The sequence below is a fragment of the Spinacia oleracea genome, chromosome 1, assembly GCF_020520425.1.
Source record: "Spinacia oleracea cultivar Varoflay chromosome 1, BTI_SOV_V1, whole genome shotgun sequence".
Taxonomy (NCBI): Eukaryota; Viridiplantae; Streptophyta; class Magnoliopsida; order Caryophyllales; family Amaranthaceae; genus Spinacia; species Spinacia oleracea.
Window position 1 is genome coordinate 98449441 of NC_079487.1, and position 60948 is coordinate 98510388.

The window sequence follows — 60948 nt, forward strand, 5'->3', positions numbered from 1 at the left end:
ACAAAAAATTGGCTCATTTGTCGACTCGATTTGACATATTGGGATTAAAAATTTATGGTGGTCCGGCCCGATTTAAGCTTGTATAAGTCTGACATTGGATCACCAATTGGATAACAGCAGTGGGTTATATCTTTTTAAAATATAAAGTAAACATAAATAAAGATGAGTCAACACAAATGAAAGGGATTATATTTAATAATTACATTGCGGTGACTACATTCAAAATTCTTCCCATAATCCCAAGTAAAAAAAAGGTTAAATTTTTTTTTACCACCTAAAAAAATATATGTTGTCTTTTACCACCTAAAAATAAAATAAAAATTGTTTTTTACCACCTCTTAACCGAAAAAATACAAGGAAACGTTATACCGATCCATTTCACCAACTATATTTTTTTATTTCCTTCTCTTCTCCCACGATTTTCATGCATATAAGCTATCATTTTCCCTTACTTTCCATTAATTCACATAATGTTTTCATCCATTTTGTAGTTAAGAGGTGGTAATTTAGTTTATTTTTAGGTGGTAAAGAACAATTTTTAGTTTATTTTTAGGTGGTAAAACACAATTTTTATTTTTTTAGGTGGTAAAAAATAATTTATCAATTTTTTTAGGTGGTAAAAAATAATTTAACCTAAAATAAAAAGTAAAGAAATTTACGTCGATGGGAGATAGAAAAAGCATAAACCTTACGTATATCGAAATAGAGCGTTATCTTTTTTTCTAATAAATATATTATTAATTGAACTGTATGGTAGAATAGTTTCCCCAAACTTGAAGAGTGTCAGCAGCAAGTAACCCGTGGGATTCAACAAAAATATGTCAACCTTTATTGAAGTATAAATTAGTTGTTCCGACAACTTCATCATTGCTCGCGTGCGACCGAGTTGTGGCGGTAATGGTCCATGTACGATAGCCAAGAGGATCCCAAAATTCCGACGGTTCTTCCAGGACAACGCCCAAAATTCGTTTTGTTAGAAGAGCAACACAACCTATGCGATTAAATTTGTTTACGGGGTATTATTAATTAATCGTAAATAATAATTTATAAATAGGAAAAATTATGAAATAAAATTGATTTTCGTTATGCGTATTTGAAAAAATATAAGGTACAAATTAAAAGTGACGATGTAGTAAAACATAATTCATTAAAATTAACCAATTAAAGATGATGTTATATTACTTACGTAAATTTAACCAATTAAAGATGGTGTTATTTTTCAACATTTTTTTCATTTTTTCGGGGAGAAATTGAAGAGAAGTTATGTTATAAAAAATTAAATTAAGTTTTAAAAAAATAAGAATTACATGATTCCTCTAAAATTTTAGGTGTTGAAATTGAAACAAATTTTATTTGTAAATTTTCAAACTTTTTTTTAGAGATTTAAAATTAGAGTCCGTGTTAGATTTGTTGATATATATTTAGAATATATGTTGTACTAAAATGTAATCTGAGTTTATGATAGAATTCGTGTTGTATGTTAAATTCCATATAATTTCCTCAGAATAGCTATAGTTAACATATATTTACGATTCTAAGTTAGAATTCATATAAAATATGTGATAGATTATATGATCTGCGTTACCACAAGATATATAATTTATTGTTTTGGTTATAGAGATAACTAGTTTTAACCCCATGCGATGCACGACTTGTTTTGCTTTTAAGTTGACGACTTTTAAAAAGAATGAAAAAAATAAAATGCAAGTAATATTCAGAAGAACTATCAAAATGTAGTATTCAAAAGAAATATTTCAAACATACGCAAATATTAGAAACGAAAGGTACGCACGATGGTTGTTTTACTTATCGTACAAATTACAAAATGTAACAATAACAAAAACTCAACATAGACATACTATATATACTTAAACAAAAAAAGAACTCATTATTGTCACCAAGACCCATAAACTAAATGTCTTTGAATTTTGAAGACAAAATATGTTGTATATATTTACTCAAGAAGATTATCATATTATCATAATACAATTCAACTAAGATAATGCAACAGATTAGTAAAGAAAAACAAACTTGATCATGTGTATATGCAATTTTTTTGTGGTCAAAATTACTTATTTTGTCTCCTTCACAGGTTTTCACTCAAAAAGGTCAAAAAGATAACTAAATGAAAGTATCAAACCAATCATTCGCTTATCAGAATTGGCACAAAACAAAAGTATAACAAAAAATCAAAACATAACTTATTTTTGAACTCTAGCTTGTATCTTATCCAGTCCCCATATTCGAGTGCAAGACCATTAAGAAAAAAATGAGACATGAAAAACCCGAGAGACGAGAATCATAAACCCAGAGCCAACAAATCGAAAGAGAAAAAAACAAGAAAAATGACACAATCTCAATAAATCCAACACAAATTGAATTTGGGTACGAAGCATAATACAAATAGAAAATGAGGAAAATACTATACTATGATAGTTTCTTTCGCAGAGTCCTAGGAATCCAATTACAATTACTTCATCTTCGCAACCTCATTCATAGATCTCTTGATTAAAAATTAAATTTTCCATCCATTGTGAATTGACATCCAAAGGAACAACATTATTCAAGCAAATTAACAAATTAAAACCAGCTTACAAACGCTTAAAAAACATACCCTATAAGCATTGAGTTCATGGTCAAGATTCTCTTTCCTCTTCTCAACAGCCTAAATGACTAAATTCACGAAGAACCAAACCAAAAACTAAACCTTAATCTACCATCATTCCTCTGCACTGCTTCCTTAAACAATAAAAATCATATCAAGATAGGAAATTCAAATTGAATCCATGCATTGCAAAAGCAAAACAAAAAACTGTTTGAAACGAAACCAACAGAGGAAGAAGGAGAACAATGAAAGATTGAATGCTAATTTTAATTGGGAACGTTTGAAAATTAGAATCAAATTACAGATTTGCTTACAATTTCCATAAAAGAGGATGAAATGACGGACGAGATACAAAGTAGCAATAACCGAATAAGTTATATTTTTTTGTTTAGAAAAGAGATTGATGTAAACATAGTTTTTTGTTCTTTGTAAAAAAAAATGGAATGCAAAAAGGGGCCACGTGGCACTCTATATGTATTTTAAATTGGCATGTTATTAAATAGTAGTATAGATGTGTTATTCCTAACTAGCTCTTAAGCCCGTTTCAAGAACGGGCAATTAGTGGTTGTTAAATTGTCTTTTAAAATTCAATTTTTTTTGGAGGGCTAGCTTGTATTTGAGTAGGAATATATGATTTAAAAGAGGTGAGAAATTTTAAGGTTAAAAGAATATACTTCATAAAATTAAATTAAATGATGAAATTAATATTAAGTGTTAAAGAAAGAGATGAAGTGGAAAAGATTGAATAATGATATATGAATTAAAATGGTAAATCGATGTTGAATGGAGAATATGAAGTGGAAAAGGTGCTAGAGTTGTAAAATATAAGAAACAATTGGAAAAAAAATGATGAATTAAAAAAGGGGGATGCCACATGTCAAAAAATGATGCATGAAAAAAGGAGATGCCATATATCATCTATAGATTTATGGTTTTGCTTTTTAAATACTAGGTATAGATTATTAAATTATTATTTTATTAAATTTTGTCAATATATTTTGTATTCTTTGTTATGACTTTTTGAGTGTAAGTGATGAGCCATATAAATTGTAGAAAATATGGTAAAAATTACCATAAGGTATGATCATTTTTGTAAACATTTATTTTTCATTACTTATGTAATACCACATATTTTTATTAAATTATAAATAAATTAATTATATTTATAAAGTATTTTTAAAAGAAATTAGAGTTACATTTAAATATTTATTTAAATATAATTTCTTTAATTAGAAATATTTTTTATTTCTATTTTAGGAAGAAAATATTTTTTCTCGAATATTAGTCCCTTTTGGAATCTTGACACTATTCATAATTGAAGGGAATCTTCAAATTTCTTTCCAATACGTACTTCAAAACATATTCATGTGAGATCTTATTTTGTTCGATTAATGTGTAGTTTAACAATATCAAACTTTTATATTTTTCTAACATACGTATTTGGAGATATTTATGTTTAAATATTGAGTTGAAACGAGTTGAAAAGTCAAGACAAGACTAATATTTAAGAACAGGTGGACTAGGCGAATGCTTTTTATTTTTGAAGAAGAAACAAATTTAAAATGCAAGTTTAAGTTAGAATTAGAAGCCATGTCTTTTAATTTTAAAACAAGAACTAAAGGGTCTTTTCCATCAGCTAATGAGACCCAAAACATGTAAATATAACCATTCACCCTCAAAATTGCTCACAAATTTTCATAAGCCTTAATTATATATTTTTTCTTCTCTCTTTTCTCTCTTCTATTCCGGTGCCCTTTCCCTCTCCTCTTCGTCCACCCGCACGATCAACAGCCCTATCGTGTCGCCCAGCCGTCACCTTCGCCGTCGCTTGCCAACTGCTGTCGTCGCTGAGTCCTCGTGATCGACCAGTTTTTTTCTTCTTCTCTATTAAAATTGCTTTATTAGTTTATATATATATATATATATATATATATATATATATATATATATATATATATATATATATATATATATATATATAATATTAGTTTTTTTAATTATAAATATAATATTAGTTTTGTTAAATATAAATATAAATCAGAATATTTAATTATTATGATTTTTAATTGTAGTATTTAATATAATTTTCTGATTATATAAAAGTTTTGATTTTTAGGGTTTTAATGCATGTTTTAAATTTATTTTCATGCTAGGGTTTCAAGGTATTAATCAGGTTAATTAGTTAACCTAAAAACCAATAATTTCAAATTATTTATGGACTTTTAAAGTATAATTATGTTGCTGGAAGTCTATACCTAGTATTTAAAAACTAAAACCTTAGGTGATAATGAGACATGTGTCCTCACCTCATCAATCTCCCATTTTTTTCTTTTGTTTCATAATTAAAATAGAAAACTAAAAAGACATCAATATTAATGTGTACTTGTATTAAAAGAAGGAAAACCCAAAATACTTCCCATAAAAAAAACCTAAAATACACCACTATAAATAAATAATCAAAACTTAATGAGCTAACTTACATTGTTATTAATATTCCATAACAATAACAATAAACATTAGTATTTATGAGTTAATAGTTTTAAAAATAAATTAACTCAAAATAAATCATAAGAAACTAAACACCTTCTTCATCAACCTCTCATCTTCCATGCACCCTCTTATAAATAATTTGACTAACAATCATTTTCGTTGTGTCACTTACACAATCACTCTATATCGACATAATTTTCAGAGGTAATGTGTGTTTTACTTTGTGTGTCTATTCTTTATTTTTAGTTTTATGACTAAGTTTGATTTTTGTCAATGTATTATGATTATTTTATTAACTGTTTGTTTTTCTATTGACATCATATTATATATCACTATCGTTGATTGTTCCTTCTAAATGTTGTTAGATTAATTTATTAATAATCTTAAATATATAAATGTGGTTCTATATATTTAAAAAAATATGCATTAAAAATCTCCCTAGACATGTACGTACTTTATTAAACTAGCAACATATTTTTTAATGTCTAGGGAGATTTTTAATGCATATTTTTTTGTACATGTTGAATGTGGATTGATTATATGATTCATGTTTACTTAATTTGTTGGTTATGTTTGTAACAACCCGGTTTCTTGAACCGAAAATTTCCGTGTGTTTATGGGCAAACAGTTATTTTTATGTTAAAAATAAAAACGTCTATTTAACCTTTAATGTGAAATATGTAAAGATAGTTTTGAAATTATATTTTGATAAAATAATTTTGAAATAAAATTGTATAAAGTTTGAAATTTATTATATTTAGTATTTACGGTTTTTAGTTGAGACAAGAGGCATGTAGGCTTATTACTTAAACCGACCCAACTTATATCGTTTGAACTACATGTAAGTTTGCAGTTTGGTATCACTGTCAGTTTGCAATTTTTGGGTTTTTTTGGTACTAAAAGTCATGTGATTTTGATTGAATTATTAAACTAAAAAATAGTCATAGTTGTAGTAATCATATTGATTTTGAAAACTGACAAAAAAGAAATGGAAACTATTTTTGTGGTTTTCATATTTTGGTTTTTAATTGTTTCTCCACTTCCAAAGCCACCATAAGGTGGTACAGAACACAATCGGCCACTGTTCGTCCCTAGTTTGATCAACAAACGTATTGCTGATAATCCAAGTTCCTAGTGGATTACCAAAAATCTCATGGTCATTAATCCCTGGGAAACAACAAATTTTTTGATGATCATGCTAAAGTTCCGGTTGATCAATTGGGGTTTATCATGGCTAAGGTCAGTCTGGTTGTGCAGGCTATGGAACGTAATGAAAAATTGGAAGGGGGTGGCACTCGAAGGATGCAGAATATCTATGTCCGTTGGAGCTTTCCGAGTGAAGGTTGGGCAAAAATTAATACGGATGGAGCATCAAAAGGGAGTACGGGGCAGGCTGGAGCAGGAGGTATCATAAGAGGAAGTAGGGGTGAGATCATTGGGTTATTTGCAGCGAATTGTGGTCTTGCACCCTGCATCAAAGCTAAATTATTGGCGGTACTGAAAGGGTTAGCATTGGCTTGGAACAAAGGGCTTAAAAGAGTGATACTTGAAGTTGATTCACAGGTTGTCACGAAGTCCTTGCTGGAGGAGAACCACAATAGCTCACCTTATTACCATATCATACGAAGATGCAAGGAATTGACATTGAGGCAAGAATGAGAAGTAACTATCCAACACTGTTATAGGGAAGCTAATAGGTCGGCTGATTGGTTAGCGAATTATGGCATTGGGTTATCTCCTAAACTTGTGGTTATGGAGGCGGCTCCACCGGGCCTTCGTGCCATTTACTTGGAGGAGTTGGGGGGGTGTTGCATTGCTGCGCAAGGTGCCAGCAATAGCTGCTTAGTCCTGGTAGCAGTAGACTGGTCTTCGCTTAGTTTCCTTGCTTTCATTTCATTTTGTTATTTTCCAGTTTTGTGTGACTTTTTATTCTTCTGTTGTTTGCGTTTTTGCATTCTCTATTTAAGGAGCTAGACTCCACATTCTTCACCAAAAAATAAAAAATTTTGATTTTTAATTTCGTAAAAAATTGAAAACTGGAAACAAAAAAACGATACCGAACGGGGCAAGTTTTATGGAGCACTTGGGATACGGAAACAAATCATACATGAAAAGACCAAAACACCCCTGAAGAGTGAACATTACTTGTGCACACTCTCTCCCACTAATCACACTGACAACAAATCCCCTCGGCCGTCCCCCTAATCACCCTGCCAGCTAATACATGCCCACACACCGAAATTTAAGAATTTCTGCATCTCATTCTATTCTCAGATGCCTTTTTTCCTCTTGAAAAAATAAAAATAAAATACACACATCAGTTGTTCTTCCTCAAATGCATTACGCCATTACTAATTTATCATCATTGTAAAGTTCAACATCTTTGATCGCAGAAAATCGCCATTGAAACAAACAATTTGAATGTCGAGTAGTTACAATAGCCCGTCTCGGAGCCCTGGAAGAGGCACCGCCGCATCAACGATGACGACGGCGGCAGCAACAGCGGCGAGGTTGCAGCTTGGGGCGGTGTCGAGGCTGAGATCTTCGTCTTTGAAGAAACCGCCTGAGCCTCTTCGACGCGCTGTTGCTGATTCTCTCTCCTCTTCTTCTTCTTCGTCTTCTTTTTCTTCAATTTCTGCTCTTTCGTCGCATCACCCTTCTAGTAGCCCCTCCATTCATGCTTCCGAAGCTTCCAGAACTCTTCGGGTATGTTTTCTTCTGTTTCTTAGGGTTTCTTTTATCTGCATTTTGATTTTGTACTGCCCCTTGGAAATTCGACTATTTACTATTTAGGTTTCTTGGAAATTTAACGCTTTTTTAGTTTGTTTGATTGAGGTAGATAAAGTTTATTAGTTTTTGTTGGGAGAATTAGGTTGTTTGGTTGAAGTTGCTGAGAATTTCGGTTTGGAAGTGGGTAGACTGTGATTTGGGAGAAATGATTGTGTCCTTTAATTAAACTGTTGCAATTTAGGATTGAATTGTTGGGAAACTTTTGTGCTTTGTGTTAGAATTAATCCAAACTAAATACTTCATACTAGATTAATCGGTAGAATATAATTGCGTACCTTTCTCCATTGGATTGATGAGCGGTGGGTTTTGGATTTTCCAATTCTATATGGTTTCCCTTGATATTCTATTGACTATGGGATGCCAGAGAGAATAGAAAACCATATGAATCGGAACCATGACACTAACTCTAGTTGTCTAGCATATATATATATATATATATATATATATAAATATTTATATATATAGTGTCTTCCATATCTCCATATATATATATAGTGTCTTCCATATCTCGTGTTAAGCCCATCATAAAATAAGAGATAGAGAAGTGAGTCTCTACACATATTAGCCCGTACCAATAAGATACCTATAACTCTATAAGCCCAATATAGTTAAATATGAAACCAATCACTTTTATGGGCTAACTTTAAAATAGCCTTATACACATAGGGTCATACATGTAGGCCCACATGATTATTTCTAACAGTTTGAGCTCATTCGATTCCGTAGAGCTGAGTCGAGTCGAGTTTTCGTAATTATACAGAGTAATTGTTAAATGGGGGAAATGTACGCAGGACTTAGTATTAAGACGCGAAGTTCCGTCCATCACTTCTAAATATTTTACTCACATAGCCTTTGATTTAAAGTAGTGCACTATGTGCCTAGGCTATTGGACCCCTATCATTTTAGTGCCACTCAAATCTAAAAGTAGCTGTTAGGGCTGCAACTTTTTATATTTCCTTAGTCATGCGGTGTTTAGTAGTTGGCGAAGCTGTTTTTTGTGCATGAGGTTTCTAGGGATTCCCCCTTTTGGATTGCAATTACATTTGAGTGAGAACATTTTTGATGGTGATTTTATGGTGGGTAGGATTTATTGTGGCCTCTGTGGGAAAATGAAACTTATTTATCTTTTTTGTGGGCCAAGTTTTGTCGCCTCATTGTACCAGAGGCCTTTTTCCCTTGTATGATTACAACTACTAACCCTTGGACCCACGCACTAGATCCTATCCTGGATCGATGGGGGTAGGATGGGATCATTAAAATTCGATCGTAGATCCTACTAAAAACTAATAGAAAAGCATAAAAGAGTTGCAGCCGCCTTCGTAGCCAACAAGTGAGCCTGACAATTAATTTTGTGGATGCTGCACCATCCGAAGGTTTTGCCAATCCCTGAATTTCCTTAGTAGTCCCCATTACCCGAACCTCAATCTGACCCCCGCCTAGTAGCATTGCCACTAGATTTTGGGAGTCTGCCAGAAATGTTATCGAATGAAGAAGAGAACAAGCAACCCATCTTAGCCCATAGAGGGAAGCTAGGTCTTGCCTATCCTCTGAATTTCCTTAGTAGTCCACAATATGACAGTACCTGTACCTCAATCTGACCCCGTCTTGTAGCGTTGCCACTAGAATTTGGGAGTCAGTCATAACTCTTATTGAAGCAAGAAAAAACCGAGCAATCCATCTTAGCCCATAGAGGCAAGCTAGGGTTTCCACCTGCAAAGCCGAGGCAACCATCCCATAAGTGGCATCCCTACTATATCAGCGTTGCAAACCAACATCCATACAAGCTTTCCTTGTATCCTTATCCCACACGTGATCGACTGATAGAGTCTTCATTATTCCCCTAGCACCATCAACTGCTAGCGTAGCACGAAAGAAACCTAGGAGACACTAGGTCTTTCCAGGAGGGTGTAAGTGACGCACACTGCCCTTGCTACTAGCATGCAATAAACCTTGTTGGGTTAACCCTTCGGTGATTAGAGCCTTCACTGAGTTCCGATTCCTCGGGTCGCCTCTGAAGACATGGTTACTTCCAGATAACCACAAGTCCTATAAAGTGCCTATGAAGGAGACATTCCTAGGGCTATCTTTACCATCATGACAATGAAAGAGCCGGATATAAGACATGAGCCATTCCACAAATGGAAGATCTCCATTGATTTATGAGAGGACACGAAGGTTTCCACTTTCCACCCCTCCAAGTTTCCTTTGCTATGTTTCAAAATCGCGAACATCTTCAGCCCGAGCTTTGCAAAAATCACACAAAACTATAGTTACAATAATTAAATGCATATTTAGTAGTAAAAAAAGTAAAAATAATTTGATACTGTAAAATATTTTTCTATGTTTGGATCAGATTGATGAATCCAAGATCATATTAAGATCCTACCAATTTAAAATTTTAATCAGTTAGTGTTTTTGGATCGTAAAACCTACAACCCGGATTGGGACTTTAACAACCATGGTCGTCGAGAGTTATTCATTCTTAGAGATTGAAAGGAATTGAGTGGATTTGTTATACGGAGTAGTTGCTATTGTTGGAGGAAGACTTATCTAGTTTTGTACTTGTCTACTATTAATATATGTATTCTAATTTATTATGTACTTGCAAAAATGTGGTTTTAGTGGTTTTAGTGGTTATTGTCAAAGTTATATATATTTATATATACTCTCTCTGTTACCTAATGTTCTACTCACTTCAGTTGCGCTTAAAGTCTTCTATAAGGCATGCCGTTTCATAATGTTCTACTTTATTCTATTTTTGGCAAACACATTTTTACCACCCTATGACCCTACCCCCTTTTCCCACAATATTTATACTTTTTACCCACTATTTCTTACTTTATCCACCTATTTCTTACTCTGCCCACCTTTTTACTACATCTCTCTTACTTTATCCACCTTTTAAATTTTCTCATGGCTTATAAAATGCGTTTTGTCTATGCCAACATGTTAAATAATTTTTTTTTTGAGATGAACCATGTTAAATGATAAAATGACTGATGTTCATGGCGAATGTCAGGATTATTTGGCAGCTCCATCGACGACTGACCTTGCCTATTGTATTATATTAGAACATACTCTTGCAGAGAGGGACCGCAGGTAGCTACTTTTACTCACTATCTCAAACATATCCTTGAATGCTCCAGTTTTTTATTTTTTATTTGCTGACATTCTCTGCAAGATTATGTTCTTATTTTATCTTTATGAAAGGCTTGCCATTGTCTTTTCAGTGGCTTTATTTTAGAATAAACAATATAAGCACTACAAGTTGCAGGTTATCTAAGATAGAGATATTCACTGTTGTACCAACTGAACATTTTAGTTGGCAATTACTTTCCTTATCATCCTTGTGAGTTGTGATATCCTCTAATATGTAATTGTCTTTTTTTGAGACACCATGCATCTAGGTTTGATAGACTTCGAGCACAGTAACAATTTCAGTCCTGATTCTCATTCTGTTTGTGCAGCCCTGCGGTTGTTGCAAGGTGTGTGGCACTCTTAAAACGTCATCTCTTAAGGTGTGTTTATCTTCTCTTGTTTGTCCAATTAGTTAGTATGGAATCTATTGATACTTCTTTGTGTTTCTATCCATTAAAAGACACAATTGCAGCACTACCACACATTTTCTCTCCGTTATAAAGGCTACCAAATAAAAGAGCGCCTTGTCCTTTTCACCTAAATTTTTTAAGCTACCAGAAAAATTAGCTCAAATAAAGGAAAATACATTGTATAAGGGCTACAAAGTTTAATTTACAAGCTAAAGTGTAGGTAAGCTCAGATAAACTCAGGGTCAACAAGTTCAAATTAGCTTAGAAGTTCACATAACAGGGCCAATATGTAAATGTAAGTCGAGCTGTCCTGATAAGGAGCTTTTGGTTGAAAAGAAGGAAACATTAGTTACTTAGTTGAAATATGTCATAAAAGAAGCATAAGAAAAGAGTTGGCCACTTTTCTGTTTCTAGACAGTTCGAAGTCTAAGAGCTCAGTTTCTTAGTTTCCAAGTTTTTCAAGCTTATTTTTCCTGCACTATTATACTGCAGGGTTATTTTTTAGCACTGATTTACACGAGGTTATTTTAGTTTTCGACAGCTTCAACTTGATCATTGACCATAGACCTTCTAGTTGTCATAAGCATTTATGTCTCTGTGTTGTTTCTTATTTCACTTTCTCGAGACCTTTATAATCTTTAGCTGGAAAGCTAACAAGACCTGAGCTAATTCCTGTATACCATAATGTAGTTCGTCTTTTGTGTGTGTGTGTGTGTGGGTGGGTGGGGGAGCGATTTTGGTAAGCCTATTTTGGCTTTCATGAACTTGGTTGTCAGCCAAAAATTTCTTTCAGTGCTTCAGGAAGTAGGTTATTGATGAGTCGGTCGTTTTGTTGCTTCTAAATTTTAATGACAGTGAAAACTATAGACTGTTTACCTGGTTGAATGTCCCAGAAGTTAGGTACTGTTGTCATCCAGTTCTGCTGTTTGTCTCATGTGTCGCATGAGAGTTGTTTCTTGATACACCATTTATGGCTTTTAACTTAAACCTCTGTGTTCCTTTTTCTTTTTCCCGTCTTATGTTCAGATATAAGCCTAGTGAAGAGACGTTGCTGCAGATTGACAAGTTTTGTGTACAGATAATTTCTGAATGTGATATTGGTTTGAGTCGGAAATTGTTGCCATGGTCACACTCGTTAAACCAGCAATCTAGTGCTGCAAAGGCTCCTGTCAATGGTGCGCCTTTGCCTGTTTCTAGCTTTGCTTCTGCCTCGCTTAAGAAGTCATTAAATTATGTCCGTTCCTTGGTGGCACAACACATTCCAAGACGGTCATTTCAACCAGCAGCTTTTGCTGGAGCCCCTTCTGCACCAAGGCAGATCCTTCCTTCACTGTCATCTTTACTGAGTAGATCTTTCAATTCTCAATTAAGTCCTGTTAGTGATGGAGAATCACCAGGAAGGATTGACACTACTTTATCTGTGCCTAGCCAAAGAAAAATCGAAAGTTTTGATGGAGTTGAAGATCTAGAATATATTACTGCTGATGTTCTTAAATGGCGTTGGCGAAGTGATCAAGACTCTGCTGCTAAGTTAATTGTTGGGTAATTAATTATATTACATATTTCTACTCACAGCTGGATTTATTGCATAATTGCAGATCTTTAATTCAAACTTAGAGTTTTGGATTGAAATAGTAAATGTAGACCTAATCTTAATTGTTTATTTTGTTTGTTTTTTTGTCGCAGTGATAAATATTTCAACAGCCAAGACTTGACGAGATCTAATTTGCTTGACGTTGGTGCAGCTTCCCTTCTTGTTGCTGACTTGGATACCAAAAAAGGCCAACCGTGGAGGCACTTTGGTACTGCTGACATGCCTTATCTTGATCAACTGTTGCAGCCTTCCTCGATGTCATCAGTCACCAACAGTGCCTCTGCTCGTCAGCACTTGAGAATTATAACAGCATCTAAAAGGACCAAATCTGGTTCTCAACAGATATGGCAAGTTGTTTGGAAGTGCTATCCTACCCCCTGATATGGTTTATAGTATGTGTTTCTTATGTCTGTATTTTTGCATAGAAGTAGAAATATCCATGATCTGCATCTGCAGACAGTTCTTGCTTGTGGTGTTGTGACCGAAAGAGGGATCAGAATTTCCACCCTACGTCTATTGGTCTAGTATTGTGATAAGTGTATTCTTTTTGTCTGTATTGCGTACTTCAATGCAGAAGTGAAGGCATTATGATCTGCATTTGTAGACACTTCTTGCTTTTTGTGCAAATTATATATCGTGTAGTTGCTAGGAGAGAGATCCCGAGAATGACCCTTGTGTCTCTTGATTAGGAGGAGGATAATGTGGTGTCCTCCCATCGTCTTAGTTATTGATGCAAGAGATTGTTCTCAGAATGGCATTGTTTTCCACCTGCATATGGTATCCCATAGGAATCATTTTGTTTTGATTTGGATATTGAGAGAGCCATGGTAGTAGTGAGAGAGAAAGAGCCTGCTATCATCACCTAAAGACATACACATCCATTTTCCTATTTTGTAATTTGCTAAGATGAAATTGCATATCGTAGTTGTCCCACGTGGTAAGAAGAGGGAGGAGGACTAACATTAAAATCTACTGGGCTAGTCCATTCACTGCCAATTTGTTTTAGGCTGGAACATAATTGGAGATTTAAATAATTAAATAACATTTGGAAAATAGAAACTCTAGGAGTTGTCTTTACATGGATAACTTTTTTGGATAGGCTCAACATGAGTGATGAATTACAATTTTGAGGGTCAAATAAGTGCATTTTTTTATGTGCTTTGCGAGTGGGAGACTCTAGGTTGTATTGTTTTTGCACTGTGAGTTGGTGGCTTTCCTTTGGAGCTGGTTGTATTGCCTTATGTCAGTTTGTGGCAAGGTTTGCGATGTCGGAGAAATTTATTGATCATTCTTGTCCGTTATAGTTGTATTTTGCATGATGCTAGGACATACTTTGTTAACATAAGCTTCTTCTAAAAAATTCCTTTCATCTGGGCATGATTTGGGTGTCCACTCGCTTGCTAACTTCGACTACTATCTTACGAATTGAGAGACATCTCTTGCATGCTTGTCCTTTTCCCTCAACAATCCCACATTTAGGATTCAGATTTCAAGCATGTCTAAATCTCAGTTTTCTGCTGGAAGCGATATAGGATAAAGCATGATGGAGGCTTTCAGAGGTCTTGCTTTCAAAGAAAACCCTTCCACACAAATTCTTTTTAGAGAAACTACAGTATTTTGCAGCTTGAGGACAGAAGAGAATTAATTTGCAAGAAAACTTGCAAAACATGGTGGACAGATGAAAGCTACCAAGTGCTAAAATCACCTTCTTTATCAGGCCTTTTCAGAAGGTAGAAAAACCACTTGACGCTGAACGCTTCAATCACATTACTTTATATCCGGAACATTTGTGTCTCTACACAAAATATTGTGTAAAGTATTTAGATCTGTGGTCTGAGATAATTGGAATGGAAAAATGATGAATTTGATACATCACAACCTAGAGTTGGTTCAAATCTTTTAGATGATTTTAATGGCATAACAATTTTTTTTAATTACATATCAAGTTATCAACCCATGTATATGGTTCGTTAATCTTGTGAGAGGAGACCAAGTAGTATTTGGTCTCATGGAAATCATTGTATCTCACAACTGTGAGGTTGTGGTATCAATCCTCAGTAGGGGCAATTTGGTAAGCATTCCCTTACCTTTCCCCCTCCTTCCCCCCCACTTATAAGGGCCCTTGCCTACTAACCCGGGCTGGGTTTACCTGTGTGAGGTTCTGGCCCGGTAGGGCGCCTTATCCTTATCTACAAATAAAATAAAATGGTAGAGGATAGATGAGCTTCTTTCTAACATCATTGTATTAGAATATGGTGCTGATTTTGCTGTCATTTTGCAAGATTGGAATGGAATGTGTCATAGGTTGGTTGGACACTTTTTTATTTTTATTTTTAATGGGGGGCGGAGAGGATGGAGGATATATCGTGCTTTACTGTGGGTAACGGGCGTTCAGGAGAGTATAGCTGTATAGCACCAGATGTGATTTATAGTTGAATACTTGAATGCACTTGGATTTTTCTAGTTTGGCTGAATAGAGGCTAAGTTCTTTATATTTTAATCATGCAAGCTGTCATATATTTATATGATTGGTATGGTGGAAAGTGTAAAACTGCGAGCTCTGAATTCTAGGATAATTTTCTATTTTTCCTGTCCAAACTGTAAGTTTTGAAATTAGAATAACTAAATGACTGTTGAAGTTATTCTGGTGAGTTCCAAATGATTGGAATACCTTCAAGTATTGGTTTTTGATAATCTATTTTTAATTTCTAATAGCATGTTCTCTTCTTTTTTATTAGGGAGGATTGTTCGGTGAGCACATTTCGGCCACGGGCAAGGCCATTGTTTCAATATCGTCATTACAGGTAGGACATAAATAAGTGCTTAGAAATTCAATTTCTGCTGCAGCTATTGTCTTTCTTTATATGTGATTGGCTCTACTAGAAGTCTTACAATTGCCGTTCTCTCGTTGAATATCCATGAGTGAAAGTTTGAGATACTAAGAGAAATAGTTTTGTGGGGTAGATAGATGATGGTCGGTTTTGGTGAAATGAGATATTGTTGTTATGTGGATTATGTGGCTTGAGTGGGACCGACAAGGCTGTCACGTGTAATGTGCCGTGGGATAAAGTCACGTGTTTGCTTCTTTGTCCGCTAAGGCAGTTGGCGCTTTTCTGAAGTAAATTGGGGATATTTAAAAAGTTGGGTTAATGTTTAGTTCGGGTTATTTTCATTTGTTAACCGAGGAAAATTGTACACAGATGAAATAAAATTATACGTTCCTTTTTTGGTACTTTATTGTGTGCAGTTCTGATAAATTTGTAATAAAAAATACCTGTTACGAAAACCATAAACGTATTAAAACAATTGAATACACAAATGAGATAAGATTATACTCATATTGTAATCATAAAAAATGTTTTGCACCTCCAATTTCTATACAAAAAAGGCGACGAGGTTCTAAAAGTGTATTTTTAGTAAAATTAGCATGAATAGTCTCAACTATGGCCCATCAATGATAATAATCCCAACAAGTGAAATTTATAGTATCATTCCCAACTATGCACTTATTTAACAATAATGATCTTTTAGCTCTTTCATGTCCTTGGTATTCTGTGGTAACCCTGTTTATGTCTTCAGTAGCAAATGTTTTTGCTGAATTATTAACCATAAAGTCTCAACTATGGCCCATCAATGATAATAATCCCAACAAGTGAAATTTATAGTATCATTCCCAACTATGCACTTATTTAACAATAATGATCTTTTAGCTCTTTCATGTCCTTGGTATTCTGTGGTAACCCTGTTTAATGTCTTCAGTAGCAAATGTTTTTGCTGAATTATTAACCATAAAGTCTTCTCTGTTTTAGCTAACCCTAACCAAAATCAAGTAGAAAAATCTGTCCTGTAACATATTCTATGAATGAAACATAATTTTATTGTGGCAACTATGTTTCTACTTTTGCTTTTCTGGGTGCCTTTAAGGCCTTGTTATCTGCTGATAATATATGGCATGCTTTATATTGAACTTAATGGTATTGTCGAAAACTAATAGGTAAAAGCCGTAAAAAGTTATATGGAAATCATCTCTATGCTGAATTTGAGTTTCACTTACTGTTTCTAATTTTTCATGATTCAGTGAACAACAACCTCTTAAACTGAATCCTACTGAAGTAGGCGAGGTCATATCAGCTGTTTGCTCGGAGACATCCATGCCAATCGCTAATCTAATGACAATTTCAACTGGATTGAGTAACCATCGCACAAAGCCATCCATTGATGTGGCCGTTAGCGTCCTTATTAAACTTGTTATTGACATGTACGTTCGGTTGCAATTCCTCTGTTGCTCTTTTTCTTTTGGGCTGGTCCTATGTTGTTTGCATTGAATTTCTTTTTCGTCAAGTGCATTAATTAAAAATTTCTTTCTATATTTTGTCTTTAGTTTAGCGTGTTTCTTATTCTATATTTTAGTGTTTCCTCTGGACGTAACATATACTCCCTTTGTATCATTATAATGGTTACACTTGAGCTTTTTGCAACAACCAAGAAAAATGATTTGAAAGCAAGAAAAGAAGTGTGGGAAAGTAGAATGTTGTAAGCAACAATAATAAAAAAGTTTAAGTTGTTGGTGTTGTAAGAAAAGAAGAATAAAAAATAGGTTGAGTGGAAAGTTAAAAGTAAAATGAGATATAAAAATAGGTTGAGTGGAATGTTGTAAGTAGAGTGGGAAAAAGTAGAATCCTAAAATTGGATAAAGCTAAGTGTAACCATTAATTTGGAACTTCCACTTTTAGAAAGCGTAACCATTATAATGAAATGGAGGGAGTACATATTAGTAATGCCTATATTTTTTTGTCACATATCGAGTGAGTCATTATTAAATACTACATACTTCTATGTCTTAGATTTATAGAAAGATTAAAGTACTCCCTAGTTTGCTTTAAAATTTTGTTTCTTTCAATTATTGCTTTCTTAAAACAAGTGAGGTTCTGTTTAAAATCTGCTCATTGGGTATGGATCTGTCGATTATGTTATGGCCGGAGTCCTACTCACGGCGGCCTGGTTGAACTGGGAGAAGCTGTAGGTATTTTTGCAGGCCAATCCATTGGGAAACCTGGTACTCAACTAACATTAAGAACTTTTCATACGGGCGGAGTATTCACAGGAGGGACTGCAGAACATGTACGGGTGGGAGAAAAGATAAAACTGAAACTGATTTTTAATTAAATCAAAATGAAAGTTTGAAACTCATCTGAAGAATTCGCCATGATATACCTGATCCGGTTAAGGAAAAGCAGTCCAGCACGACAAGCACACTTCTAGTTTTTAATTTTATTTTGAAAGTCATATGATTTAGCTTGAGGCATGAATTATAAAATAACCTTTCCTATAGTAATCATGTTGATTTTGAACAATGACAACAAAAAACTGGAAACTACCCTTTTTGGTTTTCGTATTTTGGTTCTTAGTTTTCTAAAAAAACAGAAAACTGGAAATAAAAACGATACCGAACGGACCCTTAATGATTATCAAGTTTTACTTAGATTTGTTGCTTGTGATTGTATATTTGTATTCCTAATAAGCAACCTTTGATTTTTAAGATATATGATATGAGAATGCTGTTCCTGACACACATTTTGTTGGATTAATATTTTCTCTTCTCTTTTTGCAGGTATATTTTGGATCCTGAATCTGCTTCTCCTCTCACACTCTGTATGCTCGAGGTACGCTATTTACTAGACACTCCTATCTTTTAGTATTTTCCTTGGTGTATGTGCCTCTTATCCTCTAGGAAATTGTTTTCAGGATATGATTTGTTCTCCCAGATTGTCTTCTAGGACCCGTGCCTTTGACTTGATATTAAATCTTGCTGTTCATGCTCACCTATTGGAGCCTGTTGTACCGAATGATGTTTCAACCATCGATGAAGATTATCCTCAAGAATCAATCTTGGACAATGAGGCCCAAGTGGGGATTCAAAGAAAGGGAACAGATTCTGATAAAAACACTGGAGATTCCTCAGCAATTGATGATTTTGAATCCTGGATTTTAAGCATTCTCTGTGAGATTCTTTTGCTTCTTGTTCAGGTACTGTGCTTGGTTACTTACCTTAGCATGGATACACTTCAGAACATAATGTATCAGCATTGCTCGGCCAAGTTTAACCCAAAAAAGTGCTCATCTTTTTCCCCTTTTTCCGTTCTGCAAAAGCTATATCATCAGAAAATAACCCCGTAATTTGAAAGTAAAATATCCTGAGGAAATTTTATTGTAGAAGTTGAAGGTCAAATGAATCTAGGTGGAAGAGATGGATTCAGGGGTGTCTTTCTTCTGTTTTTTTTTTTCCAAGTTTTACCTAGGAGGTGGTTGGGTTTCTCGTGAGGCATGGTGATTTTCTTTCACCTTATTTGTTTCTTGGTAGTTGGATATCTTGACCAGGATGCTTTCTTGTGGGTGGGTGGGTGTGTGTGTGTGTGGGGGGGGGGGGGGGGGGGAGAATTGGGTTATGGTTTTCATATTGGTAGGTAGGAAGTCGTTACTTTTCTTTAAGGATTGTATGACTCTCATCTTTCTAATCTATGTATATACTCCCTTTCCCTTTTTAAGGTTCCTGTGGGTATTGCTAAAATACTAAAAAGGCTTATTAGAGATTCTTTGGGGTCTGGACTAGGTGAAGAGAAGACATATGATCTTGTGAGATTATAGTGTCTCTGTAGACCTAAGTAGGAGGTGGCATGGGTTTTGGGGATTTGGTGTAAAAAATATCGATTCAGTGGGAAATTGGTTGTGCTTTCTGCTGGATTAGGCTCAAACTATGATATGGGGAAAATATCACATTCAACGGAATGGGAGGATGCACTAACAAAGTATCATGTTCCTTTTACTATCCCGTGGATATTAGTTGTCCAGATTTATTCTCTCTTTTTTTCCTTTTCTTTTACTTAGAAAATGTAAGGTTGGTAATGGAGAACACAATTCATTTTGGGTGGATTCCTTGGCAGGGTGCAGCACTTCTTGCATTTAGTATCATTTTCCCCTTTCTTTATACACTGTCCTCCGCCTTAGGTTAGGAGTGGGAAAAGGTTTCTCTTGGAGTATTCATTCTTGGAGCCTTTTGAAATGTAGTTGGGGCCTTGGGGGATCTCAAATTCGCTGAGTGTCCTTGATTCTTTCTCCTTACGTGATTCCCCAGATAGTAATCTTTGGGATCTTTTTCCTGTTGCTCCTTTTATAAACACCTTCCGGAAACTCCTAATCATCATCTTTGTCTCATTCTACTTTCATTTCGTAAGCCTAATGTTTAAAGCGTGTGAAAGCATTTGTATGGGTTGCTAGTTTAGAACTTAGGGACTTTGGGGAAACACCATACTTCTTAATATCTTCTAGCTCAACCATAGATTCATAATCTGAAATTTGGGGTTACTCTTTATTTTTTACTATTGAGGAGATAGGGAATTGTCGTGTGGCTTTGGTACTACAAAGGTTAATTGGTGTTGATGGGTTGTTACTGTATTGCTCCCACTTTTCTAGCTCAACCGCAGATCCATCATGTGAAATGTCGTAGGCAGAAGGGGCATAAGATATTTTAGCATGATGATTTTTGGCTAATTTTGTAGGTGATTTGGTTGGAGTGGAATGACAGGGTGGAGGCCGGGAGTCTTCATTGGTTACTTAATGGGAGAGACTATGTTTGCGAGATTAGAATCCTTTGTTTCTAGTGCCATGCTTGGTGGACATCTGGTCCCTCTTTTTCTGTATCTTCACTTTTCCTATAAATGCAAAAGGGAATTTATGATAAAAGGTGAAATCATTCATCGATAAATTTACACAATAGCTCGAGGGCTTGATGGTTCATATCTTTTGTATTATTCCTTCTTTAGTTCATGTGTAGCACTCTCTTGGTTCATCTCGTGTTCTGGGCCTCCTGGCATATGTTTACTCGTTATTATATTCTCCTTTCCATGTATCTGGTTCCTTAATATTTTCTTGCTTTTAAGCAAAAGACTGCCACAATTAAGGGTTAGCCTTATGAAGTTCTTGCTCTTTCTCGAAGAAGTACGAATAATCAGAGATCCCGTTGTAGAGAATTTTCTTTTTCTATGAGTGGCAAAAGGACAATGCAAGTATTAAAGCACGTTGATCATTTTTGCTATTTTATTTGATTGTTAGTGCAATTATCTTTGCATTATTGAATTTAAGTAAATATTTTGCTGATTTGCTTGCGAGGATTGCATTTTACCTTTAAAATAAACCTTCATTTGACCATGATATGCCCTTATTCTTGGTTACTACCTCAGTATGTTAAGCTGGTCCTAGTTTTCAGCCATTTTTGTGTCAGCTGAGGAATATCATAATATGGTGGGAAAGCTATGTTTTTCCCGACTATACCTTTGCAGCAATTTTTTGTTTTCTAAAGACACTTGTTAAATATTTGCTAGTACTGCAAGTAGCTGAAATGTAATTGTCATATATGCTTGTAGCCATTGTAGGTAGGTAGATTGGTAGTGAATTATTTATTCATGTACCCTACACATTTTTGTTCATTAATGCATTAAATTTCTGGTTTATATTTGAGCTTCTGATAATCTTATGCGTTTGATATTCTCAGATAGAAGAGAAACAAGAATCTGTGTGGGCATCTGCTTTAAGTTGTTTGCTTTATTTTGTCTGTGACGGAGGCAGGATACGAAGGAGCCGACTGAAAGGCCTCGATATAAGGGTTAGTGCTTTACTTCTGTAAATTTAATTTATGTCTTCAGCAATTTGTTCTAAAAGAAATAGTATGATTGCAGCTTACCTTTTTTCTCCACTATCTTTTTTTCTTTTTGTGTTACTGGTCAAGAAATTGATCGGTTATCTTCATAGCTCTATCTCTCCTTCAGTTGTTTTATCCGTATTGCGAGCATTGAAGTTCATTCATTCAGTTGTTTCTAAAATCGGAATACCCAATTTCAATCCCCTCCTAAAATCCAAATCTCGTAAGAACTTTTTCATTTAATACCAAAATAACATATTTGGGATGGATTGAAATGAAGTTTGTATATTCCAAACCAAATTACCCTTACTTATGAGTCCTGATGTGCAAATTGCAGTTCAATTTAGGCTACATTCTCCTCAACTAAGTTTGACTTATTTTAGGCAAAATAAATCCAGATAAGAGTTTATGAAAAAGTAAGTAAAATAAGTTCACTCAAAGTAAGTTCAGATAATTTTAAGTAACTCCAGATAAGTTGAAATAATATAAAATAAGGTCAGACAATTTTAAGTAAGTTCAGATAAGTTGAAATAAATTAAAATAAATTCGGATAAGTTCAAATAACTCAAAACAGATCGAGGAGATGCACCCTTTTTTATTTCATTATTTAAAAATATTTTCTACCTTCATCACAGAAACTCGAGAATGGACTGATTTACCCATGCACTTTTCAATGTTGTAATCTGCTGACTAATATATATCTCTTGTTTTGTATCCATGTTCAGGTTGTAAAGGCATTGATAGAAGTCAGTAGAATGAGTTCATGGGCGGAAATTGTCCATTCAAAGCTCATATCAATATTAACAAGGATGTTTTATGATCTTCCTGATGAACCGGGCACAATTACTACAAGTACCCCTATATTTCTTGCAGAACAAGTTGATATGATTGGGGGGATTGATTTTATCTTCTTGGAGGTATGCTGTCAGTTTACAAGACTTAACACCTCATGTACGCTTATTTAAGCCCCTCAAAACCTCCATTCTTTCTAATCTAGAAAAGGTTCTGGTCATGTGGATTGGTAGCTGTAAAGGTGCTCAAGATTTTATTGTTGCTGATAGCACATGATAACTATTCAGATATCTTTCCATACATTTGACCTCTTTCTTTTGATGCTTCATATTCTCTGACCGCAACTTAAACTTCCTTTATTCTGGCATAAAGTTTTTGCCCACAGGGCTAAGTAATATTCCGTCCGATTCTACATGGACAAATTTGAAGTCCTTTTTGTTTCTGACATTACTACATTAAGTAAGCAAAAGACTGCAGCTTGCAGTCAGTTTAACATTTTTTGACAGTATCCTAGGATCTTCATTTACATTGTTATATACTTATATCTATTACTTTCGATATTTTTATGTTTGAAGTGCACTTTTCCTTTCTAATTTTGTATTGTTACTCTCTTAACGCAGTATTCACTTGCTAGAACAAGGGAGGAAAAGAGAAATCTGTATTCATTGCTTTTTGACTATGTTTTGCATCACATTAATGAAGCAAATATTGCTACTGGAGTCCCTGAGTATGTACCTGATGAGATTCAACCCCTTGCATCATTGCTGTCACTTGCCAATGCTCCTGAAGCCTTCCATATTTCTGTTAATCTAGGGGTGGACAGAATTGGTGAACTCTTGAGAAGATCAGTGTCCTCTGCATTGTCCAGATTCGCAGACAGTGAACAACTGAACATCGTAATTTTCTTGTTCTGGCTTCCCTCCTTTTTGCAATTCATACGTTTTGTTTTATGCAATGCTAATATGAATGAATGTTTGTGTTCTTTGATATTTTCCGTTTTAATTAGGGTGTATTAGACTTCAGTTTTCTTGAAAGAACCCCGAGGTTGTTACTTTGTTGCTGGTGTGTCATTGTTTTTTGCCTTGTAGGCTGTTTGTTCATATGTTAAGAAAATTTACGTTTCGAGATGTTCTCGTTCTAATCTCTTCTGGCATTGCCTTCATGTATCCAGATACTCGAGAAGGTGATGAGTGAGTTTGATTCAATTGTAAGCTCGTTTACTCACCTACAAAAAGAGTTTGCCAATATGAGACAGCACACCAAATCATATAAACTTATGAAAAGCATTGAGGATGAGGTTATAGGAAGGAATGTTAGCAAGGACGCAAAATTATCATGGGCCACATTGCACTCTCTTCTACATTCTGATAGAATAGCTTGCCGTCAGAATGGATACATTTGGTTAGGTGATCTGCTTGTATCTGAAATTAGTGAGGGGAACGATGGAAATTTATTTTTGAGCATCAGCAGCTTGCAGCAGAAAATTTCCTTAGTTGACCTGAAAGATTCTTCAGCTTTCTCCGAAATTCCAATGTCTATCTGGCTTATGTGTGGCCTGCTGAAGTCAAAGGACAGCACAATCAGAGCAGGATTCCTGTTTGTTATGGAAGTACTTCTCATGCGATGCAAGTGTCTTTTGGATGAGAATGATCTCGAGGATTCTGCCAGAATCGGAGGAGATAGTCTTCCTGATCGCTGCCTTCGAAAGGCAAATTCAGTGATAGACATCATGAGTAGTTGCTTGTCTCTAGTGGCTCAAATAAATGAGACAGATCACTTCAACATTTTGAAGGTATACTCCTGAATCCTGCTCCCACTTTTATACTCAATCCTGGCTGCAATGCTTCTAATCTGATTCTCTATTCGTGGTGTTCTTGATACAATAACACTGGATACAATAGGTTTCTAGTGTTTTATATATGAGTAGTAGAGATGGTAGGTCTAGCAATAAATGTGTGTTTCCTTTGTTGGTATTTTCAATACAGTTAGAAGTAATTGCTATGATTGGTGCAGAAAGAGTATGTGTTCTTCACCGATATGGCAGTCAATGAATGGTTTACAGGTTCTCTGTCGGAAAACGGGGTTGGGTATCACTGTCTAGTTTAAATTCACTATTCAAGGTTCTGGTGATGCTAGTTCTAGTCTACGCTGGGGTGAAAGTTATGTTACTCAGAAGGGGTACTCGTGGACACGGGTCTATGTCCAAGTGTCTGAATAAGCTATTTTATAATAAAAAAGATCCACGGTTTTGGCCCGAAATGAAGTGTCAAAGTGTCCATAACTCCATACTCATGTCAGAGTGCGAGGAACCAACACCGGTACATTGAAAGAATGACTTACCATTTTATCTGTCATTTTCTAAGTATTGATATTGGATTTATTATGGCTATTTGTTTGTTTTTCCTATATATATCATTCTACTGTTTTGTCATGTTCCCGAGTTGCATGATTATGTGAAAAAGAAGTGCCAAATAATAGAATTTTATCTTTATTCTTCACACTAAGGATCAGTGCGTAATCGAAAATATATTTCTGTGATCCAGCTGATCTCGTATTAATGTCAGCCACTCTCTTTCCTTGCCCCTTCCTCCATCCGCTTTGAATGGGAAAAAAAGGCCTTGAGCATGGCTGAACCTGGACGTAAAAATGAAGTTATATGGTGTGTCCAGAAGAGCTTTTGTTAAGAAAAAAAATATAAAAGTCGAATGTGGACTAGATTAAATGTGAAGATTTTGTAATGCAGCAATGTAGACTATAGGAAATGAGGTTTGACTTAGGCAGTTGGAAACCCAGATTTTGAAGACTAAAAAGCCACCCATTTCTGCCCATTTACCCTGAACATGTTTAGATAGGATTGGTGGTGGGTTATTGGCTCTGGCAATCTTTAGTTCCTATAAAGTCCTTGTGTTCAATAAATGATCAGAAAGCCTTTTTTCTACTAGGTTGGGGATCAACTTATAGAAGGCTCCATGAATTTTTGTCACTGTTTGGTTCTCGTACAAGAAAAGGAAAGGAACTAAGAAAGAACATGTGGGGAAAGGGTTAAAAGAACCAAGAAAGGGAGTTTGAATTCTTATATGTTTCATTTAGAGAATCAAAATCTATCCACTCATATAATGTTTGATTCCACATAAGGAAGCAACACTCCACCACTGAGAATTTCTCCCACCTTTCTCCCTCATCCTCCATTGATAGCCACGGCCTTCCAAATACAAAACAATCAACACCTATCAGAAGAGAGTATGCCAGCCTTTGGGAGCTAAAAGGGTCAAATTTGACCATTAATAAACTTTTTGACGGCCATATCAGACATCTTAAAATTGGATCCTGGGGCGGGTTTCCCTCAACCTTATGCGACTTCGGTAAGTTCGTGCTTTAGGTTCGGTGCAACAAAGAAATTCTTTGTAACTTCTTTCCAGGCTGTTCATGCCAGCACGGAGAATGAAAGCATCAGTAAGGCTCTTCCTTATCTATAGAAATAAAAAGAAGCTTCATCTAGACTTCTTCTTTTCCTTCTAGCCTTTCTTCCCAAACAGAACCAGGGGAGGCAGCATCCCCCACCTTCCTCACCACAGCATGGAGAAGCTGCTCCTTAATCTGCTATACGCCCTCACACATTACACCAATTGTAGCTGGCCCCCGCCCAAAAGCAAGGAAATGTCATATGCAAACTGAAAGACCTCTTTAAAGTAGGTCTAGGCCCTGAAAAGCAGCCCAAATCAAAGGAAGTGGAAAGAAGGGTGTCTAAATGCTGACAATACCACTGCTACGACCACTGCTGCTCCTTCGTTAAAAGAATCTGCTACGCTGAATGCCGCTGTTAGCTCCAGGAGGGTATTGGAGTTGGGAGCTGGGTGGGAGGTGATGGCTGTGGCCATGGTAGTAAATGAGGGGTGGTGGTGAGAAATGACGGTGGGGACTGCTCCTAGCCTCCTAGGGATGATCGGTGGTTGTTGGCCTGAAATGGGGTGGTGGCGGCTAGTAGTGTTGGGGTATAGTGTTAGGTGTGTGGGTAGTAGTTGGACATTTGGCTTAAAGTGGTAGTGAGAATGTTGATAGGGTTGGGCGCGTTGGTGTGGGCTAGGTGGTGGTAGCCTGGTAGGTAGTGCAATGACTCTAAAATGGTAGAGGGGATCGGAGGAATTAGATCCCGGGGTTGGGTGGAGTACTATGAAACATGTACTGGGATTACTCTAAAATGACAAGGGAAAGGGAATTGTTAAAAGGGTCAACCTTCATCAACTAATCAAAGTAGGTATTGATTCACTTTCTTGATTCATAGGAACGAAATAGGCCCCCTAATAGAACAAAGATGTAGTTGGTTTGGAAATTTTCAGCTTTGGGTACGAATAACCATTCTTGTGCCCTTAGTTATGAGATTCCTATATCTATTACGTACTATGTTACTCGGACTCGGATACCCATGTCGGACACGGGTGCGTGTCCAAGTGTCCGACATGGCTATTTGTGAAAAAATTGCATGATTTTGGTCCAAAATGAAGTTCCAAGTGTCCATATCTATGTCCGAGTGTCGATGATCTGACACGGGTATTTAAGGTAAAATGAAGAGTCGAGGTAACAAATATTACGCAGTAGAATCAACAGAATTGAAGGCCCGTGAAGAACTTTGGCTCGTTAGTGAATAGAAAGGATAGGGGATAGGTTTCTATCGCATGGTAGAAATGGATACATTGATTGGAATGGCAAAAGGAATAGGTTCCTATACAATATGCCCTCCAGCTACATATACTTCATCCTTGCGTATTTAGTTGACAGTTTGACACGTTTTGACTTTAGCACTATTTATACCACCCTCCTTTGACCGGCTTTCGTGATTTAGGCGTAAAGTAAAATATAGGCATGTGGGATCTTGTTAGATTCGTCTCGATAACTATTTTCAAAATATGAACTTTTTATAATTTTCTCTTTTAATAATTAAAGATATTAATGATCAAATGCACATGATTGGGCCAACAATGTTGACAATGCTACTTTTGCATGAGCTATAAATTAGTATTGATTATTTACTATCACGGTGCAGATGTGTGACATTGTGTTCTCCCAGCTATGCCTGAAAGTCCCTTCAGCATCTGCAGATGCAGGCCACCTTAGAAGAGTTTCTAGTACCTTGGATATAAACAATAAGTCCAATTTCGGCGAATGTGTCCCCCTGCAGGAGACTATTCAACCTAGAGGACTTGAGGATGTTGATAACTCCAGTAGTTCATTAGTTTGTGAGACATCATCAATGGCTGCTTTGCTTCTTCAAGGAAGTGTTGTTGTTCCATTGCAGTTGGTTGCACGAGTTCCAGCTGTTTTATTTTATTGGCCCCTGATTCAACTTGCTGGTGCAGCCACAGATAACGTTGCTCTGGGAGTTTCTGTTGGCAGCAAGGGAAGAGGAAACCTCCCAGGTGCAACATCAGATATCCGCGCTGCTCTTCTTTTACTTCTTATTGCAAAATGCACAGCTGATTCTGATGCTTTTCAAGAGGTTGACGGGGAAGATTTTTTCAGGTATGTCTTGTTTGTCTGCAGGATAGTTAAATTGTCCATGAGTAGGTCAAAGAAATTAGCGTTTCCTCTTTGCAGACAACTTTTGGATGATACTGATTCAAGGGTGGCTTATTACTCTTCTGCATTCCTTTTGAAGGCAAGAAATTTTATTTTTTGTCTGTTTTTTCTTTTATATGCATTACTTTAGTCTAATCCAACTAGTCAGGATCGATATTGACAAATAGTTCTGCGTATGTGATTGCAGAGGATGATGACGGCAGATTTCGATAATTACCAACGTAGACTTCAGCAACTTGTTTTCAGGGCTCAGCAGGTATAGTCTTACCTGTATATTTTATTTGTTTGCAAATATTCTTGGAGGTTTTCCAGGTCAAGGAGGGTGGTATGAATAGTGCTAGCTACCATGTGTCATTCTTTCCTATTTGCTAGAGTTGGGCTGAATGGCCTTCCTTTTTTTAAAGGAGAAGGAACTAAATCTGCGTGGTTGCATGCATGATGTGACTATATGCAAATCTTATTTATCTTTGTTTTGGCGCTCTGCTGAATGTATCACATATCTTCTACTCCCCCCTTTCTATTCTTATTTTTACTCGATGATGCAGAGCAACAATGAAAAGCTGTTGGAGAATCCATATCTTCAGATGCGTGGGATACTTCAGTTAGCAAATGATTTTGGAAGTGGGTTGTAATGAACTTAGAGATTTTGAGATGTTGCTTTTCGCTTAATGCTCTTGGTCTTCTCTGCTGCAGCTGAGTAAAACAGATAAAGTGGCTTACATGTGAGGTTCCTCTGGCTGGTGTCCGCAATTGTTAAGTCTGTAGGAACAATATCATGTCTTTGTTTTAACATTGAACATTAGCTGTTTGTGCTATGATAACCTACTTTGGCTCCCACATCTCCGGTGAGAGGTATCAAAGAAGGTTATGGACCTGTATACACGCTTCAGTAACTTATGGAAGCTCAAGTTTGGGGTGAAGTTCAGGATGAAGGATAAAATTATTGCTTGATATTGCGAGCTGAATTGCTGTGAAATTATCAGAGTAGTTCACACCAATTTCTGTTCCTTATTGCTTTGGGTTGCTCCAGTCACAGAAGACTTCGTCTGCACAGGTATTTTGTTTCCTTTTTAACTGATTCAGTTGGATAATTGTATTAGTCTTTTCCAATTAGTTTTAATAATTCAATGCACAAAATGTCCACTTCGCAATATATATAGATGATGTACACCTAAATTGTCTGCTTCGATAGAGCAAATCTGGAATGTAGAGTAGCTGGTCCAGAATTTATTAGAATTGATGCACCCTATTGGAGCTAAAATTCTGTTCTAACTGGGTGAAGTAGTGAACAACAATTACAGTGTTTATCTTTTAGGAATAATGATCCCTTGGATGTGTCAGTCACTGTTGAATAACTGAAACTGCTATCCGTTAAATTTGAACTTGACCTCCAGTCTGGTTTCACAAATCCAGGCTTCGCTATATTTTGTATGGAAACATGGAATGGTTTATGACATCGGGTGGCATCTTTCTAACAAGTCAAACTTACTATGTCTACACTCTCAATTTCATACGGAGTATAAGACATCAGTTTGGGTATGACCTTGAATTTTTTTGACCCCTTCCCTTAGGGATTAAGGCTCTGATGTTGTTTTGGCTTGAAATCTTACATAAAGGTCTAGTATTTTCACAAATGTCTTAGGGATGGGCAACTTACCTGTTAAGTGACATTAGCACTTTCCTAAAATGGACACTATAGGTTGAAGACGATAACAAAACACCTGTTGTCTTCCCACCCTTTTTCTGGCACTCTCAAGGCCAATCCCAACAAGAACCCATTACTCACTTGTGATCTTGTGAACATTGGAATTAGAAGGGCTTTTGCTTAGATCTAGCTGAATATTTGACTAGTGACTTCTATGTTCACTGTTTTAGACATTCAACAAAAGAGGACACCGTTATCTAAGATGTTTGTTTGATCGTCTTTGTTTTGGTTTCTTGATAGCCATTACTTGTTTGTGGCCTGTGAACTCTTGTGTAATATTTTCTAGTGGGGTCGATTTTCCTTAACTTCAAAAAGAGAAGGTGTCATATGACTAACATGCTTCTTGTAAAATTTAAAATTGAAATAATGAAATTCTTAGCATGCCTATTATATACGGAGTACTCCATAGACAAATTTTGAAGAGTGTTTCTATTAGGAAATGACTGAAGTAGTTGTCTGCCAAGTTCTCATTATTTATTGGTCGATTATCTTTTTGTAAACTCATAACTTGAATCACTGCATCTCTCTCTCTCTCTCATGAAAATTGGCAACCCAAGCGGTCAACCGGACATCTTGTGGAGTCTTTATTTATGTTCATGAATCGGGTCAAGTGCTTTACAGTTTGAATATGTTGATTGCTAGAGCAACATCCTGTTTTAGATCTAATTAGTTAATATACACAATCTTGCTTGTAAAAGTTTGTAAAGCTTGGTGTTTATAATGTTGTTTCTAACAAGTCTGTGGTTTCCCAGATCTTGATTCGATGCTTGGTTTATTTTTGGAGAGTCATTGCCTGAGTTCACCCCTATTGTGTCCAAATTGTACATCTGAAAGAAGAGGATCTTGGAAAAAGAGATCCACCCTTTAATTCTAGAATTCCTTATGGCGATTTTTATTAGCCTTCTTAACCTGGTGAAGCCTCGCTGGCGATATTAATAAAACCTAAGTGGAACTTGGACAGCTTGTAACGATGACTTCTTGTAGCATAATGATGAGCTTTGAAGCTAGAGATAGATGGGAAGGGTGCACATCTCCACTTTTAAGGGGTTGCTGCACTAGAGAGAAAAAAAGGCGTCAATTTGATACGCCTACACCTATTTTCTTTAATGCCCATTTATTTGTTGATTTGACTTGCGCTGTAAATCTGTAGTTATGCCTTTCTACAATTTTTCTCAGATTTAGTTTCTGTAATAGGTTGTTCAGTTAGTTATGTATACATTTTTTTCTCATTTGTATCATATCCAAATTTTGAGATGTATTGAGAATTATTTACCGTGTTGAAAATTTTGACAACTACTTGTAATTGTATAGTTACATGAGTTAACCGAAGACGATCTACTTGTAATCAGGTTATGGAATACACGGAGTAAGCAACCTTTTTCCGATTGATACAATCATAATTATGCATATTGCGTCAACTGATGACGATCTTAGACAAGGCATATTCAACAATGTCATTTTCACATCAGCCAGAAGAATTTTCTGATAATCATACATATATATAGGTTATCTGGTCATACAAGATAGTAGGACAACCTTGACAATTTGACCAAAATTTGGTTGTAGTAATACTTAAACATTTAAGATGTATCCGGATGCACCATAGATCCTTTCACATTTTCCATTACATTTATGTATCATGTGAGAAGGATCACCAATGCATATAAAATAATCTTGGGTGTATGGTGTATTCGGGTGCACTTAAATTGGAAATGGTAAAACTTTGCCCTCCATAACCTTTTAGGAAACTAGTTATTAACATCAACAATGTCGTGTGAATTATCCGCTCATTATAACACTAGAACTAGTCAATCCATTCAGTCTTACGCCATTAGATAGATAAAATTAATCAAATTCAAATACTTAACTAAATTAATTATTTCTGAGGGTTGCAAATAAGTCAACTCGGGCCGTATTTTAGTCTGTTTGAGCTAAGTTTGACTAGGATAATTGATTCTGAGCTAACTTGAATTTGAATGAGATTTTTTTTTTAAAATGTTCAAGCTTTGCTCGTTAAGAGTTTAGTTTGTTCAACTTTGTTTACGAACATGCTCGTTTGCATTTTGTGTTAGAGCTCGAGTTGGAGCAAGTTTAATTTAAGTTTTTCCCAATCTTTCTATAATAAAAATAAGTGGCTACATTTTCATATACTAATCTGAAAATATTGATTTCATTTAAAAGATATAGAAAGATATTAAAATAGTTTTGAAATGTAAAATATATTTTCGAGCTTGAACGAGTTTAAACGAGTTATACAATAACATGAACATGTTTAAAAACTAACTTAAACTAGTTGTTCATGGACATTAACGAGTTGAACATGAAGGTGTACGACTTTGACAAATTTATTTATCGAGGCTTAAATTCTTTTGGTCAATCTTGTTTCTTAACTTAATAAACTGAGTTTTGATCGATTTTGTTAACGGGTGGTTCATTAACCTATCAACTCTTCCACCTGATCACAACAAAGAACAAAGAACAAAGTCCAATTCCTCGTATATAAAGTACATTCAAATAATGTACGGAGTAGTCAAATTGGACTTGTGTTACTCTGTATAAATACATTCAATGAATTTTCGTTTCAAAAAATGAAAGCATAATACATTAATACTCCCAGGCTCCCACTCTCCTCTCTTTCTTCTTCTTCCTTACAATTTCATTGCTCCATCGAACGTCTGCAAATTAGGAAGAAGATGTGCAGCGTAGAGAAGAGAGGCAACGTTTACATCCTAACCCTAACAGGCAACGATGAACACCGTCTAAACCCAACCCTAATCACCTCAATCCGATCATCTCTTTCTCAAATCAAATCGCAGGCCCTTAAATCCAAAACCTCCTCCTCCGCCCTAATTACTACCGCGCACGGTAAATTCTTCTCCAATGGCTACGATCTCAACTGGGCAAACTCCTCCCCGAACCCCGCAATTTCTAAGGAATTAGTGGAGTCCCAATTGAAAGCGCTAATTTCGGAATTGTTCTCGTTTCCGATGCCGACAATCGCCGCTGTCACCGGCCATGCCTCGGCGGCGGGGTTTATTCTAGCAATGGCGCACGACTACGTGGTGATGAGGAAAGAGAGGGGGTTTCTTTACATGAGTGAGGTCGACATTGGGCTGGTGATTCCACCATGGTTTATGGCAATGATGAGGTGTAAGATCGGAGGGGGGTGGGAGGGGTGGCGCAGGGTGGCGTTAATGGGGGAGAAAGTGACGGCGGAGAAGGGGAAGCGAGAGATCGGAGTTGTGTATGAGGTGTTTGAAGGGGCGGAAGGAACGGTGGAAGGGGCGGTGGAATTGGGTGAGAAGTTGGTTAAGAGGGGTTGGGATGGTGTGGTTTATGGTGAAATTAGGAAGGGGTTATTGAAGGAGGTTTTTGATTTGATTAGCAATAATGATATTCTTTATGATGCTAATCATGGTGTTAATGTTAAAGCTACTGTAATTAGGCCACGCCTCTAAGCTTGATCGTTTGATAATTTGATATGTATCTGTATTTGGAGAAATTCCGAGTTTATCTTGCAGATAAACGGAAATTAAACAAGTAAATTAGTTGTATACTTTTGTAATATGACGGTATACTAATGTTATTTGACTGTGTATTTATGCAAAAAAAAAATTACGGGGAAGGGATGGAAATTAGGTCTGTAAGAGATGGAAGGGGCGACGGTGGAGAAAAGTAATTGGAAATCGATGAACAGTGAGGAAGACGACGAACACCACCACAGATCTAAGCTTCGCCACTGCTGTGACGATGAAGAAGAAGACGAGCACCGTCGATCTAGGAGAGAGAAATCGAGCGACGACGAACACCACCACCGTCACCACCAAAAGCAAGGAGTACTTTGTGGATAAGCAAGGCGAGGAGGAGGAAGATGGTGAGAGATGAAGGAGGTTGCGAAAGGGGGGAGGAAGATGATCGTGATTCAGAGATGGCGGAGGTTGTGAGGAGGGAGGAGGAGGAAGATGTTGTTCCTTTTATTGACTTTAATGCCACTTGATTTACTAATGTATTAATCTCGGAGATTAACTCGGAAAAGCTTCTTATTTGACTATTGAGAAAAGAATATGAATATGTAACTAGTTTTTTTATGACGTGTTTGGTATCGGTTTTCAATTTTATGGTTTTGACATTAGTAGAATATATATTGAATCACTCACTTAAAAGAAGGGGAACATTTAAATCCAATCACAATGTATTTTCGTAATTAAATCGGTAAAAAAAATAACATGGAAATAAATACAAAATAGTGAATTAAATGAATAAATGTAAGATTAAATGAATAAAAATTCAAGTTAAATGAGTAAAAATTGAGCGTTGAAAATGGGATAGTAGGCGAATTATTTATTATAGTAAAAATATGATGTGAGTAAGTATGTGGACCATAAGGAGGAGATAAATATTACTCCCTCTTAGTTTTGTTCTTTATATTTGGTTTTTTGCACGCGTTTTAAAGACTAATTAATGTGTATTGAGATTCCTCTGTTTTTTTATTTAAACAATGCAAATTACGTTTATTTATAATGTTTTCAATTTTATCAAAATTCTGAAATTTGAAAAATGAGAAAAATTTAATGTCTCAACGGAAAAGTTTTGAGAGATTAAATGATCCAATGAATTTAATTGGTTAAAATAATCATTGGACACAAATTTTGATAAAATATTAAAGCATTTATGTGATAATACTCTCTCCGAACCTAAATGTTATTCCCGTTTGTCATTTTACGCGGTTATTAAGGGAAAAAAATATTATAAGATTAACTATTATTAATGTAATTTTATGGGGAGTTGTTGCTTTTTTATTCCATTTTCACAAGAAAACAAAATAGTTGAACCAATAGAATTTAAGGAATAAAAATGCGAACTCATTAATCCATCCAAACTTAAACCAACCAATGAGACTACAAGTTTTTTTATTGATAAACCAATAGGATTACAAAGTTAAAATTACAAGAAAAAGATTAAAAAGGAAATAAAATAAATGGGAAGATTATTTTGGGACACTAAAAAAGGAAACAGGAATAATATTTAGATTCGGAGGGAGTATAAAAGGAAATGTAAATAACATTTTGGGTTACCTAAAAAGGAAAAACGTAAAGAACAAAAAGAGACGGAGGGAGTAATTTAATTGGAAATGGGAATCATGACATGCCAAAAAAAAAAGTGTATCTTGAGTAATTAAATACAACCGAATATAGAAAGTGTATCTTTTAATTAAATACGGATGGAGTATATTGAAAGTCAACTTATTTACGATGTCATTTGTTGTACTCCATCTGTTCCTAAATGTTCTTCCCGTTTCCATTTTTAGCGTTCCTAAATGTTCTTCCTAGTTGAAATCTTTACTATTTGACCATGTTTTTTTTATCAAATTAAATACCCTAATATCCATTTCTAATTATCAAAAAATCTTAATATTATACCCATATTCTACCCTAAATTTCATCACCTTCTTTATTTATTTCATTCAATTCACTCTTCCCCATTAATTTACCCGCCCTTTTCCTCTCTCCTTATTTTACCGGCCATTATCATTTATCACACCCTCCCTCTTCATTTCTCACTATCCTCCTCTCATGTTTTTCTATCTCCTCCAAATTCTATGTGATCCTCAAGAACCCTCTCTCCTCCAAATTCCCTTTATTCCACAGATCTGAAGATTGTCGACCTTATTCTTTTGTCGCCTCAACCTCATTCTGTTATCAAGCATGAAATCGACGATAAATCTACTCCCCTACAACACAAATGCAATGATGGATCATCATAGCTAGGGTCATTAAGACAAAGACCATGAGCAAAAGAAACATGAAGCACGAAGTCAGCTAAAGCCGAGTACGAACAAGCTAGAATGAAATCCTAATCTAACATGCTTCACTCAAACGATATAATAATCCACACGCAAAATCCATTTAATAAACAAGTAATCATGGAGACAAGACTCGACACTTAGCACGAAACTTGACTCACAAATTAATTAAGAATTAGCTTTGAACGAGTAAAAGGAAATATCCATAAAAGGAAGGGTGTTGGGAGCCTACGAAACACCAAAATAGTAAACAAATGTTGGGCCATACCGAAGGAATTCCCGCGCTTAAAAGAAAGAATGAAACAACGTCTTGTACATATCATTCAAGGAGTACAAGTTTTCCAGCAAGACTCCCCCATTGTTCATACTCGAGGTATATACGTTCCAAGAGTTTTGAATCTCGTTCTGGTTGCACTTTACGTTAATTAATATTTTATTGTAATACCCCAATATTTTATAATTTTATAAAATATATTTTATAGTCAAAATATAATTATTTCCGTTTTTAGTTAGTCTCTTTTAATATTTTCAGAAGTTTAAAAACACTATTTTAAAATTAGGACTCAAATATAAGCAATTAAGCACCTATATATATTTCGTAACCCTAATATTTTGTACAGGAAAGTTATGTTTAGCCTCTGCCGTTTTCTATATGCATTAGCCTCTGCCGTTTTCTATATGCACTTGCAGAGTTTTGTGCGTGAGTTTCTTATAATTAGAGTGGAAAAGAATTGACTTTTTCCCATCAATTCCTCCATTATCATTTACCTCTACATTCCCATCACCACTAATAATGTCATGCGCCACAAATCACTCACTTTTAGCGTACTTCCGTTTGCGTTTAAGTAGAATGCCTCTCGTGTGATCCAACAGCTTGTGTCATCGTGTATGTTGCGACCAATGTTGTTTATATGGTTGTTTTTTTTGGGAAGGTAATTACGCGCACTTAGTCCCTTAATGTTGTTTGTTGTATTAATTGGTTGTAGTTCATGGAGTTCGGTTTCGTAGATTTTGAGTATTATGATTTGGTTCTTTACATGTGGTCTTCCGTAATACTACATCATATAGTGTATACTTGATGATATTTATGGGTGGATTAGTAGTGTTGTGTTATTATTTTTATGTGCGTGCAGTTTATTACTTATTTGGGCTTAAATATTTTGTCTTACATTATTGTTGAGTTGTTTACGGTTATTTCCAATGAGGATATACACTAGGTAAATGAAGGTTTTGCTATGGTGGCGAGAGTATTTGATTAGTTAGGATTAGTCCATTATTATTGAAGATGATTGAGGATTTATAAGTTTCTTTTCCGTTCAAGAATTTAAAGTATCACGAGTAATATTATTTGGGAACTTTTGTGCCGTTGAGAAGTATATTATTAACCTAGAATGGGTATCAGTCATATTGATCATATTATGAGAAGACGGTAATTATATATTCTTGGTTTGAGGCTCAACGTTATAGACCTTAGTCCTTGGCATGTTGGTAAAGAGATGATAACCATCAGTAGAGGAGCAAGATACAATCTTTATTTTTCTTAATATCCCAGAGTGGAATTTGGTCCAAAAGTGGCCTTGACTCTAGAGAGTCTTTCTTAGTAGCTATTGAGAGTTTCAAGTTTTTATACTTGTTGGTTTATTTATTCAAATTACCCATGCCCAAGGCTAGGTATAAAACAAAGAGCAAACATGGCACCTATTGGTTTAAGTAAGCCTAGTAGAAAAAGGGATCATATCAATATATGAAGATCTATAATATTGATAGAGTATGGAGTTAGTTTTATCATTGGGATCATACTTGGAATGTAGTTTCATACTACATTATTATATGAGCCTTTATTGTTCTGTATTAGTATGTTTATGTTTGTAACAGGTGATTACTCAGGTTTTTGCTGACGTGTGTGTTTATTTGTTATGTGTGTTTGTGGCCATGTCTTCTTCTTATGATGGCCCTGCGACGATCCTTTTGGAATTTTTCCTCTATGGTGAGCAGTCAAGATGATTGGAGCAGATTGATCGTGAAGGACTGTCTTTAGAAGTTAAAGGAGCTCAAGTGTTACCGTTTAGTCTTTTATGACAGTTGTACGGTTGTAAATAGATCACATAGTAATTGAGTTGTAATGGTTTGAGTTGTGTAAGCCTTAGCACTTGACAATGTGGTCAAGTGTGGCGGTGATACCTCCGATTTAGGTGTAAGCTTCCGCAATTTATTATAAAGTCTTTTATACTCTTATTTATTTCTAGTTAGTAAATCGGGGGTGTTACATTTATGTACAAGGTGAACTCAAGACACAACAACATGACATAAAATACAAGCAACCAAATAATGATACTTCATTTTAGGACTTGTGATCAAACACAAGACTTAAGTGATATTACTCCCATTGTTCCTTCTCAATATACTATTGAGATAACCCGACATTGCCCGTTAACAAACGGGGTGTGCACAAGGCACGAATAGTCCTTAGTTCAATTCACATAGACTTCCCAAACATACCTTACAGACCGGGCAGTATAAATAGTGCAACAAGGCACGAATACTTGGCTCAAAGTATGTTAGACATTACGTACAGTGGCATAAACAAAATCATTGCATGTGAAACACCCATACATGCATATAAACTTGAACAACATGCTTGACATAATTCAAAAATTATACATAATCACAACATGATTGTTCACACAGGATTAATGAATTCCATAATAATCAATAACATGCTTGTTCACAACATCAAACATGATCCCTATAATAATCCAAGTCACATGATTCACAAATAATAACATCACATAGTCCTCATGTAAATGGTGGTCACCCTACGCATGTACGTACCTCGAATATCTAAGTATGGGGGCCACTTTGCGAATCACGACTCAAGGCTAGAAATCATCTCCTATAATTAAAATAAATAAAACTTAGTTATTATCCATACTTACTAAATTTCCAAACAACTTTTATAAATTCTAAAACCTTTGATTTAATTAGAAATAGGTTGCCCGTAATTAAAATAATAGTCTCAATTGGAAAATTAAAGTCCTAGTACGAAAATATTAATATTTCGCCTTTAAAATCATTAAAAATAACACTTTTAGGCTTTGAATTTAATCTGAAAATTATACCCCGTTTTTGATTTCCATAATTGAAACTAATGTTAAATTATGTAAATCAATTAACCGTTAAATTGGGATTAAAACCCTGACCCTAATTAATCATAGAAATCACTTTAAAACATTAAAAATCAACACTTTATTACTTTGTTAAATCTGAAAATTATGATTCTTTAAATTAAAACATTCCTCAAGAATCCAGACACATAAAACATCACAGCACGGGGTTCACAACCGTTCCAGCAGTTTGATAATCCAAAATCAATAATAAAAATAATATAATTTTAAAATACGGAATTGAAATAGAATAGGCAAGGAAGAAGAGAATTATACCAAACCAGCCTGTAGCATGGTAAAATCACAAATTGAATGTGATTGGGCGCAAAATGAATTAATTGGAACACGAACAATACACACAACACACGTTGGGTGTGTGTTGCGTATGCGTGCCGTGCGGCGAAGGCAGACATAGAAGCAGGGGCACGATGCTCGCACGAGCACGAGAGAGGAGAGGCGAGTGTTTGTGTGTGGCTGGGCGAGGCTCGAAGCAACAGCAACAACGCAACAACACTCGGCAGAGTGCACGAGTGCTGTGCGACAGGGGCATCGAGGGAGTGAGGCGAGAGAGCGAGAGAGAAAGAGTGTGGGGCGTGCGGGCTGTGCGCGAGAGGCAGCAGCAGCGTGCACAAGGGGCGAGGGTTGTGCTCGAAGGCACGAGGCACGAGCGAGCAGTGATGCTCGGCTGGTGCGCGGGTCGAGGCAGACAGGCACAAGAGGGCACGAGAGAAAGAGCAAGGAAGTGAGGAGAGAGAAAATTCTGAAAATAAGTGTGGATCATTAATGAGGTGAGTTGGATTTATAGGTTACTAATCCCTAGTGAGCTTAGGTTCAAGGGTTTGACATTGGATTTTGCACAATTGGGTTTACTTTGGAATTAAATGTTTAAAATCTTTGTTGGGTTCACCAACTGAATGAATCGGGCTTGGAATTAATTTAAACTATTTAAAATATGGCCCAAAAAATTCCCGAATTAAATATTAAATTCATTTAATTCGTTCCGGGTTTAACAAAAATAATAATTATTTCATTAAATAAAAATACATTTAAATCATTATTAAATGCAATTAAATTTCTAAAATTCATAAAAATACTTTATAAATCCATTAAGGTATATTTATAAATTTTGAAAAATGCGAGGTATTACAACAATTGAAAATTTCCCCCACAAAAAAGGAAAAAAAGCTAGTAGTGCAAACAATAAACGACTAAACTCTAATCTCTAGTTGCAAAACAAGACAATAAGTCATCCCAAAAAGGTAAAGGTGGCGGGTAGGTTAGTGTGGAGTGAGAGAGATGATAAAGGAGGGGGGTGTTGTAAGGAAAAAAATGCCAGAAAGTTTGGTAAATTTGTAAGGATGGTTTACGTAGAGTAAGTCTAAGACAAAAACTGAAATGATTCATTTTAGACGCTAACAACCTTTATTGCTACAATTTTATGATTTACTTTATAATTTCTCATAATTTCTCCTTTTACGGGGGTTATAGTTGAAAGGAAAGTAGCCAAAATACTATGAAGCATATAAAATCAGTGGAGGATTTTAAAAACTTTTATTTTTGGGTTTAATAACAATAAAACTCAACAACTAGTCCAAATTACAACAATAACTTGACGCGATTTCAATAAAAAAAATTATGGATGTATACGACGAGTTTTATACTTTAAAGGATATTTAAGTTATTTCAATTGGCACTGAATAAATAGCATACAACGACACTAATAACAAATGCAACATCATTCTCAATGCTTATGCAGCGTTATGCTATTATATAATTAGACCTCCAAAAAGTTCATTGAAACAAGCAACTATAAGTCTCTAAAAATATAGCATAAAAATACATTACTAAAATATCTTATGGAGATCACAAAATCATTTTGAAGAAAAAAACACTACTATTTTTTTTTTAAAAAGCAAAATCATGAATCATTATACAACAAAGTAAAAAGAAAGTGATGAAGAAAAAACGACTAGTAAAGAGAAAGTAAAAAAAACAAAAATAACAATGAATAATTTAGAGGATCAACAAAAAAAAAACAAGTAAAAGACAAAAATAAGTTCACATTTAATAGTCCTTTTAGTTAGATTCGAACCCAAATCTACTACGCAACGTATTGAAAAAGCAATTTCTAAGCTACAAGTATATTTCATTGTCTTTAGTGTAAGTTAATTACACATATATTAATTGCTTCAATATTTGTTAACAATTTTATTTTTTTAAATGGGAGTCCCTTTCCCCCTGGTCATCACTACCGAGTACCAAAAACAAACAATGTGTAAAAATAAAGCTTGTTAGGGTTTGAATTGGATGGTCTCTGATATGAATTTAGCCAACCTCAATTTACACAAGGATATGCAAATGAGGGGATTTTTTTTTATAACACAAGCATTGCTTAAAAATACAAAAAGAAAAAAGCTCCTCCCTGGTTTGTACGAGAATTATACCATCCAACATTCAACATTCAACATCTATTATTATCATACTTAATCTGAGCTAAATCCGTCAACAATCAAAGTGAGCCGCACATTCAATCCATATGTACACAATGACCCGCATTCTAAACTCAATTTGTCACATCACTCAATCAGGCTATAAGCCCAAAACCTTCTTAAACCCCAAAATCCCCCTTTCTCTCTCTCTATCGACACAATCCATTATCCAAACACAGCACAGAGCAAACTCCGTTAATGGCAGGGAGAGTCCACACACTACAAAACAGCCTATGGAATCTCTCTCCTCTTTCCTCCATCAATCCCAAACTCAATTTCCTCAAGAAAACCACCTGTTTTCGCACAAACCCCCTTTCATTTTCATCAAAATCAGCCATGTTTTGCACCTGTTCTTCCCCCAATTCTCAGAATGACACTTTTGTCCTCACTACGCCTCTTTATTACGTCAATGCTCCTCCTCATATGGGTAGTGCTTACACCACAATTGCTGCCGATGCCATTGCTCGATTTCAGGTATTCCTTTTTGCCATTTTTTTAATATAATTTTCTGTAAAATTTTAGTGAAATTTTAGGGGCTTTGTTATGTTTTAATTTCTGAAAAGATGATTAACAAAATGGTTATTGAGTTATTATTGTTATATGTTCATTTTGCTATAATTATTTGGAAATTGATAAATGGGTTTATATTTGACCACTTTGAGGAAAGTATTGTTGAAATTGGCCTTATATTTTGTAATGTGATGAGTAGCTGTATCTATTACTCGCTCTATTTTAAATGGGCGGGAGAATTGGTTAATATTTCAAAGATTTTAGGATGAATTGTAGACTTATAAGCGGAAAATAGGAAGTATTTTAGGGATGTTGTAGACTTATAGGCGGAAGGAAATCACGGGAGCTTTAGAAATGTTATTTCTCATGTACCTATTGTATTGGCCTTAAAGGATTGTAGAGGAAAATGGAAAACCTTATGAATATTGTTCTCTATGTTGGAGGCTTGCCAAGATGGGGTGGGGGATCGATTACTATAACTATTTGATTTACTAATGATGTTTCACCATGTTATTTAGACTTGAGTAAAAGTGTTAGATTGTCATCTTACGAAAATTGAGTGGTTTTGGTCCAAAGTGATGTGTTTAAAGTGTTAGCATTGCTATAACTATTGGATTTACTAATGATGTTTCACCATGTTGCTTACACTTGAGTAAAAGTGTTACACTGTCATCTTGCGGAAATTAAGTGGTTTTGGTCCAAAGTGATGTGTTTAAGTGTCGTACCCATGTACTAATCTTGACTCTTGAGTATCCGACACGGCCAAACGAGTATTTGAGGCAGAATGAAGAGAGGGAGTAACATAGTGTTTCACTATCTGGTCTTGTATAGGATTAACAGTAGTGCTCGCAATTTTTTTTAATTCGATAAAACTTGCTGGTAATGTTCATTCCAATTTAACGTGGAAATGACATGCTATGGTTTTATGAGAGTGCGATAATTGATTTATGGGAATTATGGTTGTTCTGATTGGTTGATTATTGAAGAGGTTGATGGAAAAGAAAGTCATATTTGTGACTGGCACGGATGAGCATGGAGAGAAAATTGCTACAGCAGCAGCTGCTACTGGTTCCAGCCCCAATGAACACTGTGATACCATCTCTCAAGCATATAGATTGCTCTGGAAAGAGGTGTAAGATGTATTTCTTTTCTCCCTGTTGGTCTTTGCTTCATATAAATAATTTCTCTTCCCTTAAGGACCTATCTCCTTCTATGTCCCTGCAGCTTGATATTGCCTATGACAAGTTCATTCGAACAACTAGCCCCAAGCATGAAGGAATCGTTAACGAGTTTTACTCCAGAGTTCTCGCCAATGGTGACATTTACCGGGCTGACTACGAGGGTTTATATTGTGTCAATTGCGAAGAGTATAAGGTATGTTTTTAAGAGTAATATGTCACTTTGATTGGTCAATAGATCTAGTAAGATAGCACTTCTTTCGGTATGCTTAAGAAGAGCTAATGGTATTTTAATTTAAGTTTCTTATTTTAGTTATGTGAAAAAGCCATTCTCGTCAGAAACATTAATGTTTTAACTTTCACATTTTTCTTGTTGTGACTGAACCAAAAAATTTCACTGAAGAGTAATGAAAATCTGCATTGCATACCATCATATTGGTATCAGTCCCCTATATCGCATACAGCAGCTTGAGATTCCATAACCAGAAGAAGGTCATGACCATTCACTTCATCTCGAATAGATATAATGTACAAATATCACATGCTTCATATTTGACCTTGTATTTTTTCCCATAGATATCTTTTTTTACTGGAATAAAATGAAAAACTATCTTGACAAGCTGCGCTCAAAGAAGTCCTGATGTAAATCTCAGAAGCCCACTCAACCTTTCTTTAGCCTACTCCAAAAGTTCCTTGATAATTTATTGATGTCGTTATGTTCTGGAGCTCTGCTTTTCAGAAAAAATGTAGAATAAGCTTAATGTGAGGCTTTGTCTTTCTCCTTCATCCAGATTGGCGTAAACCCGATTTGCTGAGATTCCAAATGGTTAATGTTATCATTTTCCATCATGCCTACTGCCTCAAAAGTGAGCAGACTAACATGTTGACTAGGCTGATAGCCAATAACATCTGTCATCGTGCCGTCTTTTTGTGGAGGTGTTTTTTAAAGTTGATTGTCTTCACTGTGGAGGTGTTTGCAAACATTGATATTCTTCAGAGCCCAATGATGATTTGTTAAAGAAAATGAATGAAACTTACATTTTTTTCTTCTTAATTTTGAAGTTATAAAGAATAGTATTAGAATGACAATGATGGGTGTCAATTTCAAATCCATCTATGAAACGAGAGTTAGAGGAAGAACATTTATGCCCTTGGGTTATGTAGTTTCATGTTATATTATCATCATTATCATTACCCCATTGCCTCAAAAAGGCTCCCGCTAGAAGCGGGGTAAGGGGGGGCCGGGTGTACGCAACCTTACGTCCTTACCCCTTGTAGGCACGGAAAATTTATTAGCGTGGCACGTTGGATGTTATTTGGGTCAATGGCAAAATATTGACTCGGTATAAATTTGACAGTCAATTAAATTTAATTAATTTGGGTGAACAAAATATTTTAGCCCATTTTAGTTATTTTATTAAACTCATTTTATTATAATGGTTCAAACCCAACAAATGGGTTAAAACTATTTAATGGGTCATGATAGCCGAGTCCAAACAAAAAGCCAATGTTCAGCAAAACCCTAAAAGCTTCCTCATTCTATAAATAGAGTACTTTAACTCATTCTTGGGGGGAGGAGAAACAAACGGCAAAACCTAAAACTCTCAAATCTCTCCCTGCCAGTCAAGTCACAACTCTCTCCCTAGAAGAAGAACATCCAGCATTCAAATCGACGTGCCGTTCCATTCTAGAAAATCGACCTTGGACGAGATCAAGCCCGGAGGCCCTTATTCAAGAAGATCAAGCCAGTTCGTGAGCAACATCAAATCAACATCAAATATTCCCGGTGGAAGAAGAACAACAAGCATACAAAACTGACGTGCCGTTCTATTTCTACATCAACATTCTTGAACGAGATCAAGCCCGAAGGCCCTCATTCAAGTACAAATCAATCCAGTCCGTCAACCAATTCAAATACAAAGTAGAGATCGAATCAGAGGAGAAAATATTAGAGATTGTACCCAGAAACTTCAAAAATCAATATAAATTATTTTGTTCACTTATTTTGAGTTCGTTATTTTTGCAAACTCGTAAATTTGTGTTTACACCCCTGCAATTGCAGAGAGGTTGTTTCCAATTGACCCAAAAGAGATAACGGGACGACAACGGGACGACCATCTTCTACTTCATGGAAAGGAAGCGAAGAGGTTTTAAGAGCCATTTTGATTTAGTCCATTACATCGTACAACCAAAAGAACAAATGAATCTTTGGCTCCATCGGAAATGGACATAAGAACACAATTTGCATATATACACAACCTCAGAAGAAGAAGACTATGACTGTACAACACGTCCAAAAAACATAAAAGAAGAAGAAGAAATGTAGGTTCTCGATAGGAGCTTCCATTACAAGAATTTATTAATTTTACCCTTCTGTGTAAATCACCAGGTTGCCACAGCTAGTTTCCATATTTCATCCATGCAAGCCTTCTCATTCTCCCTTTTCAAGTCACAAGCACACTGAAGTCTTTGTCTAAAGACTCCAAACAAACCTAGAGATGCCTGTCCCATTTCCCACCATCATAAGTTGATAGTATTTGATACCACCCCAGCGATGTTAATCTTTGCCATATTTGTACAAATCCATGGGTGCATAGTTGCCAAAAATTTGGTCCACCAATGCCTTTTATGCCTGCTCTCTGGATCCCTGCACGCTGGTTTTAAGAAAGTTACCGTTTATCAGCACCAATTAGGGCAGTCAGCTATAAATAATAGGATTGCCATAGTTGATACCACTACATCAATTATCATAGTATACCCTCAGATTGAAGCGCCTAAGACCTCGGCTTTAAGATTTTGTGCTAACATAGGCCGTAGCCCCTATTCTTGTAGAATGGGCCGCTATCTTTTGAAGTGATTTAACTGTTTGTTGAGTAAAACGTCTGACTTAGTCCATGATCATTTTATTCAGAAGCTGAAAATTGATCTAATACTGAATCTTCCAGTGATAATAGGATCATTGGATGCTCCCGTTTGAATAAAGAAACAGCTGTAATTGGATGGAGTAGAGCTCAACTTAGGACAAGTATATCACTATGTTATGAGATGTGACGAGAATTATAAGCCAAAGTCTCTTGTATCAGTTATATTTATTGGTGTTATGTGTCTGTGTGTTTTCATTCTCTTTTGGATAAAATCTAGTGTTTCTTTTTACTAACTACTACTACCTCTTTGAATTTACAGGACTCGAAAGAATTGAACGAGGATAATTGTTGCCCTATTCATCTTAAGCCGTGTATAGCTAGGAAAGAAGACAATTACTTTTTTGCTTTGTCAAAATACCAAAAACAATTGGAAGACCTCCTGGAGCAGAATCCTGATTTTGTACAGCCTTCTGCTCGTCTGAATGAGGTAAAAAAACTATTTTTTCTACTTTCTGCCTGAAATCGTTGTTGGTTTTAACTGGCTGTCTTGCTTCTATGTGACAAGCTATTTGAGTATTTTCCCTAACATTGAGCTTAGAATAGTTCAGCTTTTAATTGCTGGAATTTGTAAATATGGCAGTTGAACCATATTTGTAAAAAAATTGTGATAAAAAAGCAAAGGTATTGGTATATAGATGGACTATGAGAGAGGTGCCATGCCTGTCTTGGATGGCCACTTTTTATATGGATTTTTTTTATTAAAGCTTCAGAAAGTAATACACAAGGAGAACAAGGTGTCCTCAGAAAGAAACTTAAAATGTATTACAAGTTACCTCAAGGCCTCTGCATCTGTCCTATAGAATAATTTGGAAAAGCACCAGTCTCCTTAGTCCGCAAAGAAGCTAATAAACTCACGTTGTTCCATAGGCACATAGAAAATCACATGGGACAGCAACACCATTAAATTTTGGCCTTTATTCCAGCCAAACACACCACAGAATTGTCATCATTGCATTTATCCAAGGCAACTTCTTCTTCCTCGCCCTACCAAACTCAACATAGAATCTGTAACCGCTCTCGAATATTCGAAGAGCACACCCAAGTCTCCTGTTTGTACACCGTAAAAAGATATCTGTATTACCATAGTTTTTGACCTTTTGTCTTCATGCTTATAAACTGTTGATTGATTTTTGAACTTTCTTTATTATAGTTATCTAACTCAAAGTTCATTACCTGGTGGTACATATTCAAAATTTTCCTAGTGTGCTATTATGTGCACTTCTTTGTGTTTATTGGTGTATAGTTGTGTACCCTCAGGCACTGTTATTAGTTGTGGACTGTAAACTTGTTAGGCTATATGTTAATGAGATCTGTATAGAAAATTAATGAGTTAGTCATTTGCAATATTTTTTCCTTGTTAGAGCCATTTTGCCCCAATTTTTTTAAGCTCAGTAAAATATGTTATGTTCAAGTAGTCTGAATGGTATGGTTAAATTTCATGTAAAATTCCAATAAATAAGTTGTAACGCTTTAAGAGATTGGCTTATTGGTGTGTATTTTCACCAGAATGTTATTGTTCGTGTTGACTTCTGAGTCACATAACTGTTATAGGTTATCTTAGGGCTTAATCATTGTGGGTCTGCAGAGTTGTGGATGACATGTAAATGTCACTCCATAGTTGTGATTAGATGGAGTCGTATGGATTTGAGCAGGGCCGGCTAAAGGGAGGTCCAGGCGGACCTACAGCACCGGGCCACAAAACTTTATGGTCCCAAAAAGAAATTATGTTGGTTAAACCCCCAAGAACAAATATTATATATTTAACCGCTGCTTTATTATGCATTATGTAATCTTTGTCCCAGTTGGTAAGGACTCATAAGTGTGATAGCCGAGACTAGGGTTCGATTCTTCGCATGCCCCCTTTTTTATTTGCTTTTTCCATGTCCATCAAACCTTTACATCAATTTTCTCTAACCATCACACATAAAACGTTAAACCACATTATTAATTTGACTCTATATTTTGTATAAATAAAACAATATTAATATAATAATTATGTGTTTTATATTAAATAATTATCCGTAAAAATTTATAGGGGCCCAATATCTATATTTTAGCATGGGGCCTCCAAATTGCCAGAGACGGCCCTGGATTTGAGGTATTAATTTATGGAGGTTGCCAGCTTGAATTATGACTCAAACCTTCTTAGTGAATATTGTTTGTTGTTTTCTGCTTATTTTGCAGTTGCCATTTCATTATGCAGTCTGTCTTATTTTGCAAACATTGTCTGTTGCTCGATCTTTAATGAAATTTGTATTAATTGATGACATTCTCATCTCATCAATGATATGCTCCGAGGGCTCACTCCGTTAGTATCTTATGCCTGATAACATATCTTAGGTCCAAGGCTGGATAAAGACTGGGTTGAAAGATTTCTCTATTTCCCGAGCAGCAGTTGACTGGGGTATTCGTGTTCCTGGTGACAATAGCCAAACAATATATGTTTGGTTTGATGCATTACTTGGGTGAGGTTTTCTCTAATTTGCCAGAGCTGTTGTTTCCTGATTGTTTATATTCTCTGGTATGATTTTGCATTACTAGTGATGCACAAAATCATTAGTTAGATGATAATCTTTTACTCAGTATCCTTGCTCATTGTTCTTATCATTGTATTTTTTTGCTGTAATTTGCTTTCGTTGTTTCACTAGTTTTTGAAAGCGATAATTTTCAAAACTCACATGTAAGTAAATATTCTTAGCAATTTTTCATAAGCTATCTATGTTCATGTGCCTTATATTATTTATTTTCTTCACAGAAACTAATTCCCCTTATCCGAGACTGCTCTTCCTCTCTTTAAGGTCCTGTCTGAGTTATCTTTGTTTAAAGAATGCCAATGGATCGGATTAAATCATTTTCTTTCATTTTGAACAGAGATTTTGATCTGATGTAGCTCTATTGTGGGAGGATAAATAAGAGGGATTATGTGATATTAGTGATTAGTGTTCGTATTATCATTTATTCTAACACTTATTCGTTGCCCATGATGTCCTTGTTGCCTATCTCTTAATTGATTTATTACTTGGAGCCTTGAAAGGGATCTCTATCTCTTATGAGTTCTATTCCATGATGAAAGTTGATAGGAGAAATCTGAATGAACGAACTGTCATTGCTTCTCATTGTTGATGATTTTGCAATTTCATGTGATGAACGGTCTATCAATCTCCTGATTGTTGATATTTTTTTGCTTCTAACAAAATTCTATTGGTTGCTACGTTTCTTCTCCTATCTTTTTTTCATTTTTAGGCTATTTGTGTTAGTCCTTTTGTCCTTTTTTCCCCTTCTAACAAAACCCCAGTATAGAAAATTGCATTGCAAAGTTAAAAGGTTCACGCGGCTTCTGTCCCTTGATCACATTAACTCCGACATTGTTGCAAAAGGGGAAAACAATACAATGATTTTGAGCATGATTTTCCGATATATTTGTTGTGCGATGTGGTAGCAGTGGTAGCAATTCATATCTCTTCCTGCACTGGCTTTTTTTTTTGGCAAATTCGAACCAATTATTTTCATTTTTTGGCAAACCCTAGTGTGTCTTAGTATACGAATTTCTTCTTCAACTCATTTTCCAAAGGCATCAAAGGTGGTGCTTTTGGAGCATCTGTTTGTTGACGTGTGGCTTTATGTAATCATGTATTTTAAGGGACTTAAACAGGCCACATTCCAGTCTTCAGGCCACATTCCACATTCCACTCCGCTTGAGTCTGTTTGTGTTTGGTCTAGCCTGTACGGCCCTGTTCTTTAGAGCTGAACTGAACTGAATGCTCCTGAACTTAACTTAACTTAACAGAATATATTACGGAAATAAATAATAAATAAAAAATAACAAATAATATTTTTTTTTTTTTTGACATAGGCTTAATTTGCATAAAAGAAACAAGTTTACAAATTACAATAACTAACTTACATAACAAATTACATATAAACTACTTAACATAAAAAAGGTAGCAAATTCTTCTCCGTTGGCATTCCGGTTGTTGACTTGACTTTGTTTACAGCGCCGTAGCATGCCAAAGCCAAACTTATTGGTTTCCTCATAAAAGACTGGGTTATTGGGGAAATAAACTAGAGGCTCCCTTGAGAACCTGAAACACTTAAAAACCAAGGCAAGAAGTAGGAGAGTAGTAATGACACGAGTCGGTTGCAAAGGACTTGTGATTTGCTCACAAGCGGCATGAATCACTAAAAGTGACTCGAGAAGCATGCTATGAACCCCCATAAAATGGGGAGCAGCGTTTAAATAAAATTTTTTGAAAGCGACAAACACCGTCATCGCTAACCTAAAATGATAATAATAAAAAATGGTAACTAATAACTAAAGAATAATTATTAATTAATAACTAAATAACTATATAATAAATAATAGTAATAATCTGTAATTGATTACTAAATAATTACAATAAATGATAAATATTAATAATAATAATAATTCATAGTTAATAACTAAATAATTAATAACTAATATTCCGTAACTAATTAATAAAAATAATAATAAATTATATTAATTATTAATAAATAATTAGTTATAAATAATAATAATAAGTAATATAATAATATAAATATAAATATAAATATAAATAATAAGTAATATAATAATATAATAATATAAATATAAATAATAAGTAATACAATAATATAAATAATAATATAAGTAATATTAATAATAATAATAATAGTTAAATTGAATTGAATTAAACTGAATTAAACTGAACTGAACTGAATGCTCCTGAACTGAACTGAACTGAATGCTCCTGAACTGAACTGAACTGAATGCTCCTGAACTGAACTGAACTGAATGCTCCTGAACTGAACTGAACTGAAGTGCCAAATAAGTCCTGAAACTGAAATTAAGCCAAAAAGAACAGGGCCTACATCTCCCATTGAGCCAAAATTTAACTTTTATTTGACAGTTGGATCAATTGAGTTATATTAAAATGGCTCCTTAAATTGTCTTCATTATGTACTTTGAATAGCAGAAGGTCCTTGCTTATGAAACTTGAAAATAGCCTCTTTGTCAACTCAGAAACAAGGATATTTTTATTCGACACCCCCTACTCTGCCTAGGGGGACCCCTGTTGGGGGCCTTATGGTGATGTTATAGATCGTTTGGTCTAGAAGGCCTAAGTAATCTTTTATCCTGCACAGCTCCTCAGGAGAAGGTTTGAGTACTCTTAGAGGTTTAGGGCTTGTTAATATGATCTCTAGAAAGACTTGAATGAGTGAAATGGATAGAGTAAATTCCCTTAGGAAGTCATATAGGAACTGGCTATCTCATGTTATCTAATATGTCATTGTTTCTGCAGATGAATTGGTTTTTTTTTTTTTTAACCTTCTTCTCTCTTTTGTTCAATTTCTAAATCATCTATAAGCGGTGTTTTAATATCCTTGTTATTACTCTCACCAGTTATGTATCAGCATTATTGGAAAATGAGGAGCAACCTAGTTTACAAGACGCAGTTGCTTCTGGCTGGCCTGCTTCACTTCACTTAATTGGCAAGGTAATACTGTTTCCATGTGCATAATCGTTGGTTTGAGGCTGCAGTTTTCCTTGTTACAGACCTAAGACAGGATACTGATGTGATGCTCTCAGTTTTTTTTTTTTTTTTTTTTTTTCCGGCCAGAACATTCCAGCTGGTCTTGTCAAATGTCTTTATCTTTTCATTCCCTCTTTTGCACTCATATGAGCCTTTCCTTGGCCTACTATTGTAGGGTTCATGCAAAAGTGCTTTTCCATTTTATTCTCTTCTTGTTAAGATTTATTGGACGACTCAACTGATTAGTATATAAATCGCTCAGAGAAATCCTGCTAGCATATACAAATTCTTGAATATGCTGCCCTTTTCAGTCTCCAATTATACAATCACACATCCCCTCCCTACCCGTTTTAGTCTCCAAAAACAATGACGAAACTTTATACAATTATACCGAAAGGTATCAATTTCTTCAGAACTCTTCCACTCGACACCCTCCCCTTGCTGACGATGTGATATGTTTACATGATTTGGCATTTTCTTTGCAATGTTTACTTCATATGTTATACGTTAACTATGGATCAAATCAAGGGAGTGATAATTTTTGAAAAGGTCAATTATTAGTATGATACTCTGCCCGTCCTCAAACAGTATTCTTGTGGTCTTTGTTGGGCTGTCTAGAAATTATCTTCTTCAGTTCCTGCTACAATATCATTATCATTATCATTACCACATTGCCTCAAAGAGGCTCCTGCAAGAAGCGGGGTAAGGGGGAGTCGAACGTACGCAACCTTACCCCTGCAATTGCAGAGAGGTTGTTTACAATTGACCCAAAAGAGATAACGGGACGACAACGGGACAACCATCTTCTACTTCATGGAAAGGAAGCGAAGAGGTATTAAGAGCCATTTTGATTTAGTCCATTACATCTCACAGCCAAAAGAAAAAATGAATCTTTGGCTCCATCGGAAATTATCTTCTTCAGTTCCTTCTACCATCAATTAAAAATTTATCCCACCCAAACCCATGTGATGGGCCCTCCTCGAATTATCCTCTTTCTCCATCAATGTTCCCCTGCCTATTTTGTTTTTCAATTATGCATCCTATCGCACAACTGATGAAAGAGCCTACACTCCAATACTGAAAATTCTTATTGGTTTTTTTATTGAAATATTAATAAATGCGAAGGTGGTTTACTAGGAAGTAGGTATATGTGCAATAGTGCGGTTGGCAATGACATAGAAAGTTGCTTACCTAGCCCCAAAGTGGAATTTCCCTTGGGAAATAGAACTTCCTAAGTTGAAAGATTGAACCAAACCAAATTTTTGCACTTCATGAAAATAAAACTTAATGATCCCAAGTTTACACCTTAGCTTGAATCCAAGCCTAGACCATCCATTCCATATGCGAACTATGTGTTTCCAGAGAACAGCGCTGGCTGTTGTTTTGAGAATTCTTTGATTATGAAATGCATTCAATAATGCTGTTACTCGAAGCTCTCCTAATCTTTGTTTCTATTTCGCAGGATATTTTACGCTTTCATGCAGTTTATTGGCCAGCCATGCTGATGTCAGCCGGATTTAGCCTTCCAAAAATGGTTTTTGGCCATGGTTTTTTGACAAAGGTACTTGTCTTATTAGTTATTACCAATGTCAAATTCTGTCCTGCCTTATACTTCCCCCATTCTATATTAATTGCTGAACGGGGAAAGGGGCACACAAGTCACGGACCCCATGTAAATAGGAAAAAGATTGAGAGATTAAAAAAAGAAAAAGGGACCCATGTAATGAGGAGAGAAATAGAGAGAATACATTACCCGAAACGAATATATCACAATTAATTAGAAACTCCCAGATTAGGGACATGTAGCAATTAATAAAGAGCAGAGCTCTTTGAAATCTTTCGTCCTGGATTTATTGAAGCTTACTACAATTTGCCTGAGGTTTCATTGATATTTTTATTAAGCTGCTCATTGTTACTTAATCATATGTTGATCTTTTTTCCTGCAATCGAATACTTTGTATGTTGATAACATGATATATACAAGAAATGTTGATATGTGGCCTTTATCTTATCAGACTATATGACTAGATAAATTCAAAGATACAACAGTTAGAAACAAAACAATTTATCTGAAGCTTAGTTAATGTGAACTTCCAATTTCGTTGTGGATTTGGCTCTTACATGAAATAACCTGTTGTTTCTATCCCGAGAAAAAGATGAACAGATAGTCAAAAGGAAAAATTGACTAGAATAATCCCAACTTTGCTGGAGAACGTAAAGAACAAAAAGAGACGGAGGGAGTAGTTGGGATTATTAAAAGCTAACCGCCCATAGTTGAGGTTATTCTAGTCAAATTTTCCTAGTTAAAATCCAAACACAATGTTATTTGTACTTTTTCATTGCGGGCTAGTTTTAATAAGCATTTCATGTGATGGATGCTTTTACTGGAGAATTTTGCTAGTTGCATGTGTCAATAGTTTTTCTTATGTATAAATTTTCATGTTATGCAGCGATGCTTTTTATTTTCTATAGGATGGCATGAAGATGGGGAAGTCTTTAGGCAATACTATTGAGCCAAATGAGTTGGCGCAGAGGTTTGGAGCTGATGCAGTTCGGTATTTTTTCCTGAGGGAAGTTGAATTTGGAAGTGATGGGGATTACTCAGAGGATCGTTTCATCAATATCGTTAATGCACATCTTGCCAACACAATTGGTGATTCAACTGCTTGTAGTTTTACTTTCTAGAACCTGTAGCTGAAGGTTGTTATAGATTCTTGATTTTTGGGTTGACTTCATAATATACAGGAAACCTTCTCAATCGTACACTTGGACTTCTCAAAAAGAATTGCCAGTCAACTTTAGCTGTTGATTCTGCTATTGCTGGTGAAGGGAACGAATTCAAGTTCAAAGTAGAGAAATCGGTAAGACTGCTTGGATTTGAGTGATTCAAACCAAGTAATTTTTAAAGTTCAATCTGTTTATTTTACTAAAATGGCCAAGCTGACACCAGAAAGGCTATTTCCTATATGAACGGAAGATATTTCATGTTAAACAATTAATATGTTGGTACTAGTCCGAAAATAAAAAATGTATGTTAGTTATAAATGCTATTTTTTATCCCAGCAATCTTATTTTTTCCTTACACCTAAACAATTTCTCCATGTTAACCCTCACCAGTTTTGTCGCTAAATCTTAATTTGAATTTGATAACGATAATAACATTGGTATATCAACGGACTTCCCACGTACTTGCAGGGTTGACAAACCATCTGTAGTAGATGGATCACATACTTGCACAGTTGCAATTGACTTTTCCTCAGCAGTGACTACTTATTTATTTACTTCTATTATCAAGACCCAACAAAGACTCAACTTGTGAGTTAAATAAAAATAAAATTTCTTAAGGCTACCCCTTTGATCATGCTCTAGGGTTGTGGCAGATGGATCAGCATTCTCTGTTTGTTTTTGATGGCTAACTGGCCAGCATTTTAGTATTGAAGTTCAGACTGTTGAGTCTGCCTGACCAAGATTTGCAGTTTTGCATTAATTATATACGTATGAAATGCTCTCATGTGGATTATGGAAGGTTTTGACCTATTTTATTGAGCAAGTATAGTAGTATCCCTTAGCTTATGGGCAAGAGAAGCTAAGAGTTACAAACTTTCTTGGCCTAGTGTTAGTTATTCAGTGTCAGAACACTCGTCATCTTCAGCATGATTTTTTTTCTTGCAGCCATTTTCTGAACTCTCAAATATCTGTGTTTTTTTTGGCAGGTTGAGAAGGCTAGTACTCACTATCAAAATCTTTCGTTGTCATCTGCTTGTGAGGCTGTAATGGAAATTGGGAATGCTGGCAATGTTTATCTGGACGAGAATGCACCATGGTCTCTTTTCAAGCAAGGGGGGCCTGCTTCAGAAGCTGCTGCTAAGGTTTGTGTTTGTTCTGCATCTATAGCTGTGGAATCAGGTTTCATGTGAGATATATCAAACAAAATACTATAGTAAAATAAAGTATGATTGTAGTTTAGTGTAAGAAACACCTAGTTACTTATCTAGTGGGATGGCGGTGTTGAAGCAACGGATTAGCATTTGAGCTGAAGATTGCTCAAGTTGTCAGGAGATCTTATGGCTTTGAGAAATAGAAATAATGAGTATGAAATGCTATAACTTAGGATTTGAGTTACCTTCATTTAGTAGATATATCTAACGGTTTAGTTTGTGGTTATCGTAGATTTAAACTAGAAATACAAGGCATATTGAATTGATCGACCAACACAGGGTTCTTGCAGCCATAAGGCCCTTGAAGATAAAATTCTTCACTGGTACTTGGAATTTAGCTGCCATCTAACTCTTTCCATGTAGATATTATCCATGGTTATTCATAATCAAGTGGTAATGATGATCAACCACGGAGCACTCGGATGCTATAGGGAATAAAAAACCTCACTGTCCAACCATGAAAAATAATAGTCCAGCCTTAACCCCAATGCATAATATTTGCAAAAACTGTTACAGTCGCGTCTAAAAGTAAATATTAACCTAAAATATATGGACCAAGGCAGGCAAACCTTATTCTCACATGAAAGCATCTCACATTCTTACACATACACTAAGTGTTGTTTACCTGAACAAAACATCAGCATGAGCTAGTTTTTTCTGATTCAGTGTAGTATTCCCGTCAATTCACTTGAGGTAGACAGATACTACCTAGACCATACTGTACACTATAGCAAAGGGTACTATTGCCAACCTGCTGAAGCTCTTGCAAAAGCCCAATAAAGGCAGCATTTTCCACTTAACTGCACTTGAGTGTGGCAAACAAGAAATAACTGCTTTATGGTTTCACTTCCATGTTGCACAGGCCACAAAACAAACTACTTTGCACATCCCACTTGACATTCTGTCAGACACTTAGATGTGGCAAGCTATCATGACCAGCAAGCCAACAGATGCAAAACACATTTTCGGGTAACCTCAGAACACTAATTTTCTTTATAAAGGAAGGTGCAAGAGATAGTAACTCTTGATTATCAGATAAAATTTTCTATAGGCTGCATGACTTGAATATGAACAAATTGTGCATTTTTAGTCCCAAATTTGTCCCATCACGTATGAGCCATGTATACAACTATATCAGGTCCAGAAAATGGAATTTGTTGAATCCAGAATCCTTGCTCATTATAATGAAAAACGATAAGAAATCTTTAATATAGTGAATTGGGCTTTGGCTAGGAAGTGGATGGTGTCTCTGTCTGGAGCCTCTTGATTATTCAACTCATCCCAATGGACAGGGGATAGGCCAAACATATTAAATATCTTTAAAACACTTTGAAACTTGGTGGGCTAAAAGCCTCAGCCTCAACGTTTCTCCAGAAATAATTTCGAAAATTCTGCTTCTAATGAGTAGAAATTGTTTTACTGTATTATTTTCAATTGTTATGATGTGACTCGTAACTTTTAGCTTGCATTTAACCTGTACAATGAACTCCTTTGATATGGTAAATACTTTTATGCTAGTGCAGGATCTCGTAATCATATTGGAAGCTATGCGAATCATTGCCATTGCATTATTGCCAGTTGCTCCAAGCTTATGTTGGAGAATATACTCTCAGCTTGGCTACTCAGAAGATGAATACAATGCTCTGACTTGGGTCTATATCTCTTTCCTCACTATTTCTCCTTTCCCATAGTCTAATAATAGCTACTAAACTTTCTGACTTTGCTTGGATTTTGCATATGCAGAATGATACAAAGTGGGGCGGTCTGAAGGCTGGGCGTCTCATGCCTGAAGCGAAACCCGTCTTTGCTAGGATCGAGCTCATTGAATCAGATGATGTAGGGGTTCAACCAGTTAAAAAAACTTCGAAGAACAAAGGAAAGAAGGCTGCTAAAGCTCAAAGTGGTTAAATGCCTGGTATTCTAAGGTTGCGGATTTTATTTTGTTCAACATTTAATTTTGTATTATTATGGTTACAATCTCTGGCGAGCTCAATTTTGTTCTAATTACAAGATACTTCGTATATTTTTTTTTGGGATCTTTGGACTTGAAGCCAACATCTGGTACGGAATATATGTTTTATTTTTTTCGAATATGTAAAAAATTTCACCAATAAATTTACATGCTTTTAAGCTTAAGTTTGGTCCACTAAACTTTTAAGATAGATTTTTTGTTTTGTTTTGGGGTAAAGAGAGCCGCGAGTGACAAGGGCGAGACAAATGATGTAGACGAGATTCGATCTCAGGTCTTGGGTACCACCTTCTCAAAACTTTACCAACTAAGTTAGTTGACACAAGGATGTCTAGTAAAAACTTTTGTGATGGTCTCATACTCTCAATAGATCATGTTGTAATTCGTTCTTTTGATAATTTATGGTGCAGATCTAGAGGAACTCTAAGTCTCAAGTAGATTGTGTGTATAAGGACACAAGTGACTCGTATGGGTACCTATTAATTTGGTATTGGCACTGAGATTAGTATGGTGTTGTCTTGTTGGCAATACATTTTTATTTTGTTTGGGGGGCCGATTTCCTTTTATCTTGTTTGAAAGTATATGATATTTCTTATTTAAGTTCGAAATCAAATTATTATTCAAGTTAAAGTGATACTTTCGACATTTTTATTTTTCTTATTATTTATTATTCAAAAAAAATAATAATGAGTACACTTTTTAAAGGAGTTCAATTTTTTTTAAAGTTGTTTCAAGAGTTAGAATTCGTTGTTTAGGAAATATAAATTTTTTTCGAATTAATAACTTTATTTTCGAATTTATTCGCTACGCATTTCCTTAATTTATTTTACTTTATTTATTTTATATTTTTATTTATGTTATTATTCTATGTTATAATTTTCTTATATTATCGTCCTTTTACTTTGTTATTTAAATTATTTCAATGCTTTAGTTTATGAGAGATGGGTAGTATAAGAAGGGCATATAAGATAGAATTATATGTGCATTAGTAGCTAGTCAATGATAAGAAGTTGATTGTTATGAACGTTCGTGTACTAATTGTTTAAGTGTTACATTTAAATGTGCATAAAGAATTGTTTGCTTCCACCAAATTTATTGCGTTATTGAACTTTGTTTATGATTTGGTTGGAAAATCGTTAGTGAGACATGGAATTGTTTATTTCAGGAATAAAATGTTTCTTTCCAAGTACACCAACATAGGATCCTTCGAGAAACTTGATATAGAAACCCCAGATATTTACGTGAAGAAAATCATGTTTGGATGTGAATATTATGCTAAAGTTCAAGGGCAACCTATCTTAATGAGAAAGGATATCATAGCAGCTACTATCATTAATTGCTTACCTAACAAATTTCCATACCTAGAACTCAAGGAAAAGTTTAAAGACATGCATTCTGATAATGGAACTCCAAACTTGGCTAAATATGGAACTTGGGATGGTAGATGGAAATATGATTCAGAAATTCTGACCACCATTATTGAGGCGGCAGAAAGTGGGTTTAGAGACGGTAAAATCGTAGGGAGTCATGTTGGAGATGCAGTTACAGAAGAACCTATGGGAGTAAGTGTAAATAATGACCTAGAGGAAAATGATGTAGCCGTGGAGAGTGAGAATGTAGGTGTTGAGGCAGAGAATCCTAACCTAATGGCCCATGAGCCAACCATTGAAATTTCTAGTGATTCAGATGCAGATCTCGAAAGTGAGCAGGAGGTGGCAAATGAGCCTAATCAAGATGAAGATATGGAAGAAGATGAAGACCCTGAGAAAGAGTTTGATGATCTTGAGATCTAAATTTCACTCCGCAAGTTTCAGGAGCAATGGATAGGCAAGAGGCCACAAATATTTTGAAGTCATAAATAGTTAATTTAACTCTTTTATGTTTTAGAGAATAAGTAGCGAAGCTACAACAGTTTAAAGTTAAAGTTTATTGAAGTTTGAAATGTTCTTTATTATTTTCAAGGATGTAATAAACCTTTATGGAGTTAGCAATAAAAGTTAAAATTTTCAAGGAATTATTCTTTATTTTATTTTGAGGATTCCATAATACCCCAACCTCTAGGTAGTACGTCAGGGATTAATTCTTTATTGTTTGCATACTCAATGTGAATTGTGGGTCAATTTAATTGCCACAATAATATTAAATGATTTGAGTACATAAAGGAAGTGAGGGCCAATCTAGACCTCCATGACCAATATGATTCAAAATGTTATGCCTTATGTGCAGCGTGTGAATGCCTTTCGTGAATTATTGAGGATGATTTTTTTTCAATGATTATTGCATCTTGTAGACGATCGTTGCACCTTCGTAAACGATTGTCGTGCCTTCGTAAATGATTTTATGTGAATATTGTTTATTGAGGTGATCTCTATGGTCAAAGTAAATATTGCTTGATATAGAATGACATGTAAGTGATGTTTAGAACCTAAGATAGAGTGTATTAATTTCAGGTCGTGTTATAGAATGACCAACAATAATGACTTAGTTGTTGCTATTCGCCTCTTGACGGAAAAGATGATCCAAGAGAGAATTGAACGTCCCGATTCTGCTGGGGACATGTTTAAGAGACTAGCCAAAGTTAAGTCACCATACTTTAAGGGGGAAACTGATCTTACTTTTAGAGAACTAGGTTAGAGAGTTTGAGAAACTGTTTGGGGATATGAACTGTCTTGAGAACATGAGAGTGGGTCAAGTTGTACTGTACTTGGAAGATGAAGCTGATTTATGGTGGAGAGAAAATGGGGTTAGACTTAGCGCTGTTGAGAGATTCAATTGGGATTCGTTTGTTACTGCCTTAAGGAAACTCCTTTTATGAGAAAGCAAAAGGCACAAGAATTCATAAACCTTAGGATGGAATGGACTAAGTTTGTACAAGGCTAAGATAGACATACTGTGAATTCATAAAGTAAATGTAAGGAACCATATTGGAAGATTGACCTCGTATAGATGTTTTGGGAAGTCCAAGAACCTTTGGCTATTTCTGTAATGCGAGTGAGGAAATTGATGAATAGGGAGCGTGAACTATTTTTCTGTAGTGTGTTAAAGGTGAATAAAGAACTTGGAGTCAAAATCGAAGGTGTTGCCATTGTGAGTGGATTCATTGACGTGTTTCCGAGTGAAATTGCAAGTATGTTACCTGTTGGAGCCTTTGAGTTCACTATAAACTTAGTTCCTGGAACGACACCTATAACTAAAGCACCATATAGAATGACACCTCTCGAAATGAGCAAATTAAGACACAATTGCAAGAGTTGTTTCGTTAAGGGGTATATTAGGCCTAGTGCATCACCGTGGGGAGATCATGTGTTGTTTGTTAAGGAGAAAGATAAGAGTATGGAATTATGCATCGATTTTAGGGAGCTAAACACCATCAAGAACAAGTATCCTTTGCCTAGGATAGATGACATATTTGACCAATTGAATGGCGAGAATGTGTTCTCGAAGATTGATTTGTGTTCGAAGTATCACCAATTGAGAGTAGCTGATAAAGGCCTAAGACCTCATTAGGATTCGTTATTGTCATTATGGGTTTAGAGTAATGTCGTTTGGGTTAACCAATGCACCTGCCATAAGTATGGATTTGATGAATGAGATTTTCTACGAATTCCGAATTAAGTTCGTTATGATGTTATTGATGATATCCCTATTT

At 35.5% G+C, this 60948-nt stretch overlaps 3 protein-coding genes across 4 annotated transcripts; all 3 read left to right on the forward strand.

Moving 5' to 3' along the window:
• Positions 1–7250: 7250 nt before the first annotated feature.
• LOC110805014 (uncharacterized) lies at positions 7251–31178 on the forward strand. Of its 2 annotated transcripts, XM_056837289.1 has the most exons (18): positions 7251–7801; positions 10905–10984; positions 11353–11403; positions 12460–12975; positions 13120–13378; positions 15770–15831; positions 17106–17285; positions 18639–18690; positions 18773–19054; positions 21576–21686; positions 22448–22639; positions 23135–23410; positions 23686–24306; positions 27556–28031; positions 28107–28167; positions 28276–28344; positions 28634–29142; positions 30546–31178. In XM_056837289.1, the coding sequence occupies exons 1-17, from the start codon at positions 7517–7519 to the stop codon at positions 28718–28720; spliced, it is 3660 nt and encodes a 1219-aa protein (XP_056693267.1). In that variant the 5' UTR covers positions 7251–7516; the 3' UTR covers positions 28721–29142; positions 30546–31178. The 2 variants fall into 2 exon arrangements, with proteins under 2 accessions (XP_056693267.1, XP_056693269.1); XM_056837291.1 differs by lacking the exon at positions 10905–10984 and having other exon boundaries at positions 7625–7801.
• A 1020-nt stretch (positions 31179–32198) lies between these two features.
• LOC110805010 (enoyl-CoA delta isomerase 1, peroxisomal) lies at positions 32199–33931 on the forward strand. The gene has a single exon (XM_022010607.2). The coding sequence runs from the start codon at positions 32487–32489 to the stop codon at positions 33249–33251; it is 765 nt and encodes a 254-aa protein (XP_021866299.1). The 5' UTR covers positions 32199–32486; the 3' UTR covers positions 33252–33931.
• A 7374-nt stretch (positions 33932–41305) lies between these two features.
• LOC110805005 (methionine--tRNA ligase, chloroplastic/mitochondrial) lies at positions 41306–57466 on the forward strand. The gene is made up of 12 exons (XM_022010599.2): positions 41306–41723; positions 42746–42889; positions 42984–43133; positions 46121–46288; positions 48202–48326; positions 51263–51356; positions 52855–52953; positions 53865–54045; positions 54138–54253; positions 55106–55261; positions 56854–56982; positions 57074–57466. The coding sequence occupies exons 1-12, from the start codon at positions 41448–41450 to the stop codon at positions 57236–57238; spliced, it is 1803 nt and encodes a 600-aa protein (XP_021866291.1). The 5' UTR covers positions 41306–41447; the 3' UTR covers positions 57239–57466.
• The last annotated feature ends 3482 nt before the right edge of the window (positions 57467–60948 follow it).

Excerpts from the sequence above, each read along its gene's own strand:
- LOC110805014 (XM_056837289.1), top strand. The coding sequence starts at position 7,517 with ATGTCGAGTAGTTACAATAGCCCGTCTCGGAGCCCTGGAAGAGGCACC. Across the intron at positions 11,404-12,459 it reads TTAAAACGTCATCTCTTAAG|ATATAAGCCTAGTGAAGAGA; the intron begins GTGTGTTTATCT and ends TCTTATGTTCAG. Across the intron at positions 22,640-23,134 it reads TTGATTTTATCTTCTTGGAG|TATTCACTTGCTAGAACAAG; the intron begins GTATGCTGTCAG and ends CTCTTAACGCAG.
- LOC110805010 (XM_022010607.2), top strand. The coding sequence starts at position 32,487 with ATGTGCAGCGTAGAGAAGAGAGGCAACGTTTACATCCTAACCCTAACA.
- LOC110805005 (XM_022010599.2), top strand. The coding sequence starts at position 41,448 with ATGGCAGGGAGAGTCCACACACTACAAAACAGCCTATGGAATCTCTCT. Across the intron at positions 46,289-48,201 it reads CTTCTGCTCGTCTGAATGAG|GTCCAAGGCTGGATAAAGAC; the intron begins GTAAAAAAACTA and ends AACATATCTTAG. Across the intron at positions 55,262-56,853 it reads CTTCAGAAGCTGCTGCTAAG|GATCTCGTAATCATATTGGA; the intron begins GTTTGTGTTTGT and ends ATGCTAGTGCAG.